This window comes from Procambarus clarkii, chromosome 46 (genome assembly GCF_040958095.1).
Source record: "Procambarus clarkii isolate CNS0578487 chromosome 46, FALCON_Pclarkii_2.0, whole genome shotgun sequence".
In the NCBI taxonomy this organism is placed as follows: Eukaryota; Metazoa; Arthropoda; class Malacostraca; order Decapoda; family Cambaridae; genus Procambarus; species Procambarus clarkii.
The window spans coordinates 38,105,273-38,177,361 of record NC_091195.1 but is presented as its reverse complement, the minus strand read 5'-3'; the positions used below and the strand labels follow the sequence as shown (position 1 = coordinate 38,177,361).

Sequence of the window (72,089 nt, the reverse complement as noted above, 5' to 3'; positions counted from 1 at the left end):
AAAATACTGAGTAAGATATTGAAAAGGGGAGAAGTTCGGTTTTTATTGCATATATCGACGTTTCAGCCGGATTAGAGCGGTTTTACGTGTACATCTTCCATCGGTAATATAAACGGAAAATCAGGAACATTTTAGTTAATTCTAATGAAAACACATTGATTTTTATCATTTGTATTCGAAACAACATTGTCATGTCTTTTCTTGGATCTAAATAATACGAAACCTCGCTCTATGATTTGAAGTTAAAATCCTTAAATATGGTTAAATAGTGACTTTTTTCACGTTTTTCGTGTAGTTTTGATATTACGTAAATATATTCATTTTTACCAATATTCCGATACTATTTCATGTAGTACCACGATATGTGATTTGGCCTTGAAATCACAGAATTTCGCATAATATTGCATTTTAAGCAAGTTTTCTTGCATTTTGTTTCGTACGAAAAATCATCGAATTTAGCAATATTTTGACGTTTATCATCCCCTTTTCCTTCATGTGATTTAAATAAAATATCATCGAATTAGGCAATATTTTGCCGTTTTCCACGTTTTTGTGAATTTTCAGTCAATGGGTATTACTTTATATATATAGGATAAAAATGATGCAAACACATAATTGATTAGATAATTAACTTAAATACTTCATTTTCAATCATCTATTTGTTTCTCGTTAAAATACTGAGTAAGATATTGAAAAGGGGAGAAGTTCGGTTTTTATTGCATATATCGACGTTTCAGCCGGATTAGAGCGGTTTTACGTGTACATCTTCCCTCGTTAATATAAACGGAAAATCAAGAACATTATAGTTAATTCTAATGAAAACACATTGTTTTTTATCATTTGTATTGGAAACAACATTGTCATATGTCTTTTTTTGGAACTAAATAATTCGAAACCTCGCTCTATGATTTGAAAGTAAAAATACTCAAATATGGTATCATAGTGACTTTTTTCACGTTTTTCATGTAGTTTGATATTACGTAAATATATTCCTTTTTTCCAATATTTCGATACTATTTCATGTAGTATCACGATATGTGATTTGGCCTTCAAATCTCAGAATTTCGCATAATATTGCATTTTAAGCAAGTTTTCTTGCATTTTGTTTCGTACGAAAAATCATCGAATTTACCAATATTTTGACGTTTATCATCCCCTTTTCCTTCATGTGATTTAAATAAAATATCATCGAATTAGGCAATATTTTGCCGTTTTCCACGTTTTTGTGAATTTTCAGTCCATGGGTATTAATTCATATATATACGATAAAAATGATGCAAACACATAATTGATTAGATAATAACCTTAAATACCTCATTTTCAACCATCTATTTTTTTCTCGTTAAAATACTGAGTAAGATATTGAAAAGGGGAGAAGTTCGGTTTTTATTGCATATATCGACGTTTCAGCCGGATTAGAGCGGTTTTACGTCTACATCTTCCATCGGTAATATAAACGGAAAATCAGGAACATTTTAGTTAATTCTAATGAAAACACATTGTTTTTTATCATTTGTATTGGAAACAGCATTGTCATATGTCTTTTCTTGGATCTAAATAATACGAAACCTCGCTCTATGATTTGAAGTTAAAATCCTCAAATATGGTTAAATAGTGACTTTTTCACGTTTTTCATGTAGTTTGATATTACGTAAATATATTTATTTTTACCAATATTTCGATACTATTTCATGTAGTATCACGATATGTGATTTGGCCTTCAAATCTCAGAATTTCGCATTATATTGCATTTTAAGCAAGTTTTCTTGCATTTTGTTTCGTACGAAAAATGATCGAATTTAGCAATATTTTGACGTTTATTACTCCTTTTCCTTCATGTGATTTAAACAAAATATCATCGAGTTAGGCAATATTTTTCCGTTTTCCACGTTTTTGTGAATTTTCCGTCCATGGGTATTAATTCATATATATACGATAAAAATGATGCAAACACATAATTGATTAGATAATAACCTTAAATACTTAATTTTCAATCAACTATTTGTTTCTCGTTAAAATACATGAGTAAGATATTGAAAAGGTGAGAAATTCGGTTTTTATTGCATATATCGACGTTTCAGACGGATTAGAGCGGTTTTACGTGTACATCTTCCCTCGGTAATATAAACGGAAAATCAAGAACATTATAGTTAATTCTAATGAAAACACATTGTTTTTTATCATTTGTATTGGATACAACATTGTCATATGTCTTTTCTTGGATCTAAATAATACGAAACCTCGCTCTATGATTTGAAGTTAAAATCCTCAAATATGGTTAAATAGTGACTTTTTCACGTTTTTCATGTAGTTTGATATTACGTAAATATATTCATTTTTACCAATATTTCGATACTATTTCATGTAGTATCACGATATGTGATTTGGCCTTCAAATCTCAGAATTACGCATAATATTGCATTTTAAGCAAGTTTTCATGCATTTTGTTTAGTACGAAAAATCATCGAATTTAGCAATATTTTGACGTTTATCATCCCCTTTTCCTCCATGTGATTTAAACAAAATATCATCGAATTAGGCAATATTTTGCCGTTTTCCACGTTTTTGTGAATTTTCAGTCCATGGGTATTACTTCATATATATACGATAAATAAGGTTGCAAACACATAATTGATTAGATAATAACCTTAAATACTTCATTTTCAATCATCTATTTGTTTCTCGTTAAAATACTGAGTAAGATATTGAAAAGGGGAGAAGTTCTGTTTTTATTGCATATATCGACGGTTCAGCCGGAATAGAGCGGTTTTACGTGTACATCTTCCATCGGTAATATAAACGGAAAATCAGGAACATTTAAGTTAATTCTAATGAAAACACATTGATTTTTATCATTTGTATTGTAAACAACATTGTCATATGTCTTTTTTTGGATCTAAATAATACGAAACCTCGTTCTATGATTTGAAGTTAAAATCCTCATATATGGTTAAATAGTGACTTTTTCACGTTTTTCATGTAGTTTGATATTACGTAAATATATTCATTTTTACCAATATTTAGATACTATTTCATGTAGTATCACGATATGTGATTTGGCCTTCAAATCTCAGAATTTCGCATAATATTGCATTTTAAGCAAGTTTTCTTGCATTTTGTTTCGTACGAAAAATCATCGAATTTAGCAATATTTTGACGTTTATCATCTCCTTTTCCTTCATGTGATTTAAATAAAATATCATCGAATTAGGCAATATTTTGCCGTTTTCCACGTTTTTGTGAATTTTCAGTCCATGGGTATTACTTCATATATATACGATAAAAATGATGCAAACACATAATTGATTAGATAATAACCTTAAATACTTCATTTTCAATCATCTATTTGTTTCTCGTTAAAATACTGAGTAAGATATTGAAAAGGGGAGAAGTTCGGTTTTTATTGCATATATCGACGTTTCAGCCGGACTAGAGCGGTTTTACGTGTACATCTTCCCTCGTTATTATAAACGGAAAATCAAGAACATTATAGTTAATTCTAATGAAAACATATGAAAACATATTCAAAATATTGCTAAATTCGATGATGTTTAGTACGAAAGAAAAATGCAAGAAAACTTGCTTAAAATGCAATATTATGCGAAAATCTGAGATATGAAGGCCAAATCACATATCGTGATACTACATGAAATAGTATCGAAATATTGGTAAAAATGAATATATTTACGTAATATCAAACTACATGAAAACGTAAAAAAATCACTATTATTGCAAATTTGTGGATTTTAGCTTCGAATCATAGAACGAGGTTTCGTATTATTTAGATCCAACAAAAGACATATGACAATGTTGTTTCCAATACAAATGATTAAAATCAATGTGTTTTCATTAGAATTAACTAAAATGTTCCTGATTTTCCGTTTATATTACCGATGGAAGATGTACACATAAAATCGCTCTATTCCGGCTGAAACGTCGATATATGCAATAAAAACCGAACTTCTCCCCTTTTCAATATCTTATTCAGTATTTTAACGAGAAACAAATAGATAATTGAAAATGAAGTATTTAAGGTTATTATCTAATCAATTATGTGTTTGTATCATTTTTATCGTATATTTAATGAATTAATAAAAATAAACTGGAAATTTACAAAACGTGGAAAAACTGCAAAATATTGCCTAATTCGATGATATTTTGTTTATATCACATAAAGGAAAAAGGAGATGATAAACGTCAAAATATTGCTAAATTCGATGATTTTTAGTACGAAACAAAATGCAAGAAAACTTGGTTAAAATGCAATATTATGCGATGTTCTGAGATTTGAAGGCCAAATCACATACCGTGATACTACATGAAATAGTATCGAATTGTTGTTAAAAATGAATATATTTACGTAATATCAAACTACCTGAAAACGTGAAAAAATCACTATTATTCCAAATTTGTGGATTTTAACTTCGAATCATAAAGCGAGGTTTCGTATTATTTAGATCCAAAAAAAGACATATGACAATGTTGTTTCCAATACAAATGATAAAAATCAATGTGTTTTCATTAGAATTAACTAAAATGTTCCTGATTTTCCGTTTATATTGCCGATGGAAGATGTACACGTAAAATCGCTCTATTCCGGTTGAAACGTCGATATATGCAATAAAAACCGAACTTCTCCCCTTTTCAATATCTTACTCAGTATTTTAACGAGAAACAAATAGATAATTGAAAATAAAGTATTTAAGGTTATTATCTAATCAATTATGTGTTTGTATCATTTTTATCGTATATTTAATGAATTAATAACAATAAACTGGAAATTTACAAAACGTGGAAAAACTGCAAAATATTGCCTAATTCGATTATATTTTGTTTATATCACATAAAGGAAAAAGGAGATGATAAACGTCAAAATATTGCTAAATTCGATGATTTTTAGTACGAAACAAAATGCAAGAAAACTTGCTTAAAATGCAATATTATGCGATATTCTGTGATTTGAAGGCCAATTCACATATCGTGATACTACTTGAAATAGTATCGAAATATTGGTAAAAATTAATATATTTACGTAATATCAAACTACATGAAAACGTGAAAAAATCACTATTATTCCAAATTTGTGGATTTTAACTTCGAATCATAGAGAGAGGTTTCGTATTATTTAGATCAAACAAAAGACATATGACAATGTTGTTTCCAATACAAATGATAAAAATCAATTTGTTTTCTTTAGAATTAACTAAAATGTTCCTGATTTTCCGTTTATATTACCGATGGAAAATGTACACGTAAAACCGCTCTATTCCGGCTGAAACGTCGATATATGCAATAAAAACCGAACTTCTCACCTTTTCGATATCTTACTCAGTATTTCAACGAGAAACAAATAGATAATTGAAGATGAAGTATTTAAGTTTATTATCTAATCAATTACGTGTTTGTATCATATATATCGTATATTATATGAATTAATACCATTAAACTGAAAATTCGCAAAAACGTGCAAAAACGGCAAAATATTGCCTAATTCGATGATATTTTGTTTAAATCACATAACGGAAAAGGGGATGATAAACGTCAAAATATTGCTAAATTCGATGATGTTTAGTACGAAACAAAAATGCAAGAAAACTTGCTTAAAATGCAATATTATGCGGAAATCTGAGATATGAAGGCCAAATCACATATCGTGATACTACATGAAATAGTATCGAAATATTGGTAAAAATAAATATATTAACGTAATATCAAACTACATGAAAACGTGAAAAAATCACTATTATTCCAAATTTGTGGATTTTAACGTTTTTGTGAATTTTCCGTCCATGGGTATTAATTCATATATATACGATAAAAATGATGCAAACACATAATTGATTAGATAATAACCTTAAATACTTCATTTTCAATCAACTATTTGTTTCTTGTTAAAATACTGAGTAAGATATTGAAAAGGGGAGAAGTTCGGTTTTTATTGCATATATCGACGTTTCAGCCGGATTAGAGCGGTTTTACGTGTACATCATCCATCGGTAATATAAACGGAAAATCAGGAACATTTTAGTTAATTCTAATGAAAACACATTGTTTTTTATCATTTGTATTGGAAACAACATTGTCATATGTCTTTTCTTGAATCTAAATAATACGAAACCTCGCTCTATGATTTGAAGTTAAAATCCTCAAATATGGTTAAATAGTGACTTTTTTCACGTTTTTCATGTAGTTTGATATTACGTAAATATATTAATTTTAACCAATATTTCGATACTATTTCATTTAGTATCACGAAATGTGATTTGGCCTTCAAATCTCAGAATTTCGCATAATATTGCATTTTAAGCAAGTTTTCTTGCATTTTGTTTCGTACGAAAAATCATCGAATTTAGCAATATTTTGACGTTTATCATCCCCTTTTCCTTCATGTGATTTAAACAAAATATCATCGAATTAGGCAATATTTTGCCGTTTTCCACGTTTTTGTGAATTTTCAGTCCATGGGTATTACTTCATATATATACGATAAAAATGATGCAAACACATAATTGATTAGATAATAACCTTAAATACTTCATTTTCAATCATCTATTTGTTTCTCGTTAAAATACTGAGTAAGATATTGAAAAGGGGAGAAGTTCGGTTTTTATTGCATATATCGACGTTTCAGCCGGACTAGAGCGGTTTTACGTGTACATCTACCCTCGTATTTATAAACGGAAAATCAAGAACATTATAGTTAATTCTAATGAAAACATATTCTTTTTTATCATTTGTATTGGAAACAACATTGTCATATGTCTTTTCTTGGAAATAAATAATACGAAACCTCGCTTTATGATTTTAAGGTAAAATCCTCAAATATGGTAAAATAGTGACTTTTTCACGTTAATCATGTAGTTTGATATTACGCAAATATATTCATTTTTACCAATATTTCGATACTATTTCATGTAGTATCACGATATGTGATTAGGCCTTCAAATCTCAGAATTTCGCATAATATTGCATTTTAAGCAAGTTTTCTTGCATTTTGTTTCGTACGAAAAATCATCAAATTTAGCAATATTTTGACGTTTATCATCCCCTTTTCCTTTATTTGATGTAAACAAAATATCATCGAATTAGGCAATATTTTGCCGTTTTTCCACGTTTTTGTGAATTTTCATTCTATGGGTATTAATTCATTATATATACGATAAAAATGATACAAACACATAATTGATTAGATAATAACCTTAAATACTTCATTTTCAATCAACTATTTGTTTCTCGTTAAAATACTGAGTAAGATATTGAAAAGGGGAGAAGTTCTGTTTTTATTGCATATATCGACGTTTCAGCCGGAATAGAGCAGTTTTACGTGTACATCTTCCATCGGTAATATAAACGGAAAATCAGGAACATTTTAGTTAATTCTAATGAAAACACATTGATTTTTATCATTTGTATTGGAAACAACATTGTCATATGTCTTTTTTTGGATCTAAATAATACGAAACCTCGCTCTATGATTTGACAACCCGTTCTCACACAAGACAGTACATATATGACTAGTGCTTAAAGTCAATATGTGGAATGTGATTTAGTACATATGTGATATATTCCCAGTTAACTTTTTTACCAAGGCTCAAACTCTTCCTCACGTACCAATTTACGTCTCACAGTACTCGTCCATCAACGTAGATAGCTGAATAGTCGTGATTGGTTCAATTATAACGAAAATTGTAGTTTTCAGGTCCCACATGGGTTGTGAAATTCACCTACTATTGTCCATGCTCTTATAATATTACAGATCAGCTACATCCTATTGAAGGCTCGTAGTTTTGTTTTGAGAAATATTAGTTGTTCTTAGTAAATTATAATAAGCACAATAAATTATTACATAGAATAAGTGCTTCACCAATCAATATTATATACCATAGTTTGTGCTTTAGAAATCTTTAAAGAATGTTTTGTAGGAACGCTAACAGAAAACGATGTTATGTTGGAATGTATATAGGGTAAACTACTGCAAACAGGATGGTATGGTGTGGATTATTGGAAACTATAGGATTAGTATAGGGTCCACTACCACCTGTTAGGTGGGTAAGGGGTCCAATAACACCCGCAGGATGAGTATGGGGGTCACATCCACCCACAGGAATGGTATGGGGATCACTTCCACCCACAGGAAGGGTATGGGATCCAATACCATCCACTGGATGTGTATTGCGTCCACTACCACCGACAGGATGGGTATGGGCTCACAACCACCCACAGGATAGGTATGGGGTCCAATACCACCCACAGGATGAGTATGGGGTCCACTATAACCCACAGGATGGGTATGGGGCTCCAACCACCCACAGAATAAGTATGGGGTACAATAACACCCACTGGATATGTATGGCATCCATTGCCCCCACAGGATGACTATAGGGTACAGTATCGCCCACAGGATTAGTATATAGGGTTCACTGCCGCCCACAGAGTCGGTATGGGGTCCACCGCCACCCACAGGGTCGGTATGGGGTCCACTACCGCCCACAGGGTCGCTATGAAGTCAACTACCGTCCACAGGGTCGGTAGGGGTCCACTACCGCCCACAGGGTCGGCAGGGGGTCCACTGCCACCCACTGGGTCGGTAGGGGGTCCACTGCCGCCCACAGGATCGATAGGGGGTCCACTGCCGCCCACAGGGTCGATATGGGGGGGGTCCACTACCGCCCACAGGATCGATAGGGGGTCCACTGCCGCCCACAGGGTCGGTAGGGGGTCCACTGCCGCCCACACGTTCGGTAGGGGTCCCTGCCGCCCACAGGGTCGGTAGGGGGTCCACTGCCGCTGTAACGGGGGGTGGGGGGAAACAGCTCTATCTTGTCCATTATTCCACCCCCCAGTTAACTAACGAGGCCGGGGGAAACAGCTCTCTCTAGTCCGTTATCCCGTCTCCAGTTAGCTAACTATTCTAGAGCACCTCCAGAGTTCCTAAAGCAACCTCTCTCGTTCAACACCTTGTAACCTAGGTATTTGACTACCTAGGTGCTACGACTACAAGGCGCCGTCACTTGATCAGTTACCCGAAACTCTAGAGAGAACTCTAGAATACATAATCACTGCCACAAACGTATAAGAGGAAACGAAAGGAAAGAAATGAATAGTGAAGTAATTAGTGAGGGTTTGGGGTAAGAGGTAGGGAGGTGGGAGGAGCGAGGAGGGTCATTAGTTGAAAGTGAGAGTTTAGAGATGGGTGGAGGGAGAGGTGTAGATAGGTAGAAGTAGAAGAGTAGATAGAAGTAGAAGAGTAGATAGTAGAAGACGAAATGCTGCCACCATCCATTCATGATCATTACATACAAGACAAGGAATGGAACTTGTCTGTATCAAAATATTCACCAAAGATGTTATCATGAGTTCATTATTAGTAGTTCCCATCTTTATCATGTACTCATTCTAAACCATGAAACCAGTAACCACAGAGGCTTTCTCACCTCAACTCAAATCTCTAGGGAACAAAGTTAAACACAATTTAAATAATAAATTCATAATTATATTTCACATGAAGTATCATAATGTAGCAATTCAATTAAAATGTTAAAGAGAGTCATTATCCAAGAATTCGAGAACCCTACAACTTGACTGCCCCTGATCATCACACAACATATGTAAACACGACCAAGTCACCTTAATGTTCACTCACCGAGGACTGAGTCTAAGTTGAATAGAGAGGGGGGGGGGGGTTGTAGTTGACGGAGACTCCCGCCCTGCCGGCCGACAGCCTCCCGTCTGCTCTGCTCTCCTGACTGCCGTTCTGTCTGTTCTGTCTGTTAATGCTTCTATGCTCGATAGTTCTCCGAGTATTTATTGGGGAACCTAGTAGCTAACTCCGCCCACAAATAGATAGCCTCCGGCACTACCAAGCCACTCCTTAAACGTCGGCATGTTTGAAGGCTACCCGGCTCCCATTATACGCTTAGCGGAAGCAAGGTGAAATTCGCATGATCTGACCTCAGGTCACTTGAGGTCATTAACGCTTTGAGGTGTGAGATCTCAGGCAGACAACTGGCGCCTCTCAGATCCTTGTCTGTGACTCGTGTACTCTATATATATTTTAAATAAACTAACCCAAACACTTTTACAGTGTTACATCTCCCCTTCTCCCCGAAATAAAGTTTTTGCAACACTGCTAAAGCAAGCTAGCTGTGTGCGACAACTTTATTAACGAAAAGAATACATCCTAGCTAAACAAATATACATCATCCTACTCTAAAAAATGAAATATGTAGACAGACGTCCATTGTCTCTGGCCGGGCGACGTCACTGCTTGGTCTTGTAGATAATCCTGTACCACATTTCTTCAACACAACTGCCTCCGTCGCTTCTCCGTCGTTAACGCACAACAACCCTTGGTCAACCCGAAAGCCGTTACTACTTGAACTGCGCACAGGACCGTGGAATTCGGTTGTCCCAGCTGATCTGTAATTGGCCCTACGTCAGTCACCATGAGAGACGTATATTGGGGTTCTTCACAGCTATAGGGACTACAAGTTTCGAGACCTTCATATAGTTGCCAACAGTAGAAATCCCATCCTACTCTTCTTCCTCCCTGTTGCTCCAGCACGCCTCCTTCAGAGAGCTACTTCTGACAGCCACATCAAGTCCGCATGACACAGGAAGAATCACTCAACAGAGCTACCTGCTTGTAGGAGGGGCGGCCAGTTAAGGCAAACGATCCTGTCTTGCAATTACGCTCCATGCAATGATGCTGATACCAGCAAGGGACACGAGGCATCGTGTCTCACTCAGCTTGTCTTATCTTCTTTCTTCTCTCTTCTTTCTTCTCTCTTCCTTCTTCTCTCTTCTTTCTTCTCTCTTCTTTCTTCTCTCTTCCTCCTCCCATGGGTCTTTGACAAGCGACCTGGGGTCCATTGGGGTCCGTCCTGGGTAGACCGATGTTGGTGGGACAGACTGGAGTCGTTGTTCCTCTTCCATCTTTACTGGGTCGTCTGGGTTCGTCTGCAGAACGACCTGGGGTCCACTGGGGTCCGTCCGTCTTGGGGTCCACTGGGGTCCGTAAGTCTTGGGGTCCACTGGGGTCCGTCCGTCCTGGGGTCCACTGGGTAGACCAATGTTGACCGACCGAGAGGGCTGCATCTTGGGGTCCCCTGGGGTGGTGGTGGTGGTGGAGCCATGACCTCCAGGTAGTGGGCTGGTCGTGGTGGTGGTGATAAACGCCCCTGAGTGTGGTACACAGCAGCCGTCTCCCTCTTCTGTATATGCGTCGCGCCTCTCCTCTGGCTCCCACCTGTGAATTGAACATAAAGGCGACAATACCCGTGTTCCATGCTGTTGTGTGACCCTGTAGTTTGTATAGGGTTACACAGTTATATCATAACGCTCTCCTCCTGGCAACAACTACACTTAAATTTTTTAAAATAATCCAATTGACACTGAATGATATTGACTTGGTGGAACATAAAACAGTAACAGAGTAAAGTTTAGAGAAGAGAGAGAATAAGGTCATCACTACTTTTAACTTGTCACAAAAAAAAATCAACACTAATAGACAAAACACTAGCCTAAACTTAACTGTACCATTCCTAATCTTAAGTACATAAAACGCCGTTACTCCCACCCTTAACCTACAGCCACCTACGTGACCCAGAGTGTTTCCCTAGCATCTCCGCCGGTCAACAACCCCAAACTGTTGCCACCCCTGTGACCAGACTATCTAACGTCGAGCGTCCCCAACGTGAAGTCTACTGACATACTAAGCCTCCCCCTAGCATGCTGTACAAGACCAGTACACCTCGGGTTATTGCGTTCAAATGGAGTAAAACAGTCGATCGCAATAATCTGAGCAGAACCACCACTTAAAAACTACACCTGCCACTCCCCCACTGACCTGGAGACCAGCGGTGGCTGGGTGTCCCCGTGGGACATGCGAGGTCACCTGTCACACTCAGGTGACCTCCACTACCCACCAACCGCTAAGTTCCAAAATCACCAAATCTTATCACTAACATAAATCACTACACACGCAAGTTCTGGTGAACATTCCCTGAATACCACAAAACTCACAAAATCACTAAACCACAACACTAGAGAATCACTATCTCCTAGCCTGAAAAAAAGTTCGCTAACTCGCGAAAGTAAAACACCTGTCAAGATCTCCCTGATAGCGCCTGAGCGGCAAAAAGACACGTGGGACTGAACAATGTTAAAAGAACACCAATACCTTAAACATTGTTCAACACCGCTGCCACCATTGTAACGGGGGTGGGGGGAAACAGCTCTATCTTGTCCATTATTCCACCCCCCAGTTAACTAACGAGGCCGGGGGAAACAGCTCTCTCTAGTCCGTTATCCCGTCTCCAGTTAGCTAACTATTCTAGAGCACCTCCAGAGTTCCTAAAGCAACCTCTCTCGTTCAACACCTTGTAACCTAGGTATTTGACTACCTAGGTGCTACGACTACAAGGCGCCGTCACTTGATCAGTTACCCGAAACTCTAGAGAGAACTCTAGAATACATAATCACTGCCACAAACGTATAAGAGGAAACGAAAGGAAAGAAATGAATAGTGAAGTAATTAGTGAGGGTTTGGGGTAAGAGGTAGGGAGGTGGGAGGAGCGAGGAGGGTCATTAGTTGAAAGTGAGAGTTTAGAGATGGGTGGAGGGAGAGGTGTAGATAGGTAGAAGTAGAAGAGTAGATAGAAGTAGAAGAGTAGATAGTAGAAGACGAAATGCTGCCACCATCCATTCATGATCATTACATACAAGACAAGGAATGGAACTTGTCTGTATCAAAATATTCACCAAAGATGTTATCATGAGTTCATTATTAGTAGTTCCCATCTTTATCATGTACTCATTCTAAACCATGAAACCAGTAACCACAGAGGCTTTCTCACCTCAACTCAAATCTCTAGGGAACAAAGTTAAACACAATTTAAATAATAAATTCATAATTATATTTCACATGAAGTATCATAATGTAGCAATTCAATTAAAATGTTAAAGAGAGTCATTATCCAAGAATTCGAGAACCCTACAACTTGACTGCCCCTGATCATCACACAACATATGTAAACACGACCAAGTCACCTTAATGTTCACTCACCGAGGACTGAGTCTAAGTTGAATAGAGAGGGGGGGGGGTTGTAGTTGACGGAGACTCCCGCCCTGCCGGCCGACAGCCTCCCGTCTGCTCTGCTCTCCTGACTGCCGTTCTGTCTGTTCTGTCTGTTAATGCTTCTATGCTCGATAGTTCTCCGAGTATTTATTGGGGAACCTAGTAGCTAACTCCGCCCACAAATAGATAGCCTCCGGCACTACCAAGCCACTCCTTAAACGTCGGCATGTTTGAAGGCTACCCGGCTCCCATTATACGCTTAGCGGAAGCAAGGTGAAATTCGCATGATCTGACCTCAGGTCACTTGAGGTCATTAACGCTTTGAGGTGTGAGATCTCAGGCAGACAACTGGCGCCTCTCAGATCCTTGTCTGTGACTCGTGTACTCTATATATATTTTAAATAAACTAACCCAAACACTTTTACAGTGTTACACCGCCCACAGGATCGATAGGGGGTCCACTGCCGCCCACAGGGTCGATAGGGGGTCCCTTACCGCCCACAGGGTCTCTATGAAGTCAACTACCGCCCATAGTGTTTGTATAGTGTCCACTATCGCCCATAGTGTTATTATGGGGTCCACTACCCCTCATAGGGTCGGTATGGGGGTCCATTACTACCCACAGGGTGTGTCTGGGGTCTATTTTGGCAATACTGCTTTTCCAATCTCATTTGTTGTTCAATGTAAAATATTTGTTGCTCGACTTGCAACAATTTATATATATATATATATATATATATATATATATAGTATAGTGCCTTTGCAATAATGTACCAATGTGTGTATTTTCATAACTCGTTTTAAATTGTTGAAAAATAAATAACTACATTGTGAATGCAAGTCAATGTTTACATGCTAAATCAGAGTTGCCAGATTCCGCTTAAAATAACAAATTGTGCTTATTTTCAAAGCTTGAGAATTTAGCTTTAAAGTAGTTAAAAAACTACGAATTTCGCAATTTGCTATGTACTTTAGTGTACTATTTTAAAATAAGGTTGGTTTTTAAGCTGCAAGTCATATGAATCTCAAAAAAAGTATATTATTAACAATCTTATCTCCATAGTTCACTAGTTTCTGTAAATCAGATCTGGTAACTGTAGGCCAAGTACTGGAAGACTCGAGACACAATGTGTTGAAGCTATTCTCTTTGAAGAAGTCATCTCGACAGGATCTTCCAGCTCCAGCTATAAAACTTCACCAAACATGGATCTACCTAGTACATCAAATGGTAAGGAATTACTAAACTGTACAAAGTTTTATGCTAGAACATTTGTTACAGTCCCCTGTTCTATGTGTACTCCATCACATAGTGACGGATTATGTGGGAATAATTTTGTTAACACTGTCCATTTGACATGGTGGTGGTGTATGGTGCTGGTGGTGTATGGTGCTGGTGGCGTATGATGCTGATGGTGTATGATGCTGATGGTGTATGATGCTGATGGTGTATGATGCTGATGGTGTATGATGCTGATGGTGTATGATGCTGATGGTGTATGATGCTGGTGTATGGTGCTGGTGGTGTATGATGCTGGTGGTGTATGATTCTGGTGGAGTATGATGCTGATGGTGTATGATGCTGATGGTGTATGATGCTGATGGTGTATGATGCTGGTGGTGTATGGTGCTGGTGGTGTATGATGCTGGTGGTGTATGGTGCTGGTGGTGTATGATGCTGGTGGTGTATGGTGCTGGTGGTGTATGGTGCTGGTGGTGTATGGTGTATGATGCTGGTGGTGTATTATGCTGATGGTGTATGATGCTGGTGATGTATGATGCTGATGGTGTATGATGCTGGTGGTGTATGATGCTGGTGGTGTATGATGCTGGTGGTGTATGGTGCTGTTGGTGTATGATGCTGGTGGTGTATGGTGCTGGTGGTGTTTGATGGTGGTGGTGAATCTGACACTGTCATATATATATATATATATATATATATATATATATATATATATATATATATATATATATATATATATATATATATATATATATATATATATATATATATATATATATATATGAGGGGTACCACCTCTGGTGCAAGTGTAGGGACCCATAGCCTCGGAGAAGAAAATAAAGAGTACTCAGAGAAGACCTTGTGGATCCTCACTGAACACTTTCATATTTTCTTCTCCTACCACCCTTATTCTTTTGGTATGTGTGTATATTTATCTAACTTTCTTTGAAAACGTCATTACACAAAAAAAGTTACAATATTGATTATATATATATATATATATATATATATATATATATGAATGAAAACTCACACCCCAGAAGTGACTCGAACCCATACTCCCAGAAGCAACGCAACTGGTAACTACAGGGCGCCTTAATCCGCTTGACCATCACGGCCGTCAAAAGGAAGTGATAGCCGAGGCTATTTGAGCCACTTCCTTTTGACGGCCGTGATGGTCAAGCGGATTAAGGCGCCCTGTAGTTACCAGTTGCGTTGCTTCTGGGAGTATGGGTTCGAGTCACTTCTGGGGTGTGAGTTTTCATTCGCATATAGTCCTGGGGACCATTCAGGCTTGTTCGCATTTGTGTTCCTCACGTGTGCCCCAAAGAATGAGGTGATTTGGTGAAATGCTATGCCCAAGATTACCATCCGAGTTGCCGTCGGGGAAGTGGCTCAAATAGCCTCGGCTATCACTTCCTTTTGACGGCCGTGATGGTCAAGCGGATTAAGGCGCCCTGTAGTTACCAGTTGCGTTGCTTCTGGGAGTATGGGTTCGAGTCACTTCTGGGGTGTGAGTTTTCATTCGCATATAGTCCTGGGGACCATTCAGGCTTGTTCGCATATATATATATATATATATATATATATATATATATATATATATATATATATATATATATATATATATATATATATATATATATATAATTTTTTTTTCTTCCAATAATGTATTCGCTTGAAATTAACAGCCTGGTCAATCAGGCTGTTGGATTCAACTCCTCTCAGTTTTGTTATACGAGTTACAGCATGGTTAATCACATCCAAAATTAAAGTTATTTCCAGATGCAGTCCTAAAATTTTTAACATTGCTCTCACTAGTGTTAATGTAGATTATTTCATAATTTAAATAATATATTTAATTACTGTAGTACATTTTAACAACAATTTAACTTAAAATTTTTGCAGCATAGGTCATTTGAATATAAGTATTTTATTAGAAACTATTTCCTTCAGGTCTTCAGGGAAAATTCTTGAGGAGATGCACAAACTGCAAACAATGTGTGCATGTCCGAAGCAATGTTTGCAAGTTCTGCCAGTGTGACTTCCGAAACAGTAGAGAATTAATGAAGAAAGAAGAGGAAGCCCGTTTTCTACTTAAAGGCAAGAAGGCTTTAGAACGAAATACAGCAAGCCGGGTTCTACGAAGGATTGAAAATCAGGTATTGAAGTTTGTCTACATCTGTTGTATTCATTTGTATTCTTCTTATGCTGAACTTGCTTGATAAGGTATAGAATCAACATGAATAATGCTGTACAGTACTTACATACTATTTGTTTATTTATTTATATACAAGTTAGCACACTGGGATTATGAGAGTACATAGCATTGATGTTTTTACATTCTTGTAAAGCCACTAGCACACATAGTGTTTTGGGCAGGTCCTTAATCTAACAGATAATTTTAAATAGGCAATTTAAAGCTTAAATGGAAAAAATTGGCTGGTACATTGTAAGAAAGTATCACAAAGATTACTATGTACATTAAAGTAAAATTTGAGGGTTATCAACATATAAATTGTAGCATAATTTGAGGAATATTTCAAGGTATAATATAGTAAGATATGCATTCAATATAACAATCATGATATAAGGTGATAGCAATGATTACAATGGAAAAGTTGTATGGTTTAGGCACATATATTCTGGCATTGGATTTCATAAGATACAGTGCGAGTTTAATACACTAGTTAGGAAACTATCAAGAAAAAATTTAGGTACTTTTTGGTTTTATTTTTTAAAATGGCAGAAGTTGGACAGTTTTTAAATTTGTTAGCGAGTGAGTTCCATAGACAAGGTCCCTTTATTTGCATAGAGTATTTACACAGAATAACTTTGACTCTGGGGATATCAAAGATATTTATTTCTGGTATTGTGATTCTATTATGGGTTCTATTGCACATGCCCAGCTATGCTTCAAACATTTATTTTGTTGCATTTTCCCAGATAGTGTTATTGTTTAAATATTATTTGCTTTTCAGCTAACATATCTGCGTGGCTGTGGGTATGAATCAATCGTTATCTATTACAAGAAAGGACCAGCACGGGTGACACATGGTATCCTACCAAACAACGTAATACAAGAAGAGGACAAGAAGATCTTCACCACTAACTTCTTTTTGTGTAAGTAGTTCACATAATATATAAATATATCACCACCTATTATTTTCTCTCATATATATATATATATATACATATGTATATATATATATATATATATATATATATATATACATATACATATATATATATATATATATATATATATATATATATATATATATATATATATATATATATATATATATATATATATATATATATATAATTTCAATTCAATCATCTCTGTCATTGATGTATATGGCAAAAAGTGTGTGGCCCAATACAGCACTATGTCTTAACGTAATGGGTCCAAGGGCCCATAAGGTCTCGACAGCATTAAGGGCCCTTTAGCAAACCAGTGTGCTGGGGCCCCTATGACACCCATGACGTCTTTGTATCATTTCAAGTTTGTACATGTACTTCTTAAGATATGGGCACCATACAACTGCTGCATATTCTAGCTTTTGTCTAAAAAAATCATGAACAATTTATTTATTATTTATCCATGAATGCCAGAACTAAACCCTGTGGTACTCCACTCGTGACATTTCTCCAGTCCAATACATTGCCTCTGATTACTGCCCTCATTTTTCTATCAGTTTGAAATTTTTTAATCCATGTTAGAAGCTTACCTGTCACCCCTCCAATATGTTCCAGTTTCCAGAACAAACTCTTATGTGGAATTCTGTTGAATGCCTCTTTTAGGTCCAGATAGATGCAGTCAACCCAACCATATCTTTCCTGTAAAATTTCTGCGGCTCGATCATAGTAACTGATTAAATTTGTTACACAGGATCTTCCATTTCAAATTTTTTTATTTTTTATTTTTATTTTTTTTTCCAGCACGCACAAGGAAGCTTGATGCAGATAAACTTACATTAGGATCAGAAGGTGATAGCGATAATGCCTTGGAAAAAAATCCTGACGAGCTACAAGTGCAGCAGGTGCATAAAGTCCAAAAAGTACCGCAGGTGCAAGAAATTCAACAAGTACAAAAAGTTCCGCAGGTGGAACATTTACAAAAAGTTCCGCAGGTGCAACAAGGGCTACCATTAGCAATCATTCAGAAACAGCAAGAAGTACAAGTAGTAAAATTTGAACCACAGGGAACTACACCAGGAAAACAGTGTAGTAACAACGGAATGGGAATTTTAAAATACCTGAGGAAACAGGTAAAAAAGGACAAACAATAGAAATGGTTCCTTACACCTTATTATTTGGTAGTTTATAGGTATTTTACTTATAATACTTTATATTATGTCTACAGTTTATAATTTAGTTTACAGTTAATTTACTTTTCAACTTCCATATCTTACAAGAAGGATTTTTACTGTTTTTCATTTTTAAAACCTTATTAGTATCATTTATAGTTTAGTGTCAATTCACTTATAATACAATATATGGAATAATTTACTAAATTCATTTAACTATAATAAATTTAAATAAACATTTTTACCCCAGGATGAGTTTCAGTCACCCTACCCAAAAAATTAATGTTTCTTTATTACTAATCTTGTGAGAGGTAGCTTATTGTGCAGCCCATACTCATTCTGTGAGTGTTAGTTTATTGTGCACCCCATAGTCATCATGTCACCCAAGCCTGCTGCAGCTGCACCTGAGGGGTGGTGTAGGGAACCATTAGTGTACTATTATGATTTGAGAGAGAGAATGCTCTGTGGACAGAGCATCAATATGGCTTAAGGCATTGAGCTTTGCCTCAAGATGAAGCTTGGGCTGATCTCTGATTTGCTTCTTGGGAGTCTTCATTTACGTGCACCCCATACTCAACCACTTTGTAGTAATTAATTGTGCAACCCATACTCATCCTGTTACCAGTAGTTTGTGCAACCCATACTTATCCTGTGATCCCTATCCCTCTACTTCAAGTCCCTCAAGGGGCGCACGAATTCAGTTTGGCATACTGCATCCTGCCTTCCCATCCCTAGCTACTGACCCATCACAATATTTTATTTTATTTTATTTATATATATACAAGTAGGTACATTGGGGTTGTGAGAATACATTGAATAGTACAGTATTTACAATCTTGTAAAGCCACTAGTATGCGCAGCGTTTCAGGCAGGTCCTTAATCTAACAGATAATTTTAAGTAGGTAATTTCTATCAGAATTGATAAATGATAATAAATACATTGTTTACATACATACATTACAAATACATACATATAAGCTCAAAAGCTTCATTGAAGGTTGTAACAGAACCCATGAGCACCACACCAGAAATAAATACAGTTTTGATATTCCAAGAGTACGACTTAATCAAACTAGAAATGCTCTACAAATCAAGGGACCCAGAATGTGGAATGATCTTCCCAACCATGTTAAAGACTGTACCTCTCTCAACCAGTTTAAGATAAAAACTAAACACTACCTAATAAATTCACTAACCTACCTTACCCCTCTATTGTCAACCCATGTCTGTTATTTTTTTTTTTTTTTAATTAACACTGTTTGTCAACCTATTGTATTTGTGCTGCTTTTTCAGTCATGTTCCCTCTTTTTTTTATCTTTATTTGTATTTGTTCTCAACACATTTTATTCTTTATGCTCAATTAGTATTAAGTTCTAGATATTAATGTTTTTCCTGCCCGAAACGCGTTGCGTAATAGTGGCTTTAGGCATTGTATGTACTAGCTCTATCTATATATCGATCCATTAATGTAACATTACTTGTATGTATGTACCTTACCTGAATAAACATATTTATTTATTTATTTATTTATTTATACAAGTTTAACTCTGGGGATATCAAAGAGATATTTATTTCTGGTGTGGTGATAATGGGTCCTATTACATCTGTCCAGGAAGAGTTTCAGAGCAGGATTTGCATTTAAGAACAGAGTTTTGTAAATGTAGTTGACACAAGAGAATTTATGGAGTGAGATTATGTTTAGCATGTTTAGGGAGTTAAACAAGGGGGCTGAGTGTTGTCTGAAAGCAGAATTTGATATTATTCTGATAGCAGATTTTTGCTGGGTGATGATGGACTTGAGGTGGTTTGCAGTGGTTGAACCCCATGCACAGATACCATAGTTGAGATAGGGATAGATTAGTGTATAATATAGAGAGATGAGAGCAGGGTTAGGTACATAATATCTGATTTTGGAGAGTATACCAACTGTTTTAGAGACTTTCTTAGTTATGTGTTGTATGTGGGTACTGAAGTTGAGTCTCTTGTCTAAGAATAGACCAAGAAACTTTCCATCATTGTTATTGCTAATGTTTACATTGTCATCTGAAGCTGAATTGCATTTGTAGATTGGCTTCCAAATAAGATGTAGTAGGTCTTTTCTATGTTAAGTGTTAGTTTGTTGGTTGACATCCATAAGTGGACTTTTTTTAGTTCATTATTAACAACATTACAGTATTTAGTGTATGTGGGTTGGGGTTGGAGTAGATGAGTGTAGTATCATCAGCAAACAATATAGGTTTCAGAATGTTAAGAACATATACATCCTGCCTTCCCATCCCTAGCTACTGACCCATCACAATATACATCCTGCCTTCCCATCCCTAGCTACTGACCCATCACAATATACATGTAGTAGAGTGTTTTCTGTAGGCAATTTTCTAATTATACAATCATATGTTGCCCTCAGCTCTCCTATTTCATACATACTTTTTTTCTTTTGCAAGGGAGTAATTACTACATCTACATTACAATCCTCCCATGGTGGTGTAAATTTTCTCTTGGGCACAGCAATACACTCTGAAATAACATCATACTTAATAACATTAGAACATAAGGTATTCATATATGCTCTTTTCTTCATCATACATTGTTCAGTACTTCCCACCTTTTGAACTGAGAGGACCAATTCATTAGCTCCCCCACCTCTCATTAATCTAATGGCAGAAGCTACATTTATCTCTGCAATTCTATCCCCAATACTCTGCAGATTCAACTCCATCCTGATTTTCTCAATCATAGCATTTCTTGGGCATCCTAAGATAATTCTCATGGCTTCATTTTGTACCTGTGGGAGGTTGGTGCTGGGGTTACTGTGGGAGGTGTACTGTGTGAGGTTGGTGTTGGGGTTACCTGTAGGAGGTGTACTGTGGGAGGTTGGTGCTGGGGTTACCTGTGGGAGGTGTACTGTGGGAGGTGTACTGTGGGAGGTTGGTGTTGTGTACTGTGGGAGGTTGGTGCTGGGGTTACCTGTGGGATGTGTACTGTGGGAGGTTGGTGTTGTGTACTGTGGGAGGTTGGTGCTGGGGTTACCTGTGGGAGGTGTACTGTGGGAGGTTGGTGTTGTGTACTGTGGGAGGTTGGTGCTGGGGTTACCTGTGGGATGTGTACTGTGGGAGGTTGGTGTTGTGTACTGTGGGAGGTTGGTGCTGGGGTTACCTGTGGGAGGTGTACTGTGGGAGGTTGGTGTTGTGTACTGTGGGAGGTTGGTGTTGTGTACTGTGGGAGGTTGGTGCTGGGGTTACCTGTGGGATGTGTACTGTGGGAGGTTGGTGTTGTGTACTGTGGGAGGTTGGTGTTGGGGTTACTGTGGGAGGTTGGTGCTGGGGTTACCTGTGGGAGGTGTACTGTGGGAGGTTGGTGCTGGGGTTACCTGTGGGAGGTGTACTGTGGGAGGTTGGTGTTGGGGTTACCTGTGGGAGGTTGGTGTTGGGGTTACTGTGGGAGGTGTACTGTAGGAGGTTGGTGTTGGGGTATTCACCTAGTATATCTTGTTTCTGGGTGTACTAACCTAGTATATGTTGCGTGTGTGTGTGTATACTCACCTAGTCTCACCTAGAATATCTTGTGTGTAAGTACTCAACTAGTACTCACCTAGTATACCTTGTATGTGTGTATTCACCTAGTATATCTTGTTTCTGGGTGTACTAACTTAGTATATGTTGCGTGTGTGTGTATACTCACCTAGTCTCACCTAGAATATCTTGTGTGTAAGTACTCAACTAGTACTCACCTAGTATACCTTGTATGTGTGTATTCACCTAGAATATCTTGTTTCTGGGTGTACTAACTTAGTATATGTTGCGTGTGTGTGTATACTCACCTAGTCTCACCTAGAATATCTTGTGTGTAAGTACTCAACTAGTACTCACCTAGTATACCTTGTATGTGTGTATTCACCTAGTATATCTTGTTTCTGGGTGTACTAACTTAGTATATGTTGCGTGTGTGTGTATACTCACCTAGTCTCACCTAGAATATCTTGTGTGTAAGTACTCAACTAGTACTCACCTAGTATACCTTGTATGTGTGTATTCACCTAGTATATCTTGTTTCTGGGTGTACTAACCTAGTATATGTTGCGTGTGTGTGTGTATACTCACCTAGTCTCACCTAGAATATCTTGTGTGTAAGTACTCAACTAGTACTCACCTAGTATACCTTGTATGTGTGTATTCACCTAGTATATCTTGTTTCTGGGTGTACTAACTTAGTATATGTTGCGTGTGTGTGTATACTCACCTAGTCTCACCTAGAATATCTTGTGTGTAAGTACTCAACTAGTACTCACCTAGTATACCTTGTATGTGTGTATTCACCTAGTATATCTTGTTTCTGGGTGTACTAACCTAGTATATGTTGCGCGTGTGTGTGTATACTCACCTAGTCTCACCTAGAATATTTTGTGTGTAAGTACTCAACTAGTACTCACCTAGTATACCTTGTATGTGTGTATTCACCTAGTATATCTTGTTTCTGGGTGTACTAACCTAGTATATGTTGCGTGTGTGTGTGTATACTCACCTAGTCTCACCTAGAATATCTTGTGTGTAAGTACTCAACTAGTACTCACCTAGTATACCTTGTATGTGTGTATTCACCTAGTATATCTTGTTTCTGGGTGTACTAACCTAGTATATGTTGCGTGTGTGTGTGTATACTCACCTAGTCTCACCTAGAATATCTTGTGTGTAAGTACTCAACTAGTACTCACCTAGTATACCTTGTATGTGTGTATTCACCTAGTATATCTTGTTTCTGGGTGTACTAACTTAGTATATGTTGCGTGTGTGTGTATACTCACCTAGTCTCACCTAGAATATCTTGTGTGTAAGTACTCAACTAGTACTCACCTAGTATACCTTGTCAGACCTTGCCTATACCCTATACAGACCTTGTGTGTGTGTACGATCATATGTGGCATTCTTCCAAGAAAAGGAGTTAGAAATGAAACGGTATAATCAGATCCTTTTATACAACACATTGAGAAAGAATAAAGGTTAAGTGTGGTATCAGTAAGATTTACACACTAGTCCACACTTGCGTGGTGTACAATGTGTGTGTACAATGTAAGTGGAGGCAGAGTTGGAGGGAGGGAAATGTAGTTGGTGGACCTGTGGTCAGGGTGGCTCCAGAGGTAGGGTGTCAAATTTCAGTGTTTATGGCAGGGTAAGGGAATGGTCGTCGGTGGTCTTGTGATTCAATATTTTCTTGTTGTCGCTAAGTTACACTTTTTCAGGTCTATATAGTACAATGGCCAGTCCTCATGTACCTAGTAATTATGTACCTTAAATTATGTACGTAAATTATGTAATTATGTTCATGTACCTAGTAGCTAGTAGTTATAGTGTCAGTTGGGGGTTAATGGGCCAGGCCGAGCGTGCCTGTGCCCCACAAATATCACCCTTATTGCTGACTAGTTGGTATAACGGCTTTTCCCAAACCTCTCTCTCGCCAGAATTATACTGACATGTGAATATCTTTGGCAGTTGATGAATCCTAAATATAAATAATAAATAAATAAATGTTTATTTAGGTAAGGTACATCTATACAAGAAATTTTTACAAAGATTGGTGGACTTATAGATAGATTCATACATTGCATAACTGCATGGCATAACTGGCAATCCCCTCACAGTGTTCAAGTGAGAACTGGATAAGCACCTCCAAAGGATACCCAAGTATGCCAAGTATGCTGCCCTGAGGAACATCAATGTTGATGGGTAGGGTGGGAGAAATTGAATTATTCACAGAAACATACTGGAGCCTGTCAGTGAGGTACGTAGGATTTGAGGTATTGCAGGGGATACAAGACACTGATCACTGGTCTCCCATTTGGTCCTCATTGCTTTATCTTACTATTATTGAATGTCAATAACCGTATTATGTAATTTCAATTTCTTCTATTGCTTTCTTTATTATGCACCCCATATCCATCCCGTGGGCCGTGGTGTAAAGGATTACAGAGGCACATAATCGGTTCAGGACCTGAACCCTCTAGTTCGTTTAGCTAAGCAAATAACAATGTTTGACGCTAGTTACAAAATTATTAATGTTGTATACACATGTACACACACACTCATACATACATATATATATATATATATATATATATATATATATATATATATATATATATATATATATATATATATATATATATATATATATATATATATATATATATATATCTATATATATATATATATGTATATATACATATATATATATATATATATATATATATATATATATATATATATATATATATATATATATATATATATATATATATATATATATATATATATATATATATATATATATATAATTATACCAGTATAATCTAATAATATATACTGGTCTAATAAAATAATTAGACCAGTTAATACTCTCACTCGTTGTGTTAGGATATGTTAGCTTGATAAAACTGACTGTTCATTGTTGAGAAATGTGTTAACAAACAATATATCTGACTTATCAAGACTGTAGCTTGCTTAGCAAAAGGAACTTTTTTTAAATTTGGGTTCAGTTTAACTACCGCTCAAGGGATGAGTAATTGGGGCATAATAAAGGAACTAAGCTGATAAAATGAAAGATGGGAAAACAACATTAGAAAGATAAACTCGAGAGACGTTTTCATGTTAACCCGAAAATTATTTGAGGAGCAAGACAGACTGCGGGTCAAGCAATTGGTCTTTATGCTATCGTGATGGGGGATCAGCCATTACACGTGTTAATGACTCTTGTATAGTTGTGTAGTTAAGGACATCAGGGTAAAGGGGTAATGGGCATTGTGGTTGATTGTTCTACCTGGGAATCCTCCACTGTTTTATATCTTATGTATGTATGTATGTACTATGTAGCGGACAGAAAGAGTGGGCAGGGGGACAGAGAGGTACAGGGGACAGAGAGATGGACAGGGGGACATAGAGGAACAGGGGGACAGAGAGTGACAGGGGGACAGAGAGAGGAACAGGAGGACAGAGAAGAACAGGGGGACAGAGAGAGACAGGGGGGACAGAGACAGGGACAATGGGATAGAGAGGGACAGGGGGACAGAGAGATGGAAAGGGGGGACAGGGGGACAGAGAGGGGGACAGAGAGGGGGAAAGGGATCTGGGACAGAGGACAGAAAATGTGGGCAAGGGGACAAAGTGAGGAACAGGGGACAAAGATGGACAGGGGGACAAAGATGGACAAGGGGGACAGGAGGGGGAGATGTATGAGGGGAAATGTTTGCGGAAGATGGAGAAGGGGTATTTAGAACGGTAAGCTAGAGAGGGGGCAACTAAGGCCCATCATTGAAAAACAAATGAGCATCATTGCAATAGCAGGAGCCACGCACATCTTTAGCCTGCGTTGTTGAGACATTGTCAATTAAGCGGTGTCCAATAGCAGTATCTTCGGTATTTAAGCGTTACCTTAAAAAATACTGGAAATATTGAAAGCTATTAATCCAGATATTAATCCCCTTGTGCAACGCACACAAGAGGCAACAGCTTCTAGCTCTACAAGCCGCAATATAAAATAGAGAATAGGCGATTGTTTTCACTCACAGTGTAATAAACCCACGGACCCACCCACCCGCTGAAGCCGTAAATGCCAAGACATTACTTCCGTTTAAAATTAAGCCGGAATAATCCTCAGGTATGTGGAGGATGTGGGAGGCCTTTGATCAACCACCGACTTCCTGCCCCGTCGACGGGGCCATCAGCCCTCAGTGTGCCCTCAGCCAAAATAATGTGAAACATGTATGTGGGTGTATTAAATATTTTAATTTATTATTTCCAAGATTTAGCTGTTAGCTCTTGGACCCCGCCTTTCTAAGCGTCGGTTGTCTAATGTACCGACTCTCGGCCTCTTTTCCTCCATCATATCTAAACAACATATATTTTTATCTAACACACTCACACATCCCCAAGATGCAGCCTTTAGCAGCTTCCTGACTTTCAGGTTCCTATTTACTGCAAGGTGAATAGAGGCATTAGTGTGTGTATGTTTGTGTCTGTGTGTGTGTGTGTGTACGTGTGTGTGTTTGTGTGTATACTCACCTAGTTGTGGTTGCGGGGGGTTGAGCTCTGGCTCTTTGGTCCCACCTCTCAACTGGCAATCAACTGATGTACAGATTCCTGAGCCTACTGGGCTCTATCATATCTGCATTTGAAACTGTGTATGGAGTCAGCCTCCACCACATCACTGCCTAATGCATTCCATCTATTAACTACTCTGACACTGAAAAAGTTCTTTCTAACATCCTAGTGGTTCATTTGGGTACTAAGTTTCCACCTGTGTCCCCTTGTTCGCCTACCACCCGTGTTAAACAGTTTATCTTTATGTACCCTATCAATTGCATTTCTCGCAGCCTGTCCTCGTAACTCATGCCTCTTAGTCCTGGGACTAGCCTATTGGCATACCACTAAACTTTTTCAAGCTTCGTCTTGTGCTTTTTTTTTTTTTTTTTTTTTTTTTTTTGAGATATATACAAGAGTTGTTATATTCTTGTACAGCCTAGTACTAAGTATATGGTGTTTGGCTAGATAAGAGTAAAACTGCTTGTAGATTAGTTTTTCAAAAAATGTTGACAAGTTAGGCAGGATTGATATAGGTCTGTAGTTGTTAACATCTGTGAGATCACCACATTTGTGTACAGGGGTAACTCGCTTTTTTTAGGATAACTGGAAAGGTTTGGAGTTCAAGTTCAAGTAGCTTTTCAAAAAATGTTGACAAGTTAGGCAGGATTGATATAGGTCTGTAGTTGTTAACATCTGTGAGATCACCACATTTGTGTACAGGGGTAACTCGCTTTTTTTAGGATAACTGGAAAGGTTTGGAGTTCAAGTGACCTGTTGAAGAGCATGAGAATTCTTTGGAGACAATTCCTAACCTATACTTCTTCTCAAGGTCATGTTTTTTATTAATGGGTTTAAGTATTCCCTTTGTAAGCAAGGGATTGTTAAGCCTTTTGGTTATGCTTACAAAAAAGTCACAGGACAGACATTATCAGCAGCAGTTATAAAATTGTCAATAGCAGTTTCATTGTGCAGCCTAAAACTTAACTCCCTTGACTCTAGAGGTATATATATTAGGTTTAGGTTAGGTTTTTTTAATTAAACCAGCCAGGATGAGTGAAGCCATGAAGGGCGTTTTTATTAATTAAAACACCCAAATGTTGGGTGCTTCAGGTGTTGTTCCTCTTGGATGATCTTGTACCTCTCTGTCTCACACCTGTAAGAATGAGTGATATGGTTAAGGGGGAAACAAAGTGCAGGCAAGGCAATGGAGGCCAGTAGTAATCTTAGGGCTAGGATAATTAGAAATTAGAGAAATTAAGTAAGAGAAATTAGCAAGAGAAATCAGGTAAAATTTATTATACTTAACTTTTGTATCATCAGTTTAGTAGTAAATCTTCATCTTCATCATCATCATCTTCACTGTCACAAAGCTCCAGGTAGGGCTCGGAAACATCAACATCCTCTTCCTGGTATCCAAATAAACGCTTTGCATCACTCAGCTTGTCAGAACACAACTTTTGCCCTTGCTTCAAAAGAGCCAAGATTCCACTCTTATTTTTGGTTGATAGGTGCTTCTCTTCAATAGTGTACTTGTTAGGATCCTGTAATATATAGACTATTTAATGGGGTTTAAGACATTTACAAATTTCCCTGAAAATACTAAAGAAATTAAAATAAATAAATAAAGTTTTCGGTAAAAGTTCAAATATATGTAAAACACACCAGTACAGTATATGAAAACCATGGAATTGTCTACCTGTCAAAGTTGTAAATAGCAAGACTTTACTCAAGTATAAAATTCTGCTGGATAAATGTTTATGAAGAACTGAATTGCAACACACATTTAGGCTGTTAGCTTACCTTGCTTAGATATGAAGGAAAAATTCCACATAACAACTCTTCAGTATGTTCGGTTAAAATCTCTCTCTTATTCTTGTAATATGCGAGATAATGCAGCATTTCTTGAACAGTGTGTTGTTGCTCTTCTCTGGATCTCTTCTGAAGCTCCACATCTTCTACTGCCTTCTTTTTTTGAGCAAGGGACACTAATAAAAGAGGAAAATTATATTTACTGCAAGTAAACTACAACTCAATTTAATGTAATTACAGTTTAGGTACTTGCATTATACATACTATACATAGTTTATTGTGCAGTATCAACCTGATAAAAACCTACGGATTATGATACTGCACCTATTTTACAAACAGTAGTGATGATATTTTACTTCAAAAATAAGTAAAGCTTATCCATTATGCATGCTAAATGTTAGTTATCTTGATAAGGCCGAATTGTAACCCCTGATAAAATGAGATGTAGTTACATACCATTTTGGCTATGATGAGGCAATAAATTGTGCCATGGCAGGATACCTTCTATTGCATCCTTTTCACTGAGAATTTCAGAGTTTTCACTATTGTAGATTTTTATGAAGCCTTGAAGCTTTTTCCTATCACACTCATTTCTGTGCCGGAGTGAAGAGCGCATTTTACTGGATGCTGCAAATAAAGTTTTTTGGCTGAAAGTTTTAAAGTTGTTAAAAAAATTTCCTCATCATTTACCTACATAGAAATTATAGACAAGAGCTAAATAGAAATTGCTTCAGAGTTAACAAAGAAATAGTAAGCCTACCTGCATCAGTGGCAATCAGATTTTTGCGATGCCTGATAGAGTCTGCAACTGCCTCGATAGAATATTTTATGTTCTTCGAGGTTGTTCCAGTGTTTAACTCTAACTCCTTACAAATCATTTGTAGGTCAGATCGCCATTCTTGAATCAATGACTTTTGAACATCAAGTTTGTCGATCTCATTTGAAACTGTTATTTCCGTCTCTCTGGCCTATTTGAAAATATAATAAATTTAATGAACAAATCACATTAACCGTGATGAGTGGTTCGAACCTATGGGCTTGGCATTCCCAGATGCTTGCTGTAGTTGAATGCGCCACAACATGGTCAAAAGAATTGCAACCTAGGGTACTAATGAACCCACAATTCAATTTTTGTTAATTATGCACCCCCATACCCATTCCATGGGCGGTTGTGCATGCAGTTTCCCATGTACTTGGTCTGTGTCCTCCAGTAGTTTTACCTCTGATGGCCCTTTCAATACACATAGAATTCATATTATTGTGATATATCAATACATGGAGAAAGACATTGAAATGGGGGCATCAAAGGCAGAACTACTGAATGACAGAGACCGAGTTCATGGGGGAATTGTGTGAAACCTGGTTTGGCTTCAGTGGAAGCCTTGGGATCCTTGTGGGTGCAGTAGTACTCCAAGTTGCAATTCATCTGACCATGTCGTGGCGTAGTGAACTAGAGCATGCATCTGAGAGCACTCAGTGCATGGGGTTCAAACCCTCATCACAGTTCCCGTGATATATCACGATACTGTGATTTCTCTGTGAACACATTTGATATATCTCGGAATCATACATTTAGGTTAATTAAATACTATATACTTTATACAAATTAACCTTATTGATATATTGAAAAAGTTCAAGCAGTTAATTCAAGGAAATGGTCGCTAATTTATAATGGAAAATATATGTAGTACATGATCTGAACACATAACTAACCTATAAATGCATTATAATACCTTTCACATATAAATGCATTATAATAAGTTTCAAAATAAATACAAATAAATAAAATAAATATATATTATTTTTAGTACCTTTCTGAGTCGAGTAACTAATGCACGAGCCAGTCCATCAATTTTTCGATGGTTCCAAAAGACTGCACCCTCTGTGAGTTCTTCTGTTCTTTCTGAGAAAAATATTTATAGCAATGAACATCTTGAAGAGCATAGATTAATAACAGTTTCATAACATACCTTTACTCACCACGACCAACTCAAGTTTGACCAATATGTTTTCATTCTTTTATTGATTATTTGAGGGAGTTGATACTTATTGAATACTGAATACAAATCGCATTATACTGATTACAGGGCAGGTAAAATAATAAAAAACTTGATCAGATGAACCATATAAACAAATACCAGCTTTCAGCATGTTTTTAGTTGTAGAGTTGTATCGTGAGAGGTATGCAAACACTTGCTCGGCCTCTTCCCCTAAAGTCATGCCACTTCCTTCTTGCCACCGCCCTCCATACAATACCTTTAACATAAAAGTATACAGTAAAAAAAATTCAAATTATTGTACAAAAATTAAAAGCCTCCTACTATATTAAATGATACGTATATCATTAATCTTAAACAATCAGAAATCTTAAATTTTTTTACACAAACTGTACTTATTATATTTAATGTAATGTATACATTACATTAAATTTAATTAGTATACATAAATGTATACATTAGTATACATAAATGTAATGTTATATTTTTATTTACCTGACAATACCAAGCATGTCCTTTTGCATGTAGGACTCCTAAAAATGGCTTTGCTTGACCAATGTGAAAATGTGATTGTTTCTGAGCCACAGTTAAGGCCCATGGCCAATATTTGCAAATTATGTCTTGACAAATAAACTTTATGTATTTGAAATACATAATTTGCAAATAGTGGGCATAACTGTACAGCTCTCCTTGATACATATTCAAGGTGTGGAGGATAATACCATGTCGACAGGAGGCCATGCTGATTCCTGTTTCATCCAAACTTTGGAATGAAAGAGGCTTATTTTGAGCAGCTTTCCATGTAGACACTCCACACGTGTGCTTACTCTGTTAAACAAAAATATTTATAGTAACTAAATAACCAGTTGGTGAGCATGATTATAATTATGTAGGACGGGTAGAAGGTAGAGATTATTTTGCGCGATAGGCATTGTTGTTGCACATAAGAATTTCTATGGGTTATATTTCCTTATTCAATATATATAAACTATAATGAAAAAATACAAAAATGGCCACCATATGTTATAGTCGCCAAACAGTTATTAGGTAAAATTGAAGGTTTCTCAATATATAATAAAACTCACCTTAGTTTTCAAGCTCTGAATAGTGCCAACATGAGCTTGAACATCTTCATCTTTGCTGAAGATACTATCAGAATAATAGGGGTTTCTGATACCTCTGCAATGATAATTCAGAAATAATTATTTATTGTCTGTAACCACTATAATATTAAACAATGGGTAATGGGGTATCAAAAAATGTTTTATATGAAGAATTCTGATGCACTGCTAAATTTTACATAAAACAAAAATTTACATGGTGTTAGATAAATAAAATGATGATATGGATGCAATTGAAAGGCAAACTATAAAGACATACTCAGTTAAAAAATATGTCATATGACAATGTATATTTATATGTGCATACTTTATTTATAAGAACATTAATTTGAAGACAATATAATTCATTATAATATAGTGTGTGTAGAGAACAAAAGAATACTATACATTAAGTATCTGTAAAGCACATTTTATTACCTCCCAACTTTGTTGTAACGATACAGCTTCTTGTTGCCATCAATATGTACTGCTAAAGGGGTTTTATCACAAGCAGGACACTCATTGTCAGCTTCTCCTCTAATTTTTCTCAGCTCATATTGCTGGAATCGCCATTCGAAGAACACTCTCTTCGAAGTTATATAATTAATGGGTCCAATCTAGGAATAGAATTTTTTAGATGGTGACATTTAAAATGCATATTATGACATAAGATAAATAAACAAAAAAAACATTCCATTTTGTGTTTGAACAAAATTAAAAACTAATTATTAATAAATGAATATACATTACTACAAAATTTTGATAATTTTTGTATTGAAATATAAAACTGAAAATATTAAGAATAACGGTATCAAAACATACACGCCCACGAGAAGCACCAAAGGATTCCAGTGCAGTGACTAATGCCCGAAATGATGTTCCGGGACAATTTCTTTTTATATGGTGCCATGATTCAAGCAGACTGGTGCTGTAGAATGTGCTGCTCTTTCCTAATGATGAATAGAAACCAGACTTGTGCATGGTCTTGCCTAGTTGTTGATGCTCATATCCACAGTGGCATGTATAGATTGGAGTATAGAGGTCATACCTTCCTGTAGTTTAAAATACAGTGCATTGAGTGGTGTGGCGACTTGCTAAAATAGTGATGTAAAAATTAACATTTATAGCAACAAAAATTTCAAAATGTATTGTGATTCAGGAATATCCGGTAATGGAAATAAAAGGGTAAATTTTAAAGTTTATTTACCCATTATAGTGATGAAGATGCAGAGATTGCTGGAGCTTGAAATTTTAAACTTGCAATCTGTGCAGTTGGGGCAAGAATTTGGTGGTTGGGCTGGTACAACAGGTTCTGGTAACAAAGAAAAGGAAGACAGTTTGACAAAATGAGTTTTATGGAAAAGAATTTCAGACTGAATATTTCATTGTTTCTTGATTGTACAAAATATTGACATTATTCTCCAGATAATGACTGAGAAATTCACAGAAAAGAAACAATCAGACGATTAAATCAATCTATAAAACCAAGTGTCAGGTTTAAACTTTAAGACTTCTCCAAATGTTGTAATGACTGAAATGAAACATTTATTCATTTTATTTTGTTATACCAAGATAATCGTAGCTCTAGACTGGGATTGGGAAGTAGAAGTAATCTCGGAACAAAGTACGGATTTTATACAGGTATCGTATACTTACTCCAGTGAAAGATATTTCCTTCAGGGCACACAGTTTGTGTCGGGTCTAATGGCTCATAAAAGCCATTTTTCCAATATAATCTGTGGTGGAAAGGCATGAGAAAATGTTGCATTTGGTCACAAATGTGACACAAAAATGCAAAACAGTCTTCACATTTGATGCTTGCCTCACAATTTGTACATTGTACACAAACTTTACCTGATGAAAAAAGGGGTAATTATTTATACTAATTTTAAATACTGTATACCTAACATTTTAAACAATCTGAAGTCTAAATGTATTAATAGAGTGTCATTAATTTGCATATGATGCTTATTATACAGTATAACCTTAATGAACACAGCAATATTTAATTTACCTTTATCTGGAACACCCAACTCAGACAATGTCCAATCGAACAGCATTGCCCTGCATTCTCCCCAATTAATCTCTGCATTTTTTCTTCTTTTTTGCCAGTCAGAAACACTTGGCTGAGAATCTTTAATTTGTTCAAGTTCTGCAGCAAGTACTTTGAAATATGGGATTACAAATTAGTAAGAAAAATTTGTAAGTGAAAGGAATGATTAGTATAATATGTTAAACAAAATTTCATAGGCATTAAGCACAATTTTGGTACATAATATTTATGACGTGTGTCCATTAAATAAACCCTCATTTAAATACCAACAAATGATGTTGGGACATACCAACATCAAATGATTCCAAAGTTTCTTCACCAGCTGCCAAATAACTTTGAGTGTACGTTCTGCCACTAGTAGAATAGCCCGCATTTTGAATGTGTGGTGGTGAAAGTATAGCAGGCAGAATGTCTGGGTGGCACATTTGAAGATTTAAGCATGGTACATAATTGCAAATTGTATACAAGTATTAATATTTTCAGACAAATCTCAAGATATTACTATAACTAACTTTATGCTACCAAGTTGTTCAGTGTTATAGTAATTTAATCTCCATAATTGTCTAGCATACACTTAAAAATAGGCAACAAATATTATTGGAAAGTACACAAATAACAGCTGTAGAAATATTGTTAAAAAAATAATAGAAGATTACCATCAGATTGGGGTGCAGCTGGTCTTTGTTTTGAATTAATGTGTGATACATCCTGTATGTTATCTTTTTTCTGTTTCTTGTTTGTCACCTTTATTGAGTTTGGTTCCTCCACGTTTAAGAGTCTCTTCAAGTACTCATTTCTTTGTATCATTGCAGCACGTGCTTTCTGGTACTCACGTTCAAGATGTTCTCTAGTCATCACTGCTATTCTCCGGTGAAATTCTGAAGAGAAAATAATAGTGTTCGAAGGAAAAGTACAAGAACAAAACAAGAAAATTATGCTTATGCAAAATTATGCTACAATGTACCTATTAATAATCTTAAAATTTGCTACAAATTACCTACTTATAATTATGTGTTAAATTATGGACTTTCCCATAATGATATGCATGTTAGTGGCATTACCTATACTGCCTACCTGGAGCCCCCTAGAGAGATAGTGACACAAGTTAAGGTAATCCCTTTAGTAAGGTGCTGGGTCAACATAAATAAGCTATAACTAATAAGGACACAAATCAATATGTTCATTTAACAGTGGTATTAACATTTATATAAATATAGCTAAGAATAAGTTTTTACAAGTGTAACAAAGTGAAAGAAATGTATGAAAATTTTGATGATATATTAAAATGCTCATTGATTGAACTTGTCTTCCTATATATAAAGTATAAAAATAGTAAACACAGTACCATTATTGTTGTCTGTAGTTATTTTTGGAACATCTGGTATGTACAGCATACTGTCAAAATCCGATGATCTATCTGAAAAATTGATTGGTAGCGTAAATATTTGAATTCATTGCATAGCCTTTTATACAAACAAAAAAGAAAAATTGTACAGAAAAGCTAACACAACATTATAACACCTTTCTGTGGTACTTTCTATGGTACAAAAGAAAACAAACCTTAATTATAAAGGAAAATAAACTGACAGAAGAACTATGAATACTGCTGAAAATACTTTCCACAAAATATCTGAACCAAGGGATAGTACCCCGAGATTTGAAATATGAAAATTTCACCCTTACAGTATTAAAAAAAAAGCAGAAAGAGTTAAGCACAAAACTAATGTCCGATCAGCTAGGTATAACACATCTGCAAGCTCATGGCGAAAATCCTAAGGGAGGGAATCATTTACCATCTTTCAGTGAACAATCTTATTCAATCGACACACCATGGTCTTCTTAAAAACAGATGCTACCTTATAAACCTCCTCACTTTTGGGACATGGTAACATGGTACTCAGATAAAGGGTTTCCGGTGGATGTAGTATACATGGATTATGCTAAAGACTTTAATAAGGTACCACATGGAAGACTAGCAAGGAAATTACAGGTTCATGAAAAAAATTGTAAAGTGCACAAAACAATAGTTAAAACAAAGAGAGCAAAAGGTCATACTAAATGGGAATGAATATGAAGAAATGTGGTAAGTTGAGTACCTCAGGGGTCCATTTTTAAGTCTAAAATATTTTTCATATATTGAACATCTATGATATAGAAAAGAATATAATATAATCAACCACATCCTCATATTTGCAAATGCCTGGCATTTCACGAGCACTTTGTCCGGGGTTTATATTCTAGCCGGGGAGGATTTACTGGGTTAGGCTAACCTAACCTAACTTAACCAAACCAAACCAAGTATCTCAAGTTACAAATATCTCTGGGAATTCATATTATCTGCTGTTGTAGAATTGACAAAATGGACAGTGTCAACAAAATTATTCCCACATACTCCGTCACTATGTGATGGAGTACACATAGAATAGGGACTGAATTGTCCCTGACAGGGACAATTCTGTAACAAATGTTCTAGCATAAAACTTTGTACAGTTTAGTAATTCCTTACCATTTGATGTACTAGGTAGATCCATGTTTGGTGAAGTTTTATAGCTGGAGCTGGAAGATCCTGTCGAGATGACTTCTTCAAAGAGAATAGCTTCAACACATTGTGTCTTGAGTCTTCCAGTACTTGGCCTACAGTTACCAGATCTGATTTACAGAAACTAGTGAACTATGGAGATAAGATTGTTAATAATATACTTTTTTTGAGATTCATATGACTTGCAGCTTAAAAACCAACCTTATTTTAAAATAGTACACTAAAGTACATAGCAAATTGCGAAATTCGTAGTTTTTTAACTACTTTAAAGCTAAATTCTCAAGCTTTGAAAATAAGCACAATTTGCTATTTTAAGCGGAATCTGGCAACTCTGATTTAGCATGTAAACATTGACTTGCATTCACAATGTAGTTATTTATTTTTCAACAATTTAAAACGAGTTATGAAAATACACACATTGGTACATTATTGCAAAGGCACTATACTATATATATATATATATATATATATATATATATATATATATATATATAAATTGTTGCAAGTCGAGCAACAAATATTTTACATTGAACAACAAATGAGATTGGAAAAGCAGTATTGCCAAAATAGACCCCAGACACACCCTGTGGGTAGTAATGGACCCCCATACCGACCCTATGAGGGGTAGTGGACCCCATAATAACACTATGGGCGATAGTGGACACTATACAAACACTATGGGCGGTAGTTGACTTCATAGAGACCCTGTGGGCGGTAAGGGACCCCCTATCGACCCTGTGGGCGGCAGTGGACCCCCTATCGATCCTGTGGGCGGCAGTGGACCCCCTACCGACCCTGTGGGCGGCAGTGGACCCCTACCGAACGTGTGGGCGGCAGTGGACCCCCTACCGACCCTGTGGGCGGCAGTGGACCCCCTATCGATCCTGTGGGCGGTAGTGGACCCCCCCCCATATCGACCCTGTGGGCGGCAGTGGACCCCCTATCGATCCTGTGGGCGGCAGTGGACCCCCTACCGACCCAGTGGGTGGCAGTGGACCCCCTGCCGACCCTGTGGGCGGTAGTGGACCCCTACCGACCCTGTGGACGGTAGTTGACTTCATAGCGACCCTGTGGGCGGTAGTGGACCCCATACTGACCCTGTGGGTGGCGGTGGACCCCATACCGACTCTGTGGGCGGCAGTGAACCCTATATACTAATCCTGTGGGCGATACTGTACCCTATAGTCATCCTGTGGGGGCAATGGATGCCATACATATCCAGTGGGTGTTATTGTACCCCATACTTATTCTGTGGGTGGTTGGAGCCCCATACCCATCCTGTGGGTTATAGTGGACCCCATACTCATCCTGTGGGTGGTATTGGACCCCATACCTATCCTGTGGGTGGTTGTGAGCCCATACCCATCCTGTCGGTGGTAGTGGACGTAATACACATCCAGTGGATGGTATTGGATCCCATACCCTTCCTGTGGGTGGAAGTGATCCCCATACCATTCCTGTGGGTGGATGTGACCCCCATACTCATCCTGCGGGTGTTATTGGACCCCTTACCCACCTAACAGGTGGTAGTGGACCCTATACTAATCCTATAGTTTCCAATAATCCACACCATACCATCCTGTTTGCAGTAGTTTACCCTATATACATTCCAACATAACATCGTTTTCTGTTAGCGTTCCTACAAAACATTCTTTAAAGATTTCTAAAGCACAAACTATGGTATATAATATTGATTGGTGAAGCACTTATTCTATGTAATAATTTATTGTGCTTATTATAATTTACTAAGAACAACTAATATTTCTCAAAACAAAACTACGAGCCTTCAATAGGATGTAGCTGATCTGTAATATTATAAGAGCATGGACAATAGTAGGTGAATTTCACAACCCATGTGGGACCTGAAAACTACAATTTTCGTTATAATTGAACCAATCACGACTATTCAGCTATCTACGTTGATGGACGAGTACTGTGAGACGTAAATTGGTACGTGAGGAAGAGTTTGAGCCTTGGTAAAAAAGTTAACTGGGAATATATCACATATGTACTAAATCACATTCCACATATTGACTTTAAGCACTAGTCATATATGTACTGTCTTGTGTGAGAACGGGTTGGATTTGAAGTTAAAATCCTCAAATATGGTTAAATAGTGACTTTTTCACGTTTTTCATGTAGTTTGATATTACGTAAATATATTCATTTTTACCAATATTTCGATACTATTTCATGTAGTATCACGATATGTGATTTGGCCTTCAAATCTCAGAATTTCGCATAATATTGCATTTTAAGCAAGTTTTCTTTGATTTTGTTTCGTACGAAAAATCATCGAATTTAGCAATATTTTGACGTTTATCATCCCCTTTTCCTTCATGTGATTTAAATAAAATATCATCGAATTAGGCAATATTTTGCCGTTTTCCACGTTTTTGTGAATTTTCAGTCCATAGGTTTTACTTCATATATATACGATAAATAAGGTTGCAAACACATAATTGATTAGATAATAACCTTAAATACTTCATTTTCATTCAACTCTTTGTTTCTCGTTAAAATACTGAGTAAGATATTGAAAAGGGGAGAAGTTCTGTTTTTATTGCATATATCGACGTTTCAGCCGGAATAGAGCGGTTTTACGTGTAAATCTTCCATCGGTAATATAAACGGAAAATCAGGAACATTTTAGTTAATTCTAATGAAAACACATTGATTTTTATCATTTGTATTGGAAACAACATTGTCATATGTCTTTTCTTGGATCTAAATAATACGAAACCTCGCTCTATGATTTGAAGTTAAAATCCTCAAATATGGTTAAATAGTGACTTTTTTACCGTTTTTCATGTAGTTTGATATTACGTAAATATATTCATTTTTACCAATATTTCGATACTATTTCATGTAGTATCACCATATGTGATTTGGCCTTCAAATCTCAGAATTTCGCATAATATTGCATTTTAAGCAAGTTTTCTTGCATTTTGTTTCGTACGAAAAATCATCGAATTTACCAATATTTTGACGTTTATCATCCCCTTTTCCTTCATGTGATTTAAATAAAATATCATCGAATTAGGCAATATTTTGCCGTTTTCCACGTTTTTGTGAATTTTCAGTCCATGGGTATTAATTCATATATATACGATAAAAATGATGCAAACACATAATTGATTAGATAATAACCTTAAATACCTCATTTTCAATCATCTATTTTTTTCTCGTTAAAATACTGAGTAAGATATTGAAAAGGGGAGAAGTTCGGTTTTTATTGCATATATCGACGTTTCAGCTGGATTAGAGCGGTTTTACGTGTACATCTTCCATCGGTAATATAAACGGAAAATCAGGAACAATTTAGTTAATTCTAATGAAAACACATTGTTTTTTATCATTTGTATTGGAAACAGCATTGTCATATGTCTTTTCTTGGATCTAAATAATACGAAACCTCGCTCTATGATTTGAAGTTAAAATCCTCAAATATGGTTAAATAGTGACTTTTCACGTTTTTCATGTAGTTTGATATTACGTAAATATATTCATTTTTACCAATATTTCGATACTATTTCATGTAGTATCACGATATGTGATTTGGCCTTCAAATCTCAGAATTTCGCATAATATTGCATTTTAAGCAAGTTTTCTTGCATTTTGTTTCGTACGAAAAATCATCGAATTTAGCAATATTTTGACGTTTATCATCTCCTTTTCCTTCATGTGATTTAAACAAAATATCATCGAGTTAGGCAATATTTTTCCGTTTTCCACGTTTTTGTGAATTTTCCGTCCATGGGTATTAATTCATATATATACGATAAAAATGATGCAAACACATAATTGATTATATAATAACCTTAAATACTTCATTTTCAATCATCTATTTGTTTCTCGTTAAAATACTGAGTAGGATATTGAAAAGGGGAGAAGTTCGGTTTTTATTGCATATATCGACGATTCAGCCTGATTAGAGCGGTTTTACGTGTACATCTTCCCTCGTTAATATAAACTGAAAATCAAGAACACTATAGTTAATTCTAATGAAAACACATTGTTTTTTATCATTTGTATTGGAAACAACATTGTCATATGTCTTTTTTTGGAACTAAATAATACGAAACCTCGCTCTATGATTTGAAGGTAAAATCCTCAAATATGGTAAAATAGTGACTTTTTCACGTTAATCATGTAGTTTGATATTACGTAAATATATTCATTTTTACCAATATTTCGATACTATTTCATGTAGTATCACGATATGTGATTTAGCCTTCAAATCTCAGAATTTCGCATAATATTGCATTATAAGCAAGTTTTCTTGCATTTTGTTTCGTACGAAAAATCATCGAATTTAGCAATATTTTGACGTTTATCATCCCCTTTTCCTTTATTTGATTTAAACAAAATTTCATCGAATTAGGCAATATTTTGCCGTTTTTCCACGTTTTTGTGAATTTTCATTCTATGGGTATTAATTCATTATATATACGATAAAAATGATACAAACACATAATTGATTAGGTAATAACCTTAAATACTTCATTTTCAATCAACTATTTGTTTCTCGTTAAAATACTGAGTAAGATATTGAAAAGGGGAGAAGTTCTGTTTTATTGCATATATCGACGTTTCAGCCGGAATAGAGCGGTTTTACGTGTACATCTTCCATCGGTAATATAAACGGAAAATCAGGAACATTTTAGTTAATTCTAAATTGATTAGGTAATAACCTTAAATACTTCATTTTCAATCAACTATTTGTTTCTCGTTAAAATACTGAGTAAGATATTGAAAAGGGGAGAAGTTCTGTTTTTATTGCATATATCGACGTTTCAGCCGGAATAGAGCGGTTTTACGTGTACATCTTCCATCGGTAATATAAACGGAAAATCAGGAACATTATAGTTAATTCTAATGAAAACACATTGTTTTTTATCATTTGTATTGGATACAACATTGTCATATGTCTTTTCTTGGATCTAAATAATACGAAACCTCGCTCTATGATTTGAAGTTAAAATCCTCAAATATGGTTAAATAGTGACTTTTTCACGTTTTTCATGTAGTTTGATATTACGTAAATATATTCATTTTTACCAATATTTCGATACTATTTCATGTAGTATCACGATATGTGATTTGGCCTTCAAATCTCAGAATTTCGCATAATATTGCATTTTAAGCAAGTTTTCTTGCATTTTGTTTCGTACGAAAAATCATCGAATTTACCAATATTTTGACGTTTATCATCCCCTTTTCCTTCATGTGATTTAAATAAAATATCATCGAATTAGGCAATATTTTGCCGTTTTCCACGTTTTTGTGAATTTTCAGTCCATGGGTATTAATTCATATATATACGATAAAAATGATGCAAACACATAATTGATTAGATAATAACCTTAAATACCTCATTTTCAATCATCTATTTTTTTCTCGTTAAAATACTGAGTAAGATATTGAAAAGGGGAGAAGTTCGGTTTTTATTGCATATATCGACGATTCAGCCTGATTAGAGCGGTTTTACGTGTACATCTTCCCTCGTTAATATAAACTGAAAATCAAGAACACTATAGTTAATTCTAATGAAAACACATTGTTTTTTATCATTTGTATTGGAAACTGCATTGTCAAATGTCTTTTTTTGGAACTAAATAATACGAAACCTCGCTCTATGATTTGAAGGTAAAATCCTCAAATATGGTAAAATAGTGACTTTTTCACGTTAATCATGTAGTTTGATATTACGTAAATATATTCATTTTTACCAATATTTCGATACTATTTCATGTAGTATCACGATATGTGATTTAGCCTTCAAATCTCAGAATTTCGCATAATATTGCATTATAAGCAAGTTTTCTTGCATTTTGTTTCGTACGAAAAATCATCGAATTTAGCAATATTTTGACGTTTATCATCCCCTTTTCCTTTATTTGATTTAAACAAAATATCATCGAATTAGGCAATATTTTGCCGTTTTTCCACGTTTTTGTGAATTTTCATTCTATGGGTATTAATTCATTATATATACGATAAAAATGATACAAACACATAATTGATTAGGTAATAACCTTAAATACTTCATTTTCAATCAACTATTTGTTTCTCGTTAAAATACTGAGTAAGATATTGAAAAGGGGAGAAGTTCTGTTTTATTGCATATATCGACGTTTCAGCCGGAATAGAGCGGTTTTACGTGTACATCTTCCATCGGTAATATAAACGGAAAATCAGGAACATTTTAGTTAATTCTAAATTGATTAGGTAATAACCTTAAATACTTCATTTTCAATCAACTATTTGTTTCTCGTTAAAATACTGAGTAAGATATTGAAAAGGGGAGAAGTTCTGTTTTTATTGCATATATCGACGTTTCAGCCGGAATAGAGCGGTTTTACGTGTACATCTTCTATCGGTAATATAAACGGAAAATCAGGAACATTATAGTTAATTCTAATGAAAACACATTGTTTTTTATCATTTGTATTGGATACAACATTGTCATATGTCTTTTCTTGGATCTAAATAATACGAAACCTCGCTCTATGATTTGAAGTTAAAATCCTCAAATATGGTTAAATAGTGACTTTTTCACGTTTTTCATGTAGTTTGATATTACGTAAATATATTCATTTTTACCAATATTTCGATACTATTTCATGTAGTATCACGATATGTGATTTGGCCTTCAAATCTCAGAATTACGCATAATATTGCATTTTAAGCAAGTTTTCTTGCATTTTGTTTAGTACGAAAAATCATCGAATTTAGCAATATTTTGACGTTTATCATCCCCTTTTCCTCCATGTGATTTAAACAAAATATCATCGAATTAGGCAATATTTTGCCGTTTTCCACGTTTTTGTGAATTTTCAGTCCATGGGTATTACTTCATATATATACGAGAAATAAGGTTGCAAACACATAATTGATTAGATAATAACCTTAAATACTTCATTTTCAATCATCTATTTGTTTCTCGTTAAAATACTGAGTAAGATATTGAAAAGGGGAGAAGTTCTGTTTTTATTGCATATATCGACGGTTCAGCCGGAATAGAGCGGTTTTACGTGTACATCTTCCATCGGTAATATAAACGGAAAATCAGGAACATTTAAGTTAATTCTAATGAAAACACATTGATTTTTATCATTTGTATTGTAAACAACATTGTCATATGTCTTTTTTTGGATCTAAATAATACGAAACCTCGCTCTATGATTTGAAGTTAAAATCCTCATATATGGTTAAATAGTGACTTTTTCACGTTTTTCATGTAGTTTGATATTACGTAAATATATTCATTTTTACCAATATTTAGATACTATTTCATGTAGTATCACGATATGTGATTTGGCCTTCAAATCTCAGAATTTCGCATAATATTGCATTTTAAGCAAGTTTTCTTGCATTTTGTTTCGTACGAAAAATAATCGAATTTAGCAATATTTGGACGTTTATCATCTCCTTTTCCTTCATGTGATTTAAACAAAATATCATCGAATTAGGCAATATTTTGCTGGATTTCCACGTTTTTGTGAATTTTCAGTCAATGGGTATTACTTCATATATATACGATAAAAATGATGCAAACACATAATTGATTAGATAATAACCTTAAATACTTCATTTTCAATCATCTATTTGTTTCTCGTTAAAATACTGAGTAAGATATTGAAAACGGGAGAAGTTCGGTTTTTATTGCATATATCGACGTTTAGCCGGATTAGAGCGGTTTTACGTGTACATCTTCCCTCGTTAATATAAATGGAAAATCAAGAACATTATAGTTAATTCTAATGAAAACACATTGTTTTTTATCATTTGTATTGGAAACAACATTGTCATATGTCTTTTCTTGGAACTAAATAATTCGAAACCTCGCTCTATGGTTTGAAAGTAAAATCCTCAAATATGGTAAAATAGTGACTTTTTTCACGTTTTTCATGGAGTTTGATATTACGTAATTATATTCATTTTTAAAATATTTCGATACTATTTCATGTAGTATCACGATATGTGATTTGGCCTTCAAATCTCAGAATTTCGCATAATATTGCATTTTAAGCAAGTTTTCTTGCATTTTGTTTCGTACGAAAAATCATCGAATTTACCAATATTTTGACGTTTATCATCCCCTTTTCCTTCATGTGATTTAAATAAAATATCATCGAATTAGGCAATATTTTGCCGTTTTCCACGTTTTTGTGAATTTTCAGTCCATGGGTATTAATTCATATATATACGATAAAAATGATGCAAACACATAATTGATTAGATAATAACCTTAAATACCTCATTTTCAATCATCTATTTTTTTCTCGTTAAAATACTGAGTAAGATATTGAAATGGGGAGAAGTTCGGTTTTTATTGCATATATCGACGTTTCAGCCGGATTAGAGCGGTTTTACGTGTACATTTTCCATCGGTAATATAAACGGAAAATCAGGAACATTTTAGTTAATTCTAATGAAAACACATTGTTTTTTATCATTTGTATTGGAAACAACATTGTCATATGTCTTTTCTTGGAACTAAATAATACGAAACCTCGCTCTATGATTTGAAGTTAAAATCCTCAAATATGGTTAAATAGTGACTTTTTTCACGTTTTTCATGTAGTTTGATATTACGTATATATATTCATTTTAACCAATATTTCGATACTATTTCATTTAGTATCACGATATGTGATATGGCCTTCAAATCTTAGAATTTCGCATAATATTGCATTTTAAGCAAGTTTTCTTGCATTTTGTTTCGTACGAAAAATCATCGAATTTAGCAATATTTTGACGTTTATCATCTCCTTTTCCTTCATGTGATTTAATCAAAATATCATCGAATTAGGCAATATTTTGCCGTTTTCCACGTTTTTGTGAATTTTCAGTCCATGGGTATTACTTCATATATATACGATAAAAATGATGCAAACACAAAATTGATTAGATAATAACCTTAAATACTTCATTTTCAATCATCTATTTGTTTCTCGTTAAAATACTGAGTAAGATATTGAAAAGGGGAGAAGTTCGGTTTTTATTGCATATATCGACGTTTCAGCCGGATTAGAGCGGTTTTACGTGTACATCTTCACTCGTTAATATAAACGGAAAATCAAGAACATTATAGGTAATTCTGATGAAAACACATTGTTTTTTATCATTTGTATTGGAAACAACATTGTCATATGTCTTTTCCTGGAACTAAATCATACGAAACCTCGCGCTATGATTTGAAGGTAAAATCCTCAAATATGGTAAAATAGTGACTTTTTCACGTTAATCATGTAGTTTGATATTACGCAAATATATTCATTTTTACCAATATTTCGACACTATTTCATGTAGTATCACGGTATGTGATTTGGCCTTCAAATCTCAGAATTTCGCATAATATTGCATTTTAAGCAAGTTTTCTTCCATTTTGTTTCGTACGAAAAATCATCGAATTTAGCAATATTTTGACGTTTATCATCCCCTTTTCCTTCATGTGATTTAAACAAAATATCATCGAATTAGGCAATATTTTGCAGTTTTCCACGTTTTTGTGAATTTTCAGTCCATGGGTATTACTTCATATATATATACGATAAAAATTATGCAAACACATAATTGATTAGATAATAACCTTAAATACTTCATTTTCAATCATCTATTTGTTTCTCGTTAAAATACTGAGTAAGATATTGAAAAGGGGAGAAGTTCGGTTTTTATTGCATATATCGACGTTTCAGCCGGATTAGAGCGGTTCTACGTGTACATCTTCCCTCGTTAATATAAACGGAAAATCAAGAACATTATAGTTAATTATAATGAAAACACATTGTTTTTTATCATTTGTATTGGAAACAACATTGTCATATGTCTTTTCTTGGATCTAAATAATACGAAACCTCGCTTTATGATTTGAAGTTAAAATCCTCAAATATGGTTAAATAGTGACTTTTTTCACGTTTTTCGTGTAGTTTGATATTACGTAAATATATTCATTTTTACAAATATTCCGATACTATTTCATGTAGTATCACGATATGTGATTTGGCCTTGAAATCACAGAATTTCGCATAATATTGCATTTTAAGCAAGTTTTCTTGCATTTTGTTTCGTACGAAAAATCATCAATATTAGCAATATTTTGACGTTTATCATCCCCTTTTCCTTCATGTGATTTAAATAAAATATCATCGAATTAGGCAATATTTTGCCGTTTTCCACGTTTTTGTGAATTTTCAAAGTCCATGGGTATTAATTCATATATATACGATAAAAATTATGCAAACACATAATTGATTAGATGATAACCTTAAATACTTCATTTTATATCATCTATTTTTTTCACGTTAAAATACTGAGTAAGATATTGAAATGGGGAGAAGTTCGGTTTTTATTGCATATATCGACGTTTCAGCCGGATTAGAGCGGTTTTACGTGTACATCTTCCATCGTTAATATAAACTGAAAATCAAGAACACTATAGTTAATTCTAATGAAAACACATTGTTTTTTATCATTTGTATTGGAAACAACATTGTCATATGTCTTTTTTTGGAACTAAATAATACGAAACCTCGCTCTATGATTTGAAGGTAAAATCCTCAAATATGGTAAAATAGTGACTTTTTCACGTTAATCATGTAGTTTGATATTACGTAAATATATTCATTTTTACCAATATTTCGATACTATTTCATGTAGTATCACGATATGTGATTTAGCCTTCAAATCTCAGAATTTCGCATAATATTGCATTATAAGCAAGTTTTCTTGCATTTTGTTTCGTACGAAAAATCATCGAATTTAGCAATATTTTGACGTTTATCATCCCCTTTTCCTTTATTTGATTTAAACAAAATATCATCGAATTAGGCAATATTTTGCCGTTTTTCCACGTTTTTGTGAATTTTCATTCTATGGGTATTAATTCATTATATATACGATAAAAATGATACAAACACATAATTGATTAGGTAATAACCTTAAATACTTCATTTTCAATCAACTATTTGTTTCTCGTTAAAATACTGAGTAAGATATTGAAAAGGGGAGAAGTTCTGTTTTATTGCATATATCGACGTTTCAGCCGGAATAGAGCGGTTTTACGTGTACATCTTCCATCGGTAATATAAACGGAAAATCAGGAACATTTTAGTTAATTCTAAATTGATTAGGTAATAACCTTAAATACTTCATTTTCAATCAACTATTTGTTTCTCGTTAAAATACTGAGTAAGATATTGAAAAGGGGAGAAGTTCTGTTTTTATTGCATATATCGACGTTTCAGCCGGAATAGAGCGGTTTTACGTGTACATCTTCCATCGGTAATATAAACGGAAAATCAGGAACATTATAGTTAATTCTAATGAAAACACATTGTTTTTTATCATTTGTATTGGATACAACATTGTCATATGTCTTTTCTTGGATCTAAATAATACGAAACCTCGCTCTATGATTTGAAGTTAAAATCCTCAAATATGGTTAAATAGTGACTTTTTCACGTTTTTCATGTAGTTTGATATTACGTAAATATATTCATTTTTACCAATATTTCGATACTATTTCATGTAGTATCACGATATGTGATTTGGCCTTCAAATCTCAGAATTTCGCATAATATTGCATTTTAAGCAAGTTTTCTTGCATTTTGTTTCGTACGAAAAATCATCGAATTTACCAATATTTTGACGTTTATCATCCCCTTTTCCTTCATGTGATTTAAATAAAATATCATCGAATTAGGCAATATTTTGCCGTTTTCCACGTTTTTGTGAATTTTCAGTCCATGGGTATTAATTCATATATATACGATAAAAATGATGCAAACACATAATTGATTAGATAATAACCTTAAATACCTCATTTTCAATCATCTATTTTTTTCTCGTTAAAATACTGAGTAAGATATTGAAAAGGGGAGAAGTTCGGTTTTTATTGCATATATCGACGTTTCAGCCGGATTAGAGCGGTTTTACGTGTACATCTTCCATCGGTAATATAAACGGAAAATCAGGAACATTTTAGTTAATTCTAATGAAAACACATTGTTTTTTATCATTTGTATTGGAAACAGCATTGTCATATGTCTTTTCTTGGATCTAAATAATACGAAACCTCGCTCTATGATTTGAAGTTAAAATCCTCAAATATGGTTAAATAGTGACTTTTCACGTTTTTCATGTAGTTTGATATTACGTAAATATATTCATTTTTACCAATATTTCGATACTATTTCATGTAGTATCACGATATGTGATTTGGCCTTCAAATCTCAGAATTTCGCATAATATTGCATTATAAGCAAGTTTTCTTGCATTTTGTTTCGTACAAAAAATCATCGAATTTAGCAATATTTTGACGTTTATCATCCCCTTTTCCTTTATTTGATTTAAACAAAATATCATCGAATTAGGCAATATTTTGCCGTTTTTCCACGTTTTTGTGAATTTTCATTCTATGGGTATTAATTCATTATATATACGATAAAAATGATACAAACACATAATTGATTAGGTATAACCTTAAATACTTCATTTTCAATCAACTATTTGTTTCTCGTTAAAATACTGAGTAAGATATTGAAAAGGGGAGAAGTTCTGTTTTATTGCATATATCGACGTTTCAGCCGGAATAGAGCGGTTTTACGTGTACATCTTCCATCGGTAATATAAACGGAAAATCAGGAACATTTTAGTTAATTCTAAATTGATTAGGTAATAACCTTAAATACTTCATTTTCAATCAACTATTTGTTTCTCGTTAAAATACTGAGTAAGATATTGAAAAGGGGAGAAGTTCTGTTTTTATTGCATATATCGACGTTTCAGCCGGAATAGAGCGGTTTTACGTGTACATCTTCCATCGGTAATATAAACGGAAAATCAGGAACATTATAGTTAATTCTAATGAAAACACATTGTTTTTTATCATTTGTATTGGATACAACATTGTCATATGTCTTTTCTTGGATCTAAATAATACGAAACCTCGCTCTATGATTTGAAGTTAAAATCCTCAAATATGGTTAAATAGTGACTTTTTCACGTTTTTCATGTAGTTTGATATTACGTAAATATATTCATTTTTACCAATATTTCGATACTATTTCATGTAGTATCACGATATGTGATTTGGCCTTCAAATCTCAGAATTACGCATAATATTGCATTTTAAGCAAGTTTTCTTGCATTTTGTTTAGTACGAAAAATCATCGAATTTAGCAATATTTTGACGTTTATCATCCCCTTTTCCTCCATGTGATTTAAACAAAATATCATCGAATTAGGCAATATTTTGCCGTTTTCCACGTTTTTGTGAATTTTCAGTCCATGGGTATTACTTCATATATATACGAGAAATAAGGTTGCAAACACATAATTGATTAGATAATAACCTTAAATACTTCATTTTCAATCATCTATTTGTTTCTCGTTAAAATACTGAGTAAGATATTGAAAAGGGGAGAAGTTCTGTTTTTATTGCATATATCGACGGTTCAGCCGGAATAGAGCGGTTTTACGTGTACATCTTCCATCGGTAATATAAACGGAAAATCAGGAACATTTAAGTTAATTCTAATGAAAACACATTGATTTTTATCATTTGTATTGTAAACAACATTGTCATATGTCTTTTTTTGGATCTAAATAATACGAAACCTCGCTCTATGATTTGAAGTTAAAATCCTCATATATGGTTAAATAGTGACTTTTTCACGTTTTTCATGTAGTTTGATATTACGTAAATATATTCGTTTTTACCAATATTTAGATACTATTTCATGTAGTATCACGATATGTGATTTGGCCTTCAAATCTCAGAATTTCGCATAATATTGCATTTTAAGCAAGTTTTCTTGCATTTTGTTTCTTACGAAAAATAATCGAATTTAGCAATATTTGGACGTTTATCATCTCCTTTTCCTTCATGTGATTTAAACAAAATATCATCGAATTAGGCAATATTTTGCTGGATTTCCACGTTTTTGTGAATTTTCAGTCAATGGGTATTACTTCATATATATACGATAAAAATGATGCAAACACATAATTGATTAGATAATAACCTTAAATACTTCATTTTCAATCATCTATTTGTTTCTCGTTAAAATACTGAGTAAGATATTGAAAACGGGAGAAGTTCGGTTTTTATTGCATATATCGACGTTTAGCCGGATTAGAGCGGTTTTACGTGTACATCTTCCCTCGTTAATATAAATGGAAAATCAAGAACATTATAGTTAATTCTAATGAAAACACATTGTTTTTTATCATTTGTATTGGAAACAACATTGTCATATGTCTTTTCTTGGAACTAAATAATTCGAAACCTCGCTCTATGGTTTGAAAGTAAAATCCTCAAATATGGTAAAATAGTGACTTTTTTCACGTTTTTCATGGAGTTTGATATTACGTAATTATATTCATTTTTAAAATATTTCGATACTATTTCATGTAGTATCACGATATGTGATTTGGCCTTCAAATCTCAGAATTTCGCATAATATTGCATTTTAAGCAAGTTTTCTTGCATTTTGTTTTGTACGAAAAATCATCGAATTTACCAATATTTTGACGTTTATCATCCCCTTTTCCTTCATGTGATTTAAATAAAATATCATCGAATTAGGCAATATTTTGCCGTTTTCCACGTTTTTGTGAATTTTCAGTCCATGGGTATTAATTCATATATATACGATAAAAATGATGCAAACACATAATTGATTAGATAATAACCTTAAATACCTCATTTTCAATCATCTATTTTTTTCTCGTTAAAATACTGAGTAAGATATTGAAATGGGGAGAAGTTCGGTTTTTATTGCATATATCGACGTTAGCCGGATTAGAGCGGTTTTACGTGTACATTTTCCATCGGTAATATAAACGGAAAATCAGGAACATTTTAGTTAATTCTAATGAAAACACATTGTTTTTTATCATTTGTATTGGAAACAACATTGTCATATGTCTTTTCTTGGAATTAAATAATACGAAACCTCGCTCTATGATTTGAAGTTAAAATCCTCAAATATGGTTAAATAGTGACTTTTTTCACGTTTTTCATGTAGTTTGATATTACGTAAATATATTCATTTTAACCAATATTTCGATACTATTTCATTTAGTATCACGATATGTGATATGGCCTTCAAATCTTAGAATTTCGCATAATATTGCATTTTAAGCAAGTTTTCTTGCATTTTGTTTCGTACGAAAAATCATCGAATTTAGCAATATTTTGACGTTTATCATCTCCTTTTCCTTCATGTGATTTAATCAAAATATCATCGAATTAGGCAATATTTTGCCGTTTTCCACGTTTTTGTGAATTTTCAGTCCATGGGTATTACTTCATATATATACGATAAAAATGATGCAAACACAAAATTGATTAGATAATAACCTTAAATACTTCATTTTCAATCATCTATTTGTTTCTCGTTAAAATACTGAGTAAGATATTGAAAAGGGGAGAAGTTCGGTTTTTATTGCATATATCGACGTTTCAGCCGGATTAGAGCGGTTTTACGTGTACATCTTCACTCGTTAATATAAACGGAAAATCAAGAACATTATAGGTAATTCTGATGAAAACACATTGTTTTTTATCATTTGTATTGGAAACAACATTGTCATATGTCTTTTCCTGGAACTAAATCATACGAAACCTCGCTCTATGATTTGAAGGTAAAATCCTCAAATATGGTAAAATAGTGACTTTTTCACGTTAATCATGTAGTTTGATATTACGCAAATATATTCATTTTTACCAATATTTCGACACTATTTCATGTAGTATCACGGTATGTGATTTGGCCTTCAAATCTCAGAATTTCGCATAATATTGCATTTTAAGCAAGTTTTCTTCCATTTTGTTTCGTACGAAAAATCATCGAATTTAGCAATATTTTGACGTTTATCATCCCCTTTTCCTTCATGTGATTTAAACAAAATATCATCGAATTAGGCAATATTTTGCAGTTTTCCACGTTTTTGTGAATTTTCAGTCCATGGGTATTACTTCATATATATATACGATAAAAATGATGCAAACACATAATTGATTAGATAATAACCTTAAATACTTCATTTTCAATCATCTATTTGTTTCTCGTTAAAATACTGAGTAAGATATTGAAAAGGGGAGAAGTTCGGTTTTTATTGCATATATCGACGTTTCAGCCGGATTAGAGCGGTTCTACGTGTACATCTTCCCTCGTTAATATAAACGGAAAATCAAGAACATTATAGTTAATTATAATGAAAACACATTGTTTTTTATCATTTGTATTGGAAACAACATTGTCATATGTCTTTTCTTGGATCTAAATAATACGAAACCTCGCTTTATGATTTGAAGTTAAAATCCTCAAATATGGTTAAATAGTGACTTTTTTCACGTTTTTCGTGTAGTTTGATATTACGTAAATATATTCATTTTTACAAATATTCCGATACTATTTCATGTAGTATCACGATATGTGATTTGGCCTTGAAATCACAGAATTTCGCATAATATTGCATTTTAAGCAAGTTTTCTTGCATTTTGTTTCGTACGAAAAATCATCAATATTAGCAATATTTTGACGTTTATCATCCCCTTTTCCTTCATGTGATTTAAATAAAATATCATCGAATTAGGCAATATTTTGCCGTTTTCCACGTTTTTGTGAATTTTCAAAGTCCATGGGTATTAATTCATATATATACGATAAAAATTATGCAAACACATAATTGATTAGATGATAACCTTAAATACTTCATTTTATATCATCTATTTTTTTCACGTTAAAATACTGAGTAAGATATTGAAATGGGGAGAAGTTCGGTTTTTATTGCATATATCGACGTTTCAGCCGGATTAGAGCGGTTTTACGTGTACATCTTCCATCGGTAATATAAACGGAAAATCAGGAACATTTTAGTTAATTCTAATGAAAACACATTGTTTTTTATCATTTGTATTGGAAACAACATTGTCATATGTCTTTTCTTGGAACTAAATAATACGAAACCTCGCTCTATGATTTGAAGTTAAAAGCCTCAAATATGGTTAAATAGTGACCTTTTTCACGTTTTTCATGTAGTTTGATATTACGTAAATATATTCATTTTAACCAATATTTCGATACTATTTCATGTAGTATCACGATATGTGATTTGGCCTTCAAATCTCAGAATTTCGCTTAATATTGCATTTTAAGCAAGTTTTCTTGCATTTTGTTTCGTACGAAAAATCATCGAATTTAGCAATAATTTGACGTTTATCATCTCCTTTTCCTTCATGTGATTTAAACAAAATATCATCGAATTAGGCAATATTTTGTCGTTTTCCATGTTTTTGTGAATTTTCTGTCCATGGGTATTACTTCATATATATACGATAAAAATGATGCAAACACATAATTGATTAGATAATAACCTTAAATACTTCATTTTCAATCATCTATTTGTTTCTCGTTAAAATACTGAGTAAGATATTGAAAAGGGGAGAAGTTCGGTTTTTATTGCATATATCGATGTTTCAGCCGGATTAGAGCGGTTTTACGTGTACATCTTCCCTCGTTAATATAAACGGAAAATCAAGAACATTATAGATAATTCTAATGAAAACACATTCTTTTTTATCATTTGTATTGGAAACAACATTGTCATATGTCTTTTCTTGGATCTAAATAATACGAAACCTCGCTCTATGATTTGAAGTTAAAATCCTCAAATATGGTTAAATAGTGACTTTTTTCACGTTTTTCATGTAGTTTGATATTACGTAAATATATTCATTTTTACCAATATTTCGATACTATTTCATGTAGTATCACGGTATGTGATTTGGCCTTCATATCTCAGAATTTCGCATAATATTGCATTTTAAGCAAGTTTCTTGCATTTTGTTTCGTACGAAAAATCATCGATTTTACTAATATTTTGACGTTTATCATCCCCTTTTCCTTCATGTGATTTAAATAAAATATCATCGAATTAGGCAATATTTTGCCGTTTTCCACGTTTTTGTGAATTTTCAGTCCATGGGTATTACTTCATATATATACGATAAAAATGATGCAAACACATAATTGATTAGATAATAACCTTAAATACTTCATTTTCAATCATCTATTTGTTTCTCGTTAAAATACTGAGTAAGATATTGAAAAGGGGAGAAGTTCTGTTTTTATTGCATATATCGACGTTTCAGCCGGATTAGAGCGGTTTTACGTGTACATCTTCCCTCGTTAATATAAACGGAAAATCAAGAACATTATAGATAATTCTAATGAAAACACATTCTTTTTTATCATTTGTATTGGAAACAACATTGTCATATGTCTTTTCTTGGATCTAAATAATACGAAACCTCGCTCTATGATTTGAAGCTAAAATCCTCAAATATGGTTAAATAGTGACTTTTTTCACGTTTTTCATGTAGTTTGATATTACGTAAATATATTCATTTTTACCAATATTTCGATACTATTTCATGTAGTATCACGATATGTGATTTGGCCTTCAAATCTCAGAATTTCGCATAATATTGCATTTTAAGCAAGTTTTCTTGGATTTTGTTTCGTACGAAAAATCATCGAATTTAGCAATATTTTGACGTTTATCATCCCCTTTTCCTTCATGTGATTTAAATAAAATATGATCGAATTAGGCAATATTTTGCCGTTTTCCACGTTTTTGTGAATTTTCAGTCCATGGGTATTAATTGATATATATACGATAAAAATGATGCAAACACATAATTGATTAGATAATAACCTTAAATACTTCATTTTCAATCAACTATTTGTTTCTCGTTAAAATACTGAGTAAGATATTGAAAAGGGGAGAAGTTCGGTTTTTATTGCATATATCGACGTTTCAGCCGGATTAGAGCGGTTTTACGTGTACATCTTCCATCGGTAATATAAACGGAAAATCAGGAACATTTTAGTTAATTCTAATGAAAACACATTGATTTTTATCATTTGTATTCGAAACAACATTGTCATGTCTTTTCTTGGATCTAAATAATACGAAACCTCGCTCTATGATTTGAAGTTAAAATCCTTAAATATGGTTAAATAGTGACTTTTTTCACGTTTTTCGTGTAGTTTTGATATTACGTAAATATATTCATTTTTACCAATATTCCGATACTATTTCATGTAGTACCACGATATGTGATTTGGCCTTCAAATCTCAGAATTTCGCATAATATTGCATTTTAAGCAAGTTTTCTTCCATTTTGTTTCGTACGAAAAATCATCGAATTTAGCAATATTTTGACGTTTATCATCCCCTTTTCCTTCATGTGATTTAAACAAAATATCATCGAATTAGGCAATATTTTGCAGTTTTCCACGTTTTTGTGAATTTTCAGTCCATGGGTATTACTTCATATATATATACGATAAAAATGATGCAAACACATAATTGATTAGATAATAACCTTAAATACTTCATTTTCAATCATCTATTTGTTTCTCGTTAAAATACTGAGTAAGATATTGAAAAGGGGAGAAGTTCGGTTTTTATTGCATATATCGACGTTTCAGCCGGATTAGAGCGGTTCTACATGTACATCTTCCCTCGTTAATATAAACGGAAAATCAAGAACATTATAGTTAATTATAATGAAAACACATTGTTTTTTATCATTTGTATTGGAAACAACATTGTCATATGTCTTTTCTTGGATCTAAATAATACGAAACCTCGCTTTATGATTTGAAGTTAAAATCCTCAAATATGGTTAAATAGTGACTTTTTTCACGTTTTTCGTGTAGTTTGATATTACGTAAATATATTCATTTTTACAAATATTCCGATACTATTTCATGTAGTATCACGATATGTGATTTGGCCTTGAAATCACAGAATTTCGCATAATATTGCATTTTAAGCAAGTTTTCTTGCATTTTGTTTCGTACGAAAAATCATCAATATTAGCAATATTTTGACGTTTATCATCCCCTTTTCCTTCATGTGATTTAAATAAAATATCATCGAATTAGGCAATATTTTGCCGTTTTCCACGTTTTTGTGAATTTTCAAAGTCCATGGGTATTAATTCATATATATACGATAAAAATTATGCAAACACATAATTGATTAGATGATAACCTTAAATACTTCATTTTATATCATCTATTTTTTTCACGTTAAAATACTGAGTAAGATATTGAAATGGGGAGAAGTTCGGTTTTTATTGCATATATCGACGTTTCAGCCGGATTAGAGCGGTTTTACGTGTACATCTTCCATCGGTAATATAAACGGAAAATCAGGAACATTTTAGTTAATTCTAATGAAAACACATTGTTTTTTATCATTTGTATTGGAAACAACATTGTCATATGTCTTTTCTTGGAACTAAATAATACGAAACCTCGCTCTATGATTTGAAGTTAAAAGCCTCAAATATGGTTAAATAGTGACTTTTTTCACGTTTTTCATGTAGTTTGATATTACGTAAATATATTCATTTTAACCAATATTTCGATACTATTTCATGTAGTATCACGATATGTGATTTGGCCTTCAAATCTCAGAATTTCGCTTAATATTGCATTTTAAGCAAGTTTTCTTGCATTTTGTTTCGTACGAAAAATCATCGAATTTAGCAATATTTTGACGTTTATCATCTCCTTTTCCTTCATGTGATTTAAACAAAATATCATCGAATTAGGCAATATTTTGTCGTTTTCCATGTTTTTGTGAATTTTCAGTCCATGGGTATTACTTCATATATATACGATAAAAATGATGCAAACACATAATTGATTAGATAATAACCTTAAATACTTCATTTTCAATCATCTATTTGTTTCTCGTTAAAATACTGAGTAAGATATTGAAAAGGGGAGAAGTTCGGTTTTTATTGCATATATCGATGTTTCAGCCGGATTAGAGCGGTTTTACGTGTACATCTTCCCTCGTTAATATAAACGGAAAATCAAGAACATTATAGATAATTCTAATGAAAACACATTCTTTTTTATCATTTGTATTGGAAACAACATTGTCATATGTCTTTTCTTGGATCTAAATAATACGAAACCTCGCTCTATGATTTGAAGTTAAAATCCTCAAATATGGTTAAATAGTGACTTTTTTCACGTTTTTCATGTAGTTTGATATTACGTAAATATATTCATTTTTACCAATATTTCGATACTATTTCATGTAGTATCACGGTATGTGATTTGGCCTTCATATCTCAGAATTTCGCATAATATTGCATTTTAAGCAAGTTTCTTGCATTTTGTTTCGTACGAAAAATCATCGATTTTACTAATATTTTGACGTTTATCATCCCCTTTTCCTTCATGTGATTTAAATAAAATATCATCGAATTAGGCAATATTTTGCCGTTTTCCACGTTTTTGTGAATTTTCAGTCCATGGGTATTACTTCATATATATACGATAAAAATGATGCAAACACATAATTGATTAGATAATAACCTTAAATACTTCATTTTCAATCATCTATTTGTTTCTCGTTAAAATACTGAGTAAGATATTGAAAAGGGGAGAAGTTCTGTTTTTATTGCATATATCGACGTTTCAGCCGGATTAGAGCGGTTTTACGTGTACATCTTCCCTCGTTAATATAAACGGAAAATCAAGAACATTATAGATAATTCTAATGAAAACACATTCTTTTTTATCATTTGTATTGGAAACAACATTGTCATATGTCTTTTCTTGGATCTAAATAATACGAAACCTCGCTCTATGATTTGAAGCTAAAATCCTCAAATATGGTTAAATAGTGACTTTTTTCACGTTTTTCATGTAGTTTGATATTACGTAAATATATTCATTTTTACCAATATTTCGATACTATTTCATGTAGTATCACGATATGTGATTTGGCCTTCAAATCTCAGAATTTCGCATAATATTGCATTTTAAGCAAGTTTTCTTGGATTTTGTTTCGTACGAAAAATCATCGAATTTAGCAATATTTTGACGTTTATCATCCCCTTTTCCTTCATGTGATTTAAATAAAATATGATCGAATTAGGCAATATTTTGCCGTTTTCCACGTTTTTGTGAATTTTCAGTCCATGGGTATTAATTGATATATATACGATAAAAATGATGCAAACACATAATTGATTAGATAATAACCTTAAATACTTCATTTTCAATCAACTATTTGTTTCTCGTTAAAATACTGAGTAAGATATTGAAAAGGGGAGAAGTTCGGTTTTTATTGCATATATCGACGTTTCAGCCGGATTAGAGCGGTTCTACATGTACATCTTCCCTCGTTAATATAAACGGAAAATCAAGAACATTATAGTTAATTATAATGAAAACACATTGTTTTTTATCATTTGTATTGGAAACAACATTGTCATATGTCTTTTCTTGGATCTAAATAATACGAAACCTCGCTTTATGATTTGAAGTTAAAATCCTCAAATATGGTTAAATAGTGACTTTTTTCACGTTTTTCGTGTAGTTTGATATTACGTAAATATATTCATTTTTACAAATATTCCGATACTATTTCATGTAGTATCACGATATGTGATTTGGCCTTGAAATCACAGAATTTCGCATAATATTGCATTTTAAGCAAGTTTTCTTGCATTTTGTTTCGTACGAAAAATCATCAATATTAGCAATATTTTGACGTTTATCATCCCCTTTTCCTTCATGTGATTTAAATAAAATATCATCGAATTAGGCAATATTTTGCCGTTTTCCACGTTTTTGTGAATTTTCAAAGTCCATGGGTATTAATTCATATATATACGATAAAAATTATGCAAACACATAATTGATTAGATGATAACCTTAAATACTTCATTTTATATCATCTATTTTTTTCACGTTAAAATACTGAGTAAGATATTGAAATGGGGAGAAGTTCGGTTTTTATTGCATATATCGACGTTTCAGCCGGATTAGAGCGGTTTTACGTGTACATCTTCCATCGGTAATATAAACGGAAAATCAGGAACATTTTAGTTAATTCTAATGAAAACACATTGTTTTTTATCATTTGTATTGGAAACAACATTGTCATATGTCTTTTCTTGGAACTAAATAATACGAAACCTCGCTCTATGATTTGAAGTTAAAAGCCTCAAATATGGTTAAATAGTGACTTTTTTCACGTTTTTCATGTAGTTTGATATTACGTAAATATATTCATTTTAACCAATATTTCGATACTATTTCATGTAGTATCACGATATGTGATTTGGCCTTCAAATCTCAGAATTTCGCTTAATATTGCATTTTAAGCAAGTTTTCTTGCATTTTGTTTCGTACGAAAAATCATCGAATTTAGCAATATTTTGACGTTTATCATCTCCTTTTCCTTCATGTGATTTAAACAAAATATCATCGAATTAGGCAATATTTTGTCGTTTTCCATGTTTTTGTGAATTTTCAGTCCATGGGTATTACTTCATATATATACGATAAAAATGATGCAAACACATAATTGATTAGATAATAACCTTAAATACTTCATTTTCAATCATCTATTTGTTTCTCGTTAAAATACTGAGTAAGATATTGAAAAGGGGAGAAGTTCGGTTTTTATTGCATATATCGATGTTTCAGCCGGATTAGAGCGGTTTTACGTGTACATCTTCCCTCGTTAATATAAACGGAAAATCAAGAACATTATAGATAATTCTAATGAAAACACATTCTTTTTTATCATTTGTATTGGAAACAACATTGTCATATGTCTTTTCTTGGATCTAAATAATACGAAACCTCGCTCTATGATTTGAAGTTAAAATCCTCAAATATGGTTAAATAGTGACTTTTTTCACGTTTTTCATGTAGTTTGATATTACGTAAATATATTCATTTTTACCAATATTTCGATACTATTTCATGTAGTATCACGGTATGTGATTTGGCCTTCATATCTCAGAATTTCGCATAATATTGCATTTTAAGCAAGTTTCTTGCATTTTGTTTCGTACGAAAAATCATCGATTTTACTAATATTTTGACGTTTATCATCCCCTTTTCCTTCATGTGATTTAAATAAAATATCATCGAATTAGGCAATATTTTGCCGTTTTCCACGTTTTTGTGAATTTTCAGTCCATGGGTATTACTTCATATATATACGATAAAAATGATGCAAACACATAATTGATTAGATAATAACCTTAAATACTTCATTTTCAATCATCTATTTGTTTCTCGTTAAAATACTGAGTAAGATATTGAAAAGGGGAGAAGTTCTGTTTTTATTGCATATATCGACGTTTCAGCCGGATTAGAGCGGTTTTACGTGTACATCTTCCCTCGTTAATATAAACGGAAAATCAAGAACATTATAGATAATTCTAATGAAAACACATTCTTTTTTATCATTTGTATTGGAAACAACATTGTCATATGTCTTTTCTTGGATCTAAATAATACGAAACCTCGCTCTATGATTTGAAGCTAAAATCCTCAAATATGGTTAAATAGTGACTTTTTTCACGTTTTTCATGTAGTTTGATATTACGTAAATATATTCATTTTTACCAATATTTCGATACTATTTCATGTAGTATCACGATATGTGATTTGGCCTTCAAATCTCAGAATTTCGCATAATATTGCATTTTAAGCAAGTTTTCTTGGATTTTGTTTCGTACGAAAAATCATCGAATTTAGCAATATTTTGACGTTTATCATCCCCTTTTCCTTCATGTGATTTAAATAAAATATGATCGAATTAGGCAATATTTTGCCGTTTTCCACGTTTTTGTGAATTTTCAGTCCATGGGTATTAATTGATATATATACGATAAAAATGATGCAAACACATAATTGATTAGATAATAACCTTAAATACTTCATTTTCAATCAACTATTTGTTTCTCGTTAAAATACTGAGTAAGATATTGAAAAGGGGAGAAGTTCGGTTTTTATTGCATATATCGACGTTTCAGCCGGATTAGAGCGGTTTTACGTGTACATCTTCCATCGGTAATATAAACGGAAAATCAGGAACATTTTAGTTAATTCTAATGAAAACACATTGATTTTTATCATTTGTATTCGAAACAACATTGTCATGTCTTTTCTTGGATCTAAATAATACGAAACCTCGCTCTATGATTTGAAGTTAAAATCCTTAAATATGGTTAAATAGTGACTTTTTTCACGTTTTTCGTGTAGTTTTGATATTACGTAAATATATTCATTTTTACCAATATTCCGATACTATTTCATGTAGTACCACGATATGTGATTTGGCCTTCAAATCTCAGAATTTCGCATAATATTGCATTTTAAGCAAGTTTTCTTCCATTTTGTTTCGTACGAAAAATCATCGAATTTAGCAATATTTTGACGTTTATCATCCCCTTTTCCTTCATGTGATTTAAACAAAATATCATCGAATTAGGCAATATTTTGCAGTTTTCCACGTTTTTGTGAATTTTCAGTCCATGGGTATTACTTCATATATATATACGATAAAAATGATGCAAACACATAATTGATTAGATAATAACCTTAAATACTTCATTTTCAATCATCTATTTGTTTCTCGTTAAAATACTGAGTAAGATATTGAAAAGGGGAGAAGTTCGGTTTTTATTGCATATATCGACGTTTCAGCCGGATTAGAGCGGTTCTACATGTACATCTTCCCTCGTTAATATAAACGGAAAATCAAGAACATTATAGTTAATTATAATGAAAACACATTGTTTTTTATCATTTGTATTGGAAACAACATTGTCATATGTCTTTTCTTGGATCTAAATAATACGAAACCTCGCTTTATGATTTGAAGTTAAAATCCTCAAATATGGTTAAATAGTGACTTTTTTCACGTTTTTCGTGTAGTTTGATATTACGTAAATATATTCATTTTTACAAATATTCCGATACTATTTCATGTAGTATCACGATATGTGATTTGGCCTTGAAATCACAGAATTTCGCATAATATTGCATTTTAAGCAAGTTTTCTTGCATTTTGTTTCGTACGAAAAATCATCAATATTAGCAATATTTTGACGTTTATCATCCCCTTTTCCTTCATGTGATTTAAATAAAATATCATCGAATTAGGCAATATTTTGCCGTTTTCCACGTTTTTGTGAATTTTCAAAGTCCATGGGTATTAATTCATATATATACGATAAAAATTATGCAAACACATAATTGATTAGATGATAACCTTAAATACTTCATTTTATATCATCTATTTTTTTCACGTTAAAATACTGAGTAAGATATTGAAAAGGGGAGAAGTTCGGTTTTTATTGCATATATCGATGTTTCAGCCGGATTAGAGCGGTTTTACGTGTACATCTTCCCTCGTTAATATAAACGGAAAATCAAGAACATTATAGATAATTCTAATGAAAACACATTCTTTTTTATCATTTGTATTGGAAACAACATTGTCATATGTCTTTTCTTGGATCTAAATAATACGAAACCTCGCTCTATGATTTGAAGTTAAAATCCTCAAATATGGTTAAATAGTGACTTTTTTCACGTTTTTCATGTAGTTTGATATTACGTAAATATATTCATTTTTACCAATATTTCGATACTATTTCATGTAGTATCACGGTATGTGATTTGGCCTTCATATCTCAGAATTTCGCATAATATTGCATTTTAAGCAAGTTTCTTGCATTTTGTTTCGTACGAAAAATCATCGATTTTACTAATATTTTGACGTTTATCATCCCCTTTTCCTTCATGTGATTTAAATAAAATATCATCGAATTAGGCAATATTTTGCCGTTTTCCACGTTTTTGTGAATTTTCAGTCCATGGGTATTACTTCATATATATACGATAAAAATGATGCAAACACATAATTGATTAGATAATAACCTTAAATACTTCATTTTCAATCATCTATTTGTTTCTCGTTAAAATACTGAGTAAGATATTGAAAAGGGGAGAAGTTCTGTTTTTATTGCATATATCGACGTTTCAGCCGGATTAGAGCGGTTTTACGTGTACATCTTCCCTCGTTAATATAAACGGAAAATCAAGAACATTATAGATAATTCTAATGAAAACACATTCTTTTTTATCATTTGTATTGGAAACAACATTGTCATATGTCTTTTCTTGGATCTAAATAATACGAAACCTCGCTCTATGATTTGAAGCTAAAATCCTCAAATATGGTTAAATAGTGACTTTTTTCACGTTTTTCATGTAGTTTGATATTACGTAAATATATTCATTTTTACCAATATTTCGATACTATTTCATGTAGTATCACGATATGTGATTTGGCCTTCAAATCTCAGAATTTCGCATAATATTGCATTTTAAGCAAGTTTTCTTGGATTTTGTTTCGTACGAAAAATCATCGAATTTAGCAATATTTTGACGTTTATCATCCCCTTTTCCTTCATGTGATTTAAATAAAATATGATCGAATTAGGCAATATTTTGCCGTTTTCCACGTTTTTGTGAATTTTCAGTCCATGGGTATTAATTGATATATATACGATAAAAATGATGCAAACACATAATTGATTAGATAATAACCTTACATACTTCATTTTCAATCAACTATTTGTTTCTCGTTAAAATACTGAGTAAGATATTGAAAAGGGGAGAAGTTCGGTTTTTATTGCATATATCGACGTTTCAGCCGGATTAGAGCGGTTTTACGTGTACATCTTCCATCGGTAATATAAACGGAAAATCAGGAACATTTTAGTTAATTCTAATGAAAACACATTGATTTTTATCATTTGTATTCGAAACAACATTGTCATGTCTTTTCTTGGATCTAAATAATACGAAACCTCGCTCTATGATTTGAAGTTAAAATCCTTAAATATGGTTAAATAGTGACTTTTTTCACGTTTTTCGTGTAGTTTTGATATTACGTAAATATATTCATTTTTACCAATATTCCGATACTATTTCATGTAGTACCACGATATGTGATTTGGCCTTCAAATCTCAGAATTTCGCATAATATTGCATTTTAAGCAAGTTTTCTTCCATTTTGTTTCGTACGAAAAATCATCGAATTTAGCAATATTTTGACGTTTATCATCCCCTTTTCCTTCATGTGATTTAAACAAAATATCATCGAATTAGGCAATATTTTGCAGTTTTCCACGTTTTTGTGAATTTTCAGTCCATGGGTATTACTTCATATATATATACGATAAAAATGATGCAAACACATAATTGATTAGATAATAACCTTAAATACTTCATTTTCAATCATCTATTTGTTTCTCGTTAAAATACTGAGTAAGATATTGAAAAGGGGAGAAGTTCGGTTTTTATTGCATATATCGACGTTTCAGCCGGATTAGAGCGGTTCTACGTGTACATCTTCCCTCGTTAATATAAACGGAAAATCAAGAACATTATAGTTAATTATAATGAAAACACATTGTTTTTTATCATTTGTATTGGAAACAACATTGTCATATGTCTTTTCTTGGATCTAAATAATACGAAACCTCGCTTTATGATTTGAAGTTAAAATCCTCAAATATGGTTAAATAGTGACTTTTTTCACGTTTTTCGTGTAGTTTGATATTACGTAAATATATTCATTTTTACAAATATTCCGATACTATTTCATGTAGTATCACGATATGTGATTTGGCCTTGAAATCACAGAATTTCGCATAATATTGCATTTTAAGCAAGTTTTCTTGCATTTTGTTTCGTACGAAAAATCATCAATATTAGCAATATTTTGACGTTTATCATCCCCTTTTCCTTCATGTGATTTAAATAAAATATCATCGAATTAGGCAATATTTTGCCGTTTTCCACGTTTTTGTGAATTTTCAAAGTCCATGGGTATTAATTCATATATATACGATAAAAATTATGCAAACACATAATTGATTAGATGATAACCTTAAATACTTCATTTTATATCATCTATTTTTTTCACGTTAAAATACTGAGTAAGATATTGAAATGGGGAGAAGTTCGGTTTTTATTGCATATATCGACGTTTCAGCCGGATTAGAGCGGTTTTACGTGTACATCTTCCATCGGTAATATAAACGGAAAATCAGGAACATTTTAGTTAATTCTAATGAAAACACATTGTTTTTTATCATTTGTATTGGAAACAACATTGTCATATGTCTTTTCTTGGAACTAAATAATACGAAACCTCGCTCTATGATTTGAAGTTAAAAGCCTCAAATATGGTTAAATAGTGACTTTTTTCACGTTTTTCATGTAGTTTGATATTACGTAAATATATTCATTTTTACCAATATTTCGATCCTATTTCATGTAGTATCACGATATGTGATTTGGCCTTCAAATCTCAGAATTTCGCATAATATTGCATTTTAAGCAAGTTTTCTTGGATTTTGTTTCGTACGAAAAATCATCGAATTTAGCAATATTTTGACGTTTATCATCCCCTTTTCCTTCATGTGATTTAAATAAAATATGATCGAATTAGGCAATATTTTGCCGTTTTCCACGTTTTTGTGAATTTTCAGTCCATGGGTATTAATTGATATATATACGATAAAAATGATGCAAACACATAATTGATTAGATAATAACCTTAAATACTTCATTTTCAATCAACTATTTGTTTCTCGTTAAAATACTGAGTAAGATATTGAAAAGGGGAGAAGTTCGGTTTTTATTGCATATATCGACGTTTCAGCCGGATTAGAGCGGTTTTACGTGTACATCTTCCATCGGTAATATAAACGGAAAAACAGGAACATTTTAGTTAATTCTAATGAAAACACATTGATTTTTATCATTTGTATTCGAAACAACATTGTCATGTCTTTTCTTGGATCTAAATAATACGAAACCTCGCTCTATGATTTGAAGTTAAAATCCTTAAATATGGTTAAATAGTGACTTTTTTCACGTTTTTCGTGTAGTTTTGATATTACGTAAATATATTCATTTTTACCAATATTCCGATACTATTTCATGTAGTACCACGATATGTGATTTGGCCTTGAAATCACAGAATTTCGCGTAATATTGCATTTTAAGCAAATTTTCTTGCATTTTGTTTCGTACGAAAAATCATCGAATTTAGCAATATTTTGACGTTTATCATCCCCTTTTCCTTCATGTGATTTAAATAAAATATCATCGAATTAGGCAATATTTTGCCGTTTCCACGTTTTTGTGAATTTTCAGTCCATGGGTATTAATTCATATATATACGATAAAAATGATGCAAACACATAATTGATTAGATAATAACCTTAAATTCTTCATTTTCAATCATCTATTTTTTTCTCGTTAAAATACTGAGTAAGATATTGAAAAGGGGAGAAGTTCGGTTTTTATTGCATATATCGACGTTTCAGCCGGATTAGAGCGGTTTTACGTGTACCTCTTCCATCGGTAATATAAACGGAAAATCAGGAACTTTTTAGTTAATTCTAATGAAAACACATTGTTTTTTATCATTTGTATTGGAAACAACATTGTCATATGTCTTTTCTTGAATCTAAATAATACGAAACCTCGCTCTATGATTTGAAGTTAAAATCCTCAAATATGGTTAAATAGTGACTTTTTTCACGTTTTTCATGTAGTTTGATATTACGTAAATATATTCATTTTAACCAATATTTCGATACTATTTCATTTAGTATCACGATATGTGATATGGCCTTCAAATCTTAGAATTTCGCATAATATTGCATTTTAAGCAAGTTTTCTTGCATTTTGTTTCGTACGAAAAATCATCGAATTTAGCAATATTTTGACGTTTATCATCTCCTTTTCCTTCATGTGATTTAATCAAAATATCATCGAATTAGGCAATATTTTGCCGTTTTCCACGTTTTTGTGAATTTTCAGTCCATGGGTATTACTTCATATATATACGATAAAAATGATGCAAACACAAAATTGATTAGATAATAACCTTAAATACTTCATTTTCAATCATCTATTTGTTTCTCGTTAAAATACTGAGTAAGATATTGAAAAGGGGAGACGTTCGGTTTTTATTGCATATATCGACGTTTCAGCCGGATTAGAGCGGTTTTACGTGTACATCTTCACTCGTTAATATAAACGGAAAATCAAGAACATTATAGGTAATTCTGATGAAAACACATTGTTTTTTATCATTTGTATTGGAAACAACATTGTCATATGTCTTTTCCTGGAACTAAATTATACGAAACCTCGCTCTATGATTTGAAGGTAAAATCCTCAAATATGGTAAAATAGTGACTTTTTCACGTTAATCATGTAGTTTGATATTACGCAAATATATTCATTTTTACCAATATTTCGACACTATTTCATGTAGTATCACGGTATGTGATTTGGCCTTCAAATCTCAGAATTTCGCATAATATTGCATTTTAAGCAAGTTTTCTTCCATTTTGTTTCGTACGAAAAATCATCGAATTTAGCAATATTTTGACGTTTATCATCCCCTTTTCCTTCATGTGATTTAAACAAAATATCATCGAATTAGGCAATATTTTGCAGTTTTCCACGTTTTTGTGAATTTTCAGTCCATGGGTATTACTTCATATATATACGATAAAAATGATGCAAACACATAATTGATTAGATAATAACCTTAAATACTTCATTTTCAATCATCTATTTGTTTCACGTTAAAATACTGAGTAAGATATTGAAAAGGGGAGAAGTTCGGTTTTTATTGCATATATCGACGTTTCAGCCGGATTAGAGCGGTTTTACGTGTACATCTTCCCTCGTTAATATAAACGGAAAATCAAGAACATTATAGATAATTCTAATGAAAACACATTCTTTTTTATCATTTGTATTGGAAACAACATTGTCATATGTCTTTTCTTGGATCTAAATAATCCGAAACCTCGCTCTATGATTTGAAGGTAAAATCCTCAAATATGGTAAAATAGTGACTTTTTCACGTTAATCATGTAGTTTGATACTACGCAAATATATTCATTTTTACCAATATTTCGACACTATTTCATGTAGTATCACGATATGTGATTTGGCCTTCAAATCTCAGAATTTCGCATAATATTGCATTTTAAGCAAGTTTTCTTGCATTTTGTTTCGTACGAAAAATCATCGAATTTAGCAATAGTTTGACGTTTATCATCCCCTTTTCCTTCATTTGATTTAAACAAAATATCATCGAATTAGGCAATATTTTGCCGTTTTTCCACGTTTTTGTGAATTTTCAGTCTATGGGTAACAATTCATTATATATACGATAAAATTGATGCAAACACATAATTAATTAGATAATAACCTAAAATACTTCATTTTCAATCAATTATTTGTTTCTCGTTAAAATACTGAGTAAGATATTGAAAAGGGGAGAAGTTCTGTATTTATTGCATATATCGACGTGTCAGCCGGAATAGAGCGGTTTTACGTGTACATCTTCCATCGGTAATATAAACGGAAAATCAGGAACATTTTAGTTAATTCTAATGAAAACACATTGATTTTTATCATTTGTATTGGAAACAACATTGTCATATGTCTTTTCTTGGATCTAAATAATACGAAACCTCGCTCTATGATTTGAAGTTAAAATCCTCAAATATGGTTAAATAGTGGCTTTTTTCACGTTTTTCATGTAGTTTGATATTACGTAAATATATTCATTTTTTACCAATATTTCGATACTATTTCATCTAGTATCACGATATGTGATTTGACCTTCAAATCTCAGAATTTTGCATAATATTGCATGTTAAGCAAGTTTTCTTGCATTTTGTTTCGTACGAAAAATCATCGAATTTAGCAATACTTTGACGTTTATCATCCCCTTTTCCTTCATGTGATTTAAATAAAATATCATCGAATTAGGCAATATTTTGCCGTTTTCCACGTTTTTGTGAATTTTCAGTCCATGGGTATTAATTCATATATATACGATAAAAATGATGCAAACACATAATTGATTAGATAATAACCTTAAATACTTCATTTTCAATCAACTATTTGTTTCTCGTTAAAATACTGAGTAAGATATTGAAAAGGGGAGAAGATAGGTTTTATTGCATATATCGACGTTTCAGCCGGATTAGAGCGGTTTTACGTGTACATCTTCCCTCGTTAATATAAACGGAAAATCAAGAACATTATAGTTAATTATAATGAAAACACATTGTTTTTTATCATTTGTATTTTAAACAACATTGTCATATGTCTTTTCTTGGATCTAAATAATACGAAACCTCGCTCTATGATTTGAAGTTAAAATCCTCAAATATGGTTAAATAGTGACTTTTTTACCGTTTTTCATGTAGTTTGATATTACGTAAATATATTCATTTTTACCAATATTTCGGTACTATTTTATGTAGTATCACGATATGTGATTTGGCCTTCAAATCTCAGAATTTCGCAAAATATTGCATTTTAAGCAAGTTTTCTTGCATTTTGTTTCGTACGAAAAATCATCGAATTTAGCAATATTTTGACGTTTATCATCCCCTTTTCCTTCATGTGATTTAAACAAAATATCATCGAATTAGGCAATATTTTGCAGTTTTCCACGTTTTTGTGAATTTTCAGTCCATGGGTATTACTTCATATATATATACGATAAAAATGATGCAAACACATAATTGATTAGATAATAACCTTAAATACTTCATTTTCAATCATCTATTTGTTTCTCGTTAAAATACTAAGTAAGATATTGAAAAGGGGAGAAGTTCGGTTTTTATTGCATATATCGACGTTTCAGCCGGATTAGAGCGGTTTTACGTGTACATCTTCCCTCGTTAATATAAACGGAAAATCAAGAACATTATAGTTAATTATAATGAAAACACATTGTTTTTTATCATTTGTATTGGAAACAACATTGTCATATGTCTTTTCTTGGATCTAAATAATACGAAACCTCGCTTTATGATTTGAAGTTAAAATCCTCAAATATGGTTAAATAGTGACTTTTTTCACGTTTTTCGTGTAGTTTGATATTACGTAAATATATTCATTTTTACCAATATTCCGATACTATTTCATGGAGTATCACGATATGTGATTTGGCCTTGAAATCACAGAATTTCGCATAATATTGCATTTTAAGCAAGTTTTCTTGCATTTTGTTTCGTACGAAAAATCATCAAATTTAGCAATATTTTGACGTTTATCATCCCCTTTTCCTTCATGTGATTTAAGTAAAATATCATCGAATTAGGCAATATTTTGCCGTTTTCCACGTTTTTGTGAATTTTCAGTCCATGGGTATTAATTCATATATATACGATAAAAATGATGCAAACACATAATTGATTAGATAATAACCCTAAATACTTCATTTTCAATCAACTATTTGTTTCTCGCTAAAATACTGAGTAATATATTGAAAAGGGGAGAAGTTCTGTTTTTATTGCATATATCGACGTTTCAGCCGGAATAGAGCGGTTTTACGTGTACATCTTCCATCGGTAATATAAACGGAAAATCAGGAACATTTTAGTTAATTCTAATGAAAACACATTCATTTTTATCATTTGTATTGGAAACAACATTGTCATATGTCTTTTCTTGGATCTAAATAATACGAAACCTCGCTCTATGATTTGAAGTTAAAATCCTCAAATATGGTTAAATAGTGACTTTTTTACCGTTTTTCATGTAGTTTGATATTACGTAAATATATTCATTTTTACCAATATTTCGATACTATTTTATGTAGTATCACGATATGTGATTTGGCCTTCAAATCTCAGAATTTCGCAAAATATTGCATTTTAAGCAAGTTTTCTTGGATTTTGTTTCGTACGAAAAATCATCGAATTTAGCAATATTTTGACGTTTATAATCCCCTTTTCCTTCATGTGATTTAAACAAAATATCATCGAATTAGGCAATATTTTGCAGTTTTCCACGTTTTTGTGAATTTTCTGTCCATGGGTATTACTTCATATATATATACGATAAAAATGATGCAAACACATAATTGATTAGATAATAACCTTAAATACTTCATTTTCAATCATCTATTTGTTTCTCGTTAAAATACTGAGTAAGATATTGAAAAGGGGAGAAGTTCGGTTTTTATTGCATATATCGACGTTTCAGCAGGACTAGAGCGGTTTTACGTGTACATCTTCCCTCGTTATTATAAACGGAAAATCAAGAACATTATAGTTAATTCTAATGAAAACACATTCTTTTTTATCATTTGTATTGGAAACAACATTGTCATGTCTTTTCTTGGAACTAAATATTACGAAACCTCGCTCTATGATTTGAAGGTAAAATCCTCAAATATGGTAAAATAGTGACTTTTTCACGTTAATCATGTAGTTTGATATTACGCAAATATATTAATTTTTACCAATATTTCGACACTATTTCATGTATTATCACGATATGTGATTTGGCCTTCAAATCTCAGAATTTTGCATAATATTGCATTTTAAGCAAGTTTTCTTGCATTTTGTTTCGTACGAAAAATCATCGAATTTAGCAATATTTTGACGTTTATCATCCCCTTTTCCTTCATGTGATTTAAATAAAATATCATCGAATTAGGCAATATTTTGCCGTTTTCCACGTTTTTGTGAATTTTCAGTCCATGGGTATTAATTCATATATATACGATAAAAATGATGCAAACACATAATTGATTAGATAATAACCTTAAATACTTCATTTTCAATCATCTATTTGTTTCTCGTTAAAATACTAAGTAAGATATTGAAAAGGGGAGAAGTTCGGTTTTTATTGCATATATCGACGTTTCAGCCGGATTAGAGCGGTTTTACGTGTACATCTTCCCTCGTTAATATAAACGGAAAATCAAGAACATTATAGTTAATTATAATGAAAACACATTGTTTTTTATCATTTGTATTGGAAACAACATTGTCATATGTCTTTTCTTGGACCTAAATAATACGAAACCTCGCTTTATGATTTGAAGTTAAAATCCACAAATATAGTTAAATAGTGACTTTTTCACGTTTTTCGTGTAGTTTGATATTA

General features: G+C 33.1%; 2 protein-coding genes and 1 long non-coding RNA gene across 3 annotated transcripts; 1 reads left to right on the top strand and 2 right to left on the bottom strand.

Annotated features, from left to right (window-relative positions):
- Positions 1-14,160: 14,160 nt before the first annotated feature.
- Positions 14,161-18,868, top strand: LOC123749743 (uncharacterized). The gene is made up of 4 exons (XM_069301537.1): positions 14,161-14,306; positions 16,275-16,480; positions 17,300-17,441; positions 18,264-18,868. Exons 1-4 carry the CDS (start codon positions 14,282-14,284, stop codon positions 18,611-18,613), a joined length of 723 nt encoding a protein of 240 aa, XP_069157638.1. The 5' UTR covers positions 14,161-14,281; the 3' UTR covers positions 18,614-18,868.
- Positions 18,869-27,809: 8,941 nt separating this feature from the next.
- On the bottom strand, positions 27,810-28,677 carry LOC138350530 (uncharacterized). Its single transcript, XM_069301536.1, has 2 exons — positions 28,504-28,677; positions 27,810-28,244 (listed from the first exon to the last, which is right to left on the bottom strand). The coding sequence occupies exons 1-2, from the start codon at positions 28,600-28,602 to the stop codon at positions 28,020-28,022; spliced, it is 324 nt and encodes a 107-aa protein (XP_069157637.1). The 5' UTR covers positions 28,603-28,677; the 3' UTR covers positions 27,810-28,019.
- Positions 28,678-32,053: 3,376 nt separating this feature from the next.
- On the bottom strand, positions 32,054-32,910 carry LOC138350529 (uncharacterized). The gene is made up of 3 exons (XR_011222157.1): positions 32,817-32,910; positions 32,432-32,661; positions 32,054-32,226 (listed from the first exon to the last, which is right to left on the bottom strand). It is a non-coding gene; the product is annotated as an uncharacterized lncRNA (long non-coding RNA).
- Positions 32,911-72,089: the final 39,179 nt, after the last annotated feature.

Coding starts and splice junctions, on each gene's coding strand:
- LOC138350530 (XM_069301536.1), bottom strand. CDS start 28,602: ATGCTGCATTATCTCGCATATTACAAGAATAAGAGAGAGATTTTAACC. Junction 28,245..28,503: donor TTCCTTCATATCTAAGCAAG/GTAAGCTAACAG, acceptor TATATATTACAG/GATCCTAACAAGTACACTAT.
- LOC123749743 (XM_069301537.1), top strand. CDS start 14,282: ATGGATCTACCTAGTACATCAAATG. Junction 14,307..16,274: donor TCTACCTAGTACATCAAATG/GTAAGGAATTAC, acceptor TATTTCCTTCAG/GTCTTCAGGGAAAATTCTTG. Junction 17,442..18,263: donor CACCACTAACTTCTTTTTGT/GTAAGTAGTTCA, acceptor TTTTTTTTCCAG/CACGCACAAGGAAGCTTGAT.